This window comes from Cajanus cajan, chromosome 10, assembly GCF_000230855.2.
Source record: "Cajanus cajan strain Asha chromosome 10, NIPB_CcT2T_4, whole genome shotgun sequence".
NCBI lineage: Eukaryota > Viridiplantae > Streptophyta > Magnoliopsida > Fabales > Fabaceae > Cajanus > Cajanus cajan.
The window spans coordinates 37,590,792-37,662,880 of NC_138526.1; the positions used below are offsets into that span (position 1 = coordinate 37,590,792).

The 72,089-nt window shown below is 32.6% G+C and overlaps 4 protein-coding genes and 2 long non-coding RNA genes across 10 annotated transcripts; 1 reads left to right on the forward strand and 5 right to left on the reverse strand.

Moving 5' to 3' along the window:
• Positions 1-3,703: 3,703 nt before the first annotated feature.
• Positions 3,704-8,621, reverse strand: LOC109789155 (uncharacterized). 2 transcript variants are annotated; one of them, XM_083065134.1, is made up of 4 exons: positions 8,165-8,621; positions 6,779-7,024; positions 4,329-4,354; positions 3,704-4,243 (listed from the first exon to the last, which is right to left on the reverse strand). In XM_083065134.1, the coding sequence occupies exons 1-4, from the start codon at positions 8,489-8,491 to the stop codon at positions 4,024-4,026; spliced, it is 819 nt and encodes a 272-aa protein (XP_082921260.1). In that variant the 5' UTR covers positions 8,492-8,621; the 3' UTR covers positions 3,704-4,023. The 2 variants fall into 2 exon arrangements, with proteins under 2 accessions (XP_082921260.1, XP_020203637.1); XM_020348048.3 differs by having other exon boundaries at positions 6,806-7,024; positions 8,165-8,619.
• Positions 8,622-17,628: 9,007 nt separating this feature from the next.
• On the reverse strand, positions 17,629-19,115 carry LOC109789162 (serine/arginine repetitive matrix protein). The gene is made up of 2 exons (XM_020348057.3): positions 18,543-19,115; positions 17,629-18,154 (listed from the first exon to the last, which is right to left on the reverse strand). The coding sequence occupies exons 1-2, from the start codon at positions 19,113-19,115 to the stop codon at positions 17,741-17,743; spliced, it is 987 nt and encodes a 328-aa protein (XP_020203646.2). The 3' UTR covers positions 17,629-17,740.
• On the forward strand, positions 17,801-19,228 carry LOC145952921 (uncharacterized). Its single transcript, XR_014430418.1, has 2 exons — positions 17,801-17,940; positions 18,065-19,228. It is a non-coding gene; the product is annotated as an uncharacterized LOC145952921 (long non-coding RNA).
• A 2,906-nt stretch (positions 19,229-22,134) lies between these two features.
• Positions 22,135-30,926, reverse strand: LOC109789156 (P-loop containing nucleoside triphosphate hydrolases superfamily protein). Its single transcript, XM_020348050.3, has 6 exons — positions 29,051-30,926; positions 27,229-27,369; positions 25,345-27,094; positions 24,738-25,021; positions 23,511-24,367; positions 22,135-23,418 (listed from the first exon to the last, which is right to left on the reverse strand). The coding sequence occupies exons 1-6, from the start codon at positions 30,497-30,499 to the stop codon at positions 22,245-22,247; spliced, it is 5,655 nt and encodes a 1,884-aa protein (XP_020203639.1). The 5' UTR covers positions 30,500-30,926; the 3' UTR covers positions 22,135-22,244.
• Positions 30,927-39,801: 8,875 nt separating this feature from the next.
• On the reverse strand, positions 39,802-41,885 carry LOC145952790 (uncharacterized). The gene is made up of 2 exons (XR_014430275.1): positions 41,276-41,885; positions 39,802-39,992 (listed from the first exon to the last, which is right to left on the reverse strand). It is a non-coding gene; the product is annotated as an uncharacterized LOC145952790 (long non-coding RNA).
• A 9,792-nt stretch (positions 41,886-51,677) lies between these two features.
• LOC109789159 (uncharacterized) lies at positions 51,678-57,522 on the reverse strand. 4 transcript variants are annotated; one of them, XM_083065357.1, is made up of 14 exons: positions 57,365-57,522; positions 57,225-57,263; positions 55,696-55,739; positions 55,539-55,598; positions 55,402-55,455; positions 55,228-55,288; positions 55,061-55,137; positions 54,757-54,806; positions 54,127-54,209; positions 53,693-53,763; positions 53,443-53,599; positions 52,249-52,397; positions 52,068-52,166; positions 51,678-51,957 (listed from the first exon to the last, which is right to left on the reverse strand). In XM_083065357.1, exons 3-14 carry the CDS (start codon positions 55,732-55,734, stop codon positions 51,886-51,888), a joined length of 972 nt encoding a protein of 323 aa, XP_082921483.1. In that variant the 5' UTR covers positions 55,735-55,739; positions 57,225-57,263; positions 57,365-57,522; the 3' UTR covers positions 51,678-51,885. The 4 variants fall into 4 exon arrangements, with proteins under 4 accessions (XP_082921483.1, XP_082921482.1, XP_082921484.1 ...); XM_083065356.1 differs by having other exon boundaries at positions 55,696-55,813; XM_083065358.1 differs by lacking the exon at positions 55,696-55,739.
• Between the last annotated feature and the right edge of the window lie 14,567 nt (positions 57,523-72,089).

Here is a 72,089-nt window from a genome sequence, read left to right on the forward strand (position 1 = left end):
CATTTATTTAATTAATTCATTTATTTAATTTTATGGATGTTAGTGATTTATCTATTATTTTTAAAAATTCATTGAATTACAATGAGATATTTATTATGTTGAGATTTTAAAAGATTATTTTGACATAAAAAAGTCTTGTAAATCTTAAAAAAATTATATAGGAATATAATGATTTATAAAAAAAATAAAATAAAAAGAGAAATAAAATATTTCAAAAATAAGAAGAAAAAAGTTTTAAAACATTACTTTTATGGTTAGATTGGATACATGAAAAAGTTGTTAATGGATGAATTGGATAAAATTTTTGTTTTAAATTTGGATGGATTGGATTTTTATATAAATTTTTTATAGACCTAAATGGATTAATAAATTTTTTCATCCGATCCATTATGATCCATCTAAAACATTATCCGATCCATCCATTTGCCACCTCCAAAATAAACTATTTCATTTGAATATATATGAGCATACTATTGCATTAATTACTTAGTGACTTGGTCAAGATAAATGTTCATTTGTTTGACGTTAAGAATTATAGGCATTTATGATAATCAAGGTTACCTAAAGAGAGGCAAGGTGAGTTGATCTCACTAAAGAAGCGAGGCAATGCAGGTTAGCCCATTAAAGAAAATGGATTGAAAATACAACTCACTTTATTTAGTGATGAAATTGGTAGGTTAACCCACTTTAATAAGTTAATAGGTTAAAAATGGTGAGTTGAAAGTTGACTTACTTTCAATCGATCCAATTTTTAAAAAAAAATCTCAATTGAAATATTTCAATATACATTATCACTTTCAAAATAATATGTATTTCTATTAAAAAAAAGACATTGTACATAAAAATGTACTAGTATAAGACATATGATTAAAACAACATACTTTTATTTCATGTCAAATGAGAATAATTACCAAGAAAAAGAAGTTAAACTACAAAAAAAATGATCAAATATAAATCCACTACAAATTTATCTTTTAAAAACAAAAAAAAAATGGATAAAAAGTTGACCCATTGAGTTGACGAATTGAATCCAATAGTTGATTGATAGAACAAATTGATGGGTTTATTTATCCAACTTAATCCATTAAAATTAAACAATTGACTCATCAAGTTTAACCCACATTATTATCTCTAACCTTGATGTAATTTCTTCCCATACAAAATAAATAAGGGAACAACTTGAAATAGTTTTCTTTCAAAATGTACAACTCTACTTTGTTTTCCCACTGTATATACCTGCACGTGCCAATTTCAGTAAATTTTTGAACTTCACGGCACCAAAACAAAAGTTAATTATCTAACTACCTTTACTAGTTAAGTTTTTTGAGATAATATGAATGGGAAGTGTCAAGATTCTTGAGAAGCATGTTTAGTTGTGAAGATGAAATATGAGGTGTAAAACAGACGGTTGAATGAAATAGTATTTGCTTCTTGCTTAAGAAGTCTCATGATCATACTTGCTTTATTAGATGGAGAAAAGGTAGGAGTGATTAGGAATCTTGAGTTGAAAAAGGACGAACAGAGAAAAACACAATGGAAGCTGGTTACATATTACATAAAGTGTTTTTGCTGCAAACTTTTTGAGCAGATTGGAAATGGAGTAGGGATTGGGAGAGAGACATTCTGGCACCCACAAAAATTGATAGTTGGCACATGGATACCACAGTACATGATGGTCGAGATATACTTGTGAATCCAATCAACTCAATTTAGTTACTCTTTTTTTCTTCTTCTAAAAATAATTGATATTTTAGAATTTCAAATTCTAATTAATATTTTTTTCTCAATTATATCCTTATTTAATAGGGCATTTTCCCCATCATTTTTTTATACTTATTTTTGTTTTTTGAAAATATAGACAATAAAGTTGAGATAATATAAAATTAAATAAGAGTTTTTCAGTCTAAATTTACATTTATTATATATTTTTTTTTGGCTCTATTGTAGTATTATTTCTTTCTACTGCACTAAAATGAATGATTCTAGTGATCTAACTATCACTCTCAATCTTGTCAAAGTGTGGTTGAGTTCATCAATTTTTTTTCTAGTTCTATTACAGTATTATTTCTTTCTACTGTGCTGAAATGAATAATTTCAGTGTAAATTGACATTTTCGTTGAATTAGGTCCTAAATTAAGCTAAATCTAGTTCAACTCAACTCCCAATCCTAAATGGAGGTCTCACGAAAGCTAATAAAGAAAAGTATTTGCCCCTTTATAATGTACTTGTGAGAGTCAAAGGCAGAAATATCGAACATATAATTAGTTATTTATTTCATAGAAAGAAAAAAAAGGGCTTAATTTGATGATCACATAATTAGTTTTAAAAGCCACGTAAGTTTTATATTTTTACTTTAGAAAAATCTCGATACTTGTCTTATATGTGAGTGGATAATACAAGAGTACATTAAATGAGAATATAAGTTTGAGAAATTATTTATATATTAAAGGTTATATTGTATTTTTAATTTTTTTATTTTATTTTTAAGATTTAATTTAGTATCACTATTTTTAAAGAGTTTAATTTGTTTTATTTTTAATATTTATTATTATCCTTTCATCCAAATTAATATTTACGATATTAATGAAGTCCGGATTACATTATCTTAGAAATAGATAATTATCTAAAATGATTAATTTTATTTCATTATTTTTAAAAAGTTCAATTTAATTTTTTATTTTTTTAAAAAAAATATTCAATATTATCATTTTATCTAATTTTATTAAAGTCGATAGTATCGATTTGGATGAAAGACAACTTTGAATATTTTTTTTAAAATTAAAAGACTAAATTAAAATTTTTAAAAATAATAAAACTTAATTAAATCTTAAAGCTAAATAAAAAATTAAAAATATAATTTAACATATTAAGTAATTAATATCCGCTGTGCACTCTTGATACGTCATTTGGAGGAAGGGAGAATTCGTAAGTTTTTTCTCCCCCTTTTTCCAATAGAGCATTGTTACATGTTTCCGAAAAAAGCAACCGAATCAGTGTCTAAAATTATAAATAAATAAAAAATTCATACTTTAATATAAATTTATTATAAAATAATTATTTAGTTTAATATTTTATAGCGAAACATCTATAATTTTTCTTTCCAATAACAGATCACAAAAATAAATATTTTTTTTTCTTCTTTCAATTTCTTGTTTCCCCCTAGCCATGTCATATTTATGTTGATGTGATTTTGGGCCACTAACACGCAGCAGTTGTGTGTCTGAGAACATACCTAACCCATTATTGCATGGACAATCATATACGATTTTGTACTGATGATCTGATTTGATATGAATAATACTAATCACATACACTTGTTTACAGCTGATTTGACCTTCTTTTGGGGTGATCTACACCAAGCATTATTCATTTCACACTCCCCATTCCAACTCGAGTCATTTGTATGATTGTGCATAATTATGAATGTCACAAACACATGCATGCATTTTATTTTATTTTTTTTACCATGATAATAACAAAGTTAAAACATAAAATCTTGTGTATACTCTATGATGCTTATCAGTAGGCCAACCTTAATGAATTGAAAATTCAGCAACATTGCTACAATGCGAAATGCACTTGTAAAGCAAAATACCACTGATCACAAAGGATTAGACTAAAGCTATTGCTCTGCATCTCATAAAAGCAATGATAATAAAACACAAGTTTTTGGTGAAGATGACAGAGATGTAAAAGCAGCAAATGGAAATGGTAAACTTGTTTGATGTTACATTGAATGGAAATTTGTTTTGAGTCACCTCAAGTCCTCAGCTTCTTCCCATCAAAACTAAACCAACAGAAAATTGGCAAACGAAAAGGGTAAAAGAGACGACACGAGAATATAGCTTCCATAAACCTTTAACAAAATTCAGCATCAAGACTATTAACTACATTGAAGATCACTTGCCATCTACATTACCCCCAAAAGTGAAAGGAAAGGATATATAATTATATATTTTACTTTTACAAGTGGATAAATTTTGCTGACCTCCGTTTTAACATCACTATATTTACACCTAGTATTTATTGTGCATCATTGGAACTTTGTTCTTCCTTCCTGCTGCTCAATTCAGAGTTATCCGTGGGACTCTCAATAGATGAATTTGACTGATCAGTGCTTTTACTTTCAGTTGAACCTTCCATAATGGATTTGATGCCAAGCTGGAGAGAATAAAGGAATAAACCAAGGGAATTCAGGCCAAAAACAAATGTTGCAAGGTAGGTCAAGCCATTCACTATTGTCCTGTGAAAAATTGTCATATGGTTGTCAGGTAAGTGCTTTAAAAAACAGAATAGCAAGGCCCCAGATAGAAAGAGATTGAAGCTACCTTATGGTGATGGTTATCTGGCGGACCTGAAAAGCATACAATTTCAAACAATCAAGAACTTAAAAATCTGTTCTGTAGTATTTTTCTCTACTAATTCAATAAAAAGTTCTTGTATCAATTCTATCATTGAGATAAAAAGCAATTCTATGATTGACATGTCACAAGGTAAATGGTTATGCTTATTGTATACACAGAAAAATTGCAATTGCTCATTTGTCAGAATAATGCGAAATTGAGCTGTTGTATTAAATACAATCCATAACCACAATTATAGGCTATATCAGCTCAAATTGATCTTTTGCTCTAAAATGCACAAGTTCATACCAGCACATAGATGAGTGCCAAGAGATATAGGGTTATAGCCAACTTACGAATTATGGCGATTGGCAAGTATAACAACAGGAATACTAGTAAAAGTTGATAATTTTGCTTCCAACAAATTATGTAATTGTAAATTTTATTTTTAACAGCTTTCCTGTTGGGTACTCTAATTAAGAACATTAAAGATTTACTTTTCTACAGTCCAGGAATGCATTATAATGAAAGAATAAAATCTTAGCTTTAGCTATTTTTTTCATTTAATATCTACTCCCAGTGTTTACTTGTGTATATATGAAAATCAAAAGACAACTGAATTAAAAAATTGTATTTCAGTATCAGGTAAGTGTTGGATGGAAAACACAACTAAAAAGTCCCAAGACTCATCAGATTCATACATATTTAACATAATCTCTAGTTTCAACCAGGGAATGGATTGCCTTACTAATCTCCAATGATTAAACTTCAGTTCAATTGAATATTCTGATCATCACAGTTAAGTATTGAATATAGGCTCATCAATGATACAGAATAACCATGAACTAATACAAATAAACATTAAATAGCCATGTAAGTATAAACAATTATGTAAACTTCAATCAAACTATGTCAATACATCGAGCAGCTATGACTCGGTAGGCTCATCAATGATACAGAATAACTATGAAATAATATGAATCAACATTAAATATTCATGTAACTATAAACAATGTTGCAAACTTCGATCAAATTGTGTCGGTATCACTACACCAAGCAGCAATGACTTGACACATAATTTTTCAACCAAGATACTAGAGGGCAAATAAAACACTAGTAGTTTTACTTTTAAGATAATCATTTCAATCAAGTATATGCCAGAGAAATATGAAGTGTTCTGAATCGATGATGAAGCACCGATACTTCAATTTGCTTCACGTATCCGTATCCGATACGTATCCGACACGATACTCTTGGATACTTCACCGATACGTGTCAATGAAGTATCCTAACTTTTAAAAATATTATGAAAATTTTATTCAATTCCGATACTCTCAGATACTTCACCGATACTTATTGGTGATACCTATCGATAAAGTATTCAAACTTTTCAAAAATTAAGAAATATCCATTACAACTAAATAAGATATATAAATATATTTAATATAGAAACATAGAAATATTGGTCCTTGATGAACTGTAAATGAAAATTGTCTCCTATATGGATAATTTTAAGAAAGGAATGAAATTGGTAATATTATTTCTATTTGTAAATAATAAAAAGTAATTTATGATGAAATGATTTATAATTTATTTATTTTTAGTAATGTACAATAAGTATGTTTTTAATTTGGATTTGCAAAATAGCTATTATTATATATTTAATGTTTATGAATTTTGATCAAAATTACAAGTACACGATTATTATATTGTATGAACATTGATATATATGATGACAAGTATCTTACAAGTATCGTATCCTATATATTTTAAAATAACCGTATCGCCGTATCGGATACGTGTCATATCCGATACGCGTATCGTATCGGTACATCATACCAGATATTTGAAGACTTCTTCCCTGAAGGACATGTTACCAATCAAAGTACAAGCATATTTCTTGGACAGTTGGATTCATGTTACTGAAGCTACTCTTTGTTTCTTCACAGAAATATTTACTTTAACATCTTTAAGCAATGAGTGTTTTGGAGTCTCGATTACAAAATTGTGGCTAAAGAAGAATGATCAGCCATCAAAGGAACAATTGTTTAGAATAATTAATTGAGTCTAGTAACCAAGAAAAATATCAAGAGATGAAACATTCCATTATATTTTTACCACCAGCATAGTTAAGAAGAGCAAGTAACAAGATTCCAATTCCTAGTGTCTGACCTGAAGTTATCAAATCGAGATTCATATCGTGAATTGCAAAGCTAATTTTTGAATCATGAATCAAAATTTGTATCAAGTTGCAAGATTCAAAGACAAGGAAAAGTAACTTCGAATGCACAATATATATGATATACGGTATTCAAACTCCTACCTTTTTTCTTTGGTTAAATTAATTAATAAAAGAAACAGCCTTATCTAATCCCAATTAACATGCTCTGCAATAAAAAGAATAAATACAGATAGAAAATAAAAAGAATAAATACCGATAGAAGGACAGAGATGAGACATACAGAGTAGTTATCTGAAATTGTTTGTCGGTTTAGAGATGCCTCGATGGTAGTGGCAAACTTATAGAGAATAAGTGCAATAATTCCCGCAGATACTCCCCCAAGCAATGCCTGACCGGGTGAAGGTGGACCCTTAGCCTCTACTGAAGCTGACCCCAAAGCTTTCAAGCTATCCAATGCTTCTTCCTTAATCGTCTTCTTCTCTCCTGAAGACCTGAATTGCTAAAACCACAAAATCCCATTTAAATGAACACACAGAGTGAATCATAACAGCACAAATCTGTAGCATCACTCTAAAACTTAATGAACAGCATAACAACACAAACAATCCAATACAATATATATCCAATTTCACTTTTTAAAAATAAAAAACCATTCTTTGAAATCATTTTTCATCTAAACATTTATAAACAAAAGGGTAACTACGCTCATTATCCTATAGACAAACTGAAAAATCCAATAGTAGCAAAACATGAATAGTGACAATTACACAAAAATCAAATAAGGATTTTTTTAAAAAAGCATCTTGGCTCTAGCATTTAATTGAAATGCATTCCAAACAATTTTTAACTGCCATCCAATCATAGATTGTTACTATATATGATAAACTGTAAGTACCTTAAAGAGGCTTAATTGCATTTCTAGTATTCCAAATATCGTAATTATACGATTTTGGTCTCATTGTGCCAATTGGGTCTCTCAAGTTTTCTCTTATTCACAATCAAGTTCATCCATCTTGATTTCATTTCATCCAATATTTAAGTGATTAATTTGTTCAAAATGGAAAGACATTTTTTTGTTGTTCATTGCTGTCACAAAAACAAATAATTTAACTAGAGGCATTGTCAATATGAATAAGTAAAAATACAGTCAAAGCACCTCTTTAGGTCATTTAGTTCAAATGTTGTGTGTTTTTAGCTAGCATAATTTACTCCCTGTAATGTCACATCAGCTAATTTCATAAAACATTGGATAAAATCAGTATAAACTAGAAATAGACCTAATCGTAAATAAGAGAAAACTTAATGAACCTAATCGTAAATAAGAGAAAACTTAATGAACCTAATTGATGAATTTAGAACCCAAAGAACTAAAATTACAAGACTGTGGTATTGAGGGAACTAAAAATGAAACTAAACCCACTCTAAAAAGTCTTAGATACGATGATTTCTGGTTAATTGAGCTTGAGGATCTGAAAACCACTTCATAAAAATTAAACTCTTTTTTTGCATGACACATGACCCTTAGTCAAATAGAAACTCAAGTGACACTAAATTATAAGTAACAAAGTAGCCTTAAAATAAAAATACAATTTTTCTTGGAGAGAAAGTTGAGATGAAAAAGAGAGAAGAGTGGGTTTACGGATTGTTTGACGCGTTGAGCCCTGCGGCGGAGGGAGCGGAAGAGGAAGACGGAGATGGCGCCGGTGAGGAGAACGCTGGAAGCGACTTGAATGGGAGAAGGGTCGTCGGTGGTGGCGAAAATGGAAGAAGAGAAGGGGAGTTCGACGGGGCCTTCTACGTCTGCTTCATTGGCGAGCTGTGCGAGAAATGGAGGAATTGCTGAGACCGAAACAGAGTGGAGAATGGTGGGTTTGTGGTGAAGTGGTGGAAGAAGGGAGAGAGGGGGTTTATGGAGTGTCTGTGTGAGTGAGGGTGATAGTGGCAACAGAAACTGAGACTGCAACATCTGGTGTGTATGATTTGGGAGATGATAATGCTGCTTGTGTTGTGTTATACTGTTATCAGTTATCACTATGCTGTGCTAAGATATCTTCTACAGTTTTGGCTTTTGGTGTCAAACTCATGAATTGCTGTGTATGAGTATCCATTAGCCTAATCATAATGTCTACTTTATTTTGGCTTCATGCTTTAGGATTTTTTCTCTCTTTCAAATCTTGTTAATCAAATTGTTAATTATTGTCTCACAAAATTTATAATTTGGATTCTCTCCTCCAATTTTTTCTCTCCAGTCTCTCTCCTGCAACATTAATAGCCATTAGATATATCTAATAGTCCAAATTTAATCTTATAATTAACGTAGCTCCTTAAATGATTAAATTTGAGCCACTAAATATATCTAATGGCTATTAATGTTGCAGGAGAGAGACTGGAGAGAGAAAATTGCAGAAGATGATCCAAATTCCAAAATTTATACATTAGTATTATTATTGGTAAAAATATTATATTGAATTTAGTAGTTAATATATAATTAAAATAATATATTATTTAAAATTATAAGATTAATAGATCAATTTCAAATTTAAGAGATAAAAATAAATTTATCATAATTTTAAAATAATAAAAATATATTTAAGCATAGTTGATTGAAAATTAAGAGACCCTATATGATATGAAAAAATTAAAATATATGAAATTAAGATAAATAAATAAAAAAAGTTAGGTATGTGTTTCACTAATATATACTATTTGATATAGAATAAATAATATAAGTAAAATAATGTTGAGATTATTATAATTTTTTTATTAATTATCGACAATAATAATGATGGTGAAACTAGTAAAATCAAAGGTAATGATAAAAATAACTGAATTAATATGTATAATAGTTTGTTGGTGTTAACATTTTCTTTAATAGTTTCTTTCTAATACTTTCTTAATTTATTATTAATATCAAATTTTCTTATGTGATTTACTTATAGTGTATTAATGAAATTCCCCCAATCTTTAACTTCTCTCGTATTCTCAATAATGTATTGGTCATAAAGAAAATTATAAGAATGAAAAAGTAGGTAAGACTTGCGTGAGCCAACTCGCTTAACATGCCAAAATATGTGAGCTAAGATAAGAGGTTCAATCTACCTGTTAGAGTTTTTGAAGTGGATAATTCGTCCGGACCCATCGTTGTTGGGTAATAAATGGATCAATCTAACTCAACTTACCTTTTGATAAACTAAAAAAAAAAATTAACTCGATCCAATCCACAACAAATTGATGGATTAAATGAATTAATTTACTTAAATTAAAAAAATAATAAACAAAACAAAAAATATTAAAATTTATAAGAATATACATTATACTCTTATATTTTGTAATTATAATTATGTTAACAATATAAAAAAAATATCAAAAAAATAAAAATAATCATCAACCATAACTAACTTAATCAACTTATAATATCAATAATAATATCAAAATTATTATATAAAATATTGATAAATAATATCAAATTGACATTAATTATTATAATTCATAATTAGTATATAAAAAATAAAATAACTGAAATAATAAATTAACATTTGGTAACTTAAAAATAAAAGGTATGTTAGGTAGATCACTTCAACTCACCACAAGTTGACCCGTTTGTAAGTAAGTTGGAAAATTTTTTCTTACAACTGAAATAAGTTAAATTTTTCCGACCCAATGTAACTCAAACTCATAGAAAACCATGTTGGTTCACAGTTTACATCTCACTTTAACGACTCTACCACCAACTATCTGTAGTCCACTTTGCCCAACCTATCGGCCTGACAGGCTCTCAACACGAAGGTTTGACCCATTTTTTTATTTTTTATTTTTTTATATGAATATGTAATGTATTTGACACTTAAGTGTTAATTAATGTATAACTAATCTTTATAATAATAAAAAAAAAAAGATATTTGTTACATGCATAAGGGGGAATATCATAAATGTAATAGATTATGATTTTAAGTTTTAGAATATAGTTAAAATTTTTCTAAATAACGAGATAAGAAAAAAAAAACTATTTTAAACTAAGTGCAATAGATTAATAATTATTAATATATTTTAGATTATTAATTAACTTTGTTGATTAAAATTTAAAGTGAACATTATAAGAAAGAAATTGAATTGTTGTATTCTTTAAATATCATTTATTTGTGAAAATTTATTACTCAGGAATTGCTACTTTTGAGTGCTAGTGTTAATTATATCTTTCGAAAATAGCTTTAGAAGTTGATGCTTCTGAGTGCTAGAGCATAAATTATTTTTCTAAAAATAGTTCCTAAGTTTATTTATTTGTGTAACAAATTATGTAGCAACATGACAGTAAATATAGTAGCATTAAATAAGCATGTTCCCTTGGAAAAAATTTGTTCTTTATGAAAATTTATTGCTCAGAAGTTGTTATTTCTAAGTATTCAAAAACTTAATTTTTTTTCATGACTCTTTCTTCTGAGCAATTTAAAGCAACAATAGATTATGCAACAAATATCTATAAAATGTTAAAGTAACTACAACAAGTAGAGAGATAAAGTTAGAGAAATTGCAATATGAGTTTTTATATTGGTTCATCCCAAACTGGGTTACATCCAATCCTCACGCACATTATGAGATTTTTCACTAAACAACAATAATTATTATGATTACACCACCAACCACCTACTAGATTTCCTTCCCACAACACAACCACCTGCTAAATTTCTTTACTTAGCAACTAGTTGAGATTTCAACCCTCACAACCACCTATTATGAGCTCTCTCAACCAGTTGGCACTTTTTCTCTCCTTCCTACACCTCTACACACTAGATATGGGTAAGGAAGGTTTTTAGGAGTAATGGGTTATTATATCCTAGCAACTGCTAAGGTTACAACAATCTCTCCTAAATTAAGCGCTACCACTATAGAAGTTTCACACTTCATTTTTCTATTACAGAACTAATACATATGTTGAAGTGGACATCTTTGAATATATCAAAGTATAGAGCAAAGTTTACAATTTTGATAACTGGTTTTTCTCTTTAGTTTTGCTCACTTGCATATGAGCCTAATGTCTTCCTTTTACAACCTTTTAAAACATGTTCGTTAGAGCTAGGTTAAATTTTAAGCAATGCTGACATCAGCTTGTACGTTCACTTTAGCGTTGTCAACATATCCTTTAGAAGTAATCTGCTTCTAAAGTTTCCTTATGAGCAACCCTTTGAGCAGGATATTCAGTACTATTCTTTTAAGAATTTGAGCTTGAACTGAAGCTTTCTTCTAAGTATGTTTATGAGTTTGCTTTTGTGTAATCTCCTAAGAAAATTCTTTAGTACTAGTCTTCTGATAAGTTGAGTTTGAATTGAAGCTTTCTTATGTAAAGGTTCCATTAGAGAGACTTTTGTACAAGGCCTTTGAGGCACATTCCCTGAGAGAAAATGTCCAACTGAAACTCCCTTGAATCATCAACACAAGATGCTTATCTTCTAGCTTAGGATAGACATTATCTCTTGGGCTAATAATAATCCTTGACTAATAGCATTGATCATTATGAATTGGTTTCATGTTGTTTAGACCTCTGCAACATAAGTTATTCCTAACACATAATACCAACATCATGTTGTTGTGGACAGATTAGCATTTCCATCTTGCAGAGATAATATGTCTGTAATATAGGTCTTATTTGACCACAATTTCTTCATCAAAGTTGTAGAAAATTCTTCTATCTTTCCACATCCACCAAGTTTGGCTAAAATGCATGTTTACAACTCTAGATATACTCAATATATTGCATTATGTTCAAGTTGTAACTTAAGACGATGTTTTCATCTTGATTTCCATATTTTTCCATGATTTAGGCTTTTTCAATGCATGAATTCTTCATAAAGGTTGTAGATAAATGTTCTATCTTTCCATATCCACATAGTTTGTCTCAAGCATATCTACAACTTAAGTCATATGCAAAATACAGTAGTTGTGTTTTGCAATTAAGACCAACAATATCTACAACTTCTCTTACAATTTTGCACATGATCTACTCCAAACAAGCTCTTGGATTCTTCAAGAAGAATGTAGACACTTCTTCAGGCTTTTCATAGCTACCAAGATCTCTTTAATTGAATTCCCATGACTTAGGATATTATACAAATAAACTTTAGTCTTTCCTTCTGAGCCATTTTGAGTTCTTGCTTTTGAAGCCTCATTATGATATTTATGTCATATTGATTCTAAGTCATCTTTTAAGAATTATTTTGAATCAATCTTGAGTTTATTTTAATTGATGTTCTAAATAAACTAACTAAACTCATCAGTAGCATAAATATTCAAAAGGCTTATGACATTTATTCATAAGTTTTGTCATAATTAAAATGTTAAGAGTTTGGACTCAACAATATATATTAGTGTTAAAATTAAAAATTTTAATTTATTTTTGCAAGTTAGCCCACCCTCATGTGGGATGGACCTTGTTTTTAATCCCACCCACTAGGTAGGCTAATTCACCTTATCCCATTTTTGACAAGCCAAAATGAGCTGGATTGACTTGTTTTCTACTCCTAAACAAAAAATTCATATTTACAAAGTTAGAGTTGCAGAAGGTTAAACTATATAATATATTTGTAGAGAAAAGAAATACAATAGAATGGAGATGAGTAATGTATATTAAAAACCAACACTTTTTTCGAAATAGTGAAGTAGTTAAGCAAGTCTAAAAGAATGCAAATAAAGTAAATCAAAGAACACGAAGTATTTTTATATTGATTCTTTTCAACTATCAAAACTACATTCAGTTCTTGATCAACTTGATCAAGTGCCAATATCTTTTACAAATATACAAGTATTCTTTCACAAGCTATTTCTGGTTCAACATAAATGTTCTTTGATTTACTTCTTCAAGCAAACTATCCAAGTATCCTTTAAGCAACAAAGTCATTCCAGGCTTAAATACCAAGTATTTTTTAAATAACAAAGACTCTCTAAGCTTCAAGTTAAAACTCATAGTTTAAGTTGGGTAAAGATAACTAAAAGTTTCATTTTACTCACAAAACGTAATACAACTCTTAGGTACAAAAAGAATTTTTAGAGATTTTACAAAGAATGAATAAGTGTGATTGTTGATTCTCTTCATTCTTTGAAGCTCAAGCTTCTTTATAGAGGTGATCTTGAAAAGGACAGTTGCAAACCCTTTGATAACACTCATTACTCTACTTTGTCTTACTTCATCTTACTTCCTTATAGATCTAGGTGTCCGTTGGTGCAACAAATGATTGTAGTAAATGTGTTTCACCAAATAATCACTTCTAATCTGATCGAGAATGTTACTTATCACCTTTATGGTACTGAAAGGGAAGACATTGTTGCGTGTGTCAGTTAGCTTTTTTTTTTTACAAACTTCGAGACATCTACTTTTCCTTGATCACATGCAAAGCAATTTTTTATTTCTTTAAGCATTATGAGTACCAAAAAAGTTTTTATTCCTTGCAATATACTAAAGAATATCATATAAGCAAATAATAGAAATATCTAACATATTAAATGTACTATTTTAAATATTCATCTTTTACAAACAAAGTATTAGATATGAGAACTTATCATGCATTTCAAGGTTCGAGCTCATTTGTGGCTAAGACTAAGTTATTGTCTTACGTAAATAATCTTAATTTATTTTTTGAAAGCATCTTAGTTTGTTAACATTAAAACAATTTTTGAAGGTTCCCAAATGGTAATATGATAATATTTATGTTATACATGTTGTCCATCTTCATGATCCTTCACAAACCTCGATTTATCTTTGATTCTCAAACTTGTATGATTAGAAAAACTAATATTCTTGAATGTGTGATGACACTATTGAATGAACTTATTTGTAACACACAAGTTTCATAGTCAATCCTCACATTTTATAGACCAAGAATAATATAATAGATAAAAACTCTTTAAATATAAGTATTTCAAAATTTAATTGTTATAGAAAAAAATATAAACATGGAATTTCAATATATAAAAAATACATCTTTTTACATAATACAAACAAAATAAGTGTAATTTTTTTTTTTACGTTTCATTTCTTTTTACGGAAAGAATTTTTATATGTAACTACACATTAAGTAAACAGTGAAGTTCCTTTAATGTTTTCTTTTTTTTGGGGGGGGGGGGGGGGGGGAGGGGGGAACTAAATGTTTAATATGTTAAAAAATTGAAATTTATGGTTAATTATTAAAGATTAATTAGTAAAGAGAAGATGAAAAGTTAACATAAAAAGGAATCATAATTTTTTTGGTTTAAAAATTAGAACATTATTTATTTTGGGGCCCCACCAATAATGGGCCTGGACAGGTGCCCTTGTTTTGAAGCCCAAGGTTGGGTTTAACAAGTTCCCCGAGATTTAACAAACCCTTCCCAATATAATTGATATAACAAAATCGACTACCTTTTGAATTTAGAATAACCCTTGAAGGCTTGAACTCATAAAGTGGTCGAAAAATAATGTAGAGATAGAACTCTAAAAATATTATAGTGTGTTATATTTATCTTAATGAAATGAGTTTCTCAAATCACCCAAAATCAAGTCCTAAAATATCAAATCAAAAGATAAAATAAGATTTAATTTAAAAGATCAAATAAAAAAAACTAAATTAAATAAAATATTCTTATAATAAAAAGCTAAATTAATTCAAAAATAATTTTCTAAAAATTAATTAAATAAATACATTAATCATTTTAAAATATCATTCGAAATACACAATACCTCACATGAGCATAGTAATAAATAATGTATTTTATACCGTGATTAATAGAGCATATAATTTAAACCATGCGATCTGACTTATTACACTCAGCTTAAAGTTTTCCCTAAGGTAAATAAAGTGATATTAAAACATTAAATGTCACGAATGTTTATTTCTATGTCTATTAATAACTATTAATAATTGAGATACTTTATTTTGGTATATACAATTTTTTACTCTTTTATTTCGTAATTAATATTTACAACTATCTCACTATTTGTAAAATTAGTGACACTCATTTTATCAATTTCTTTTTATTATTTTTTGCTTTTTAAAAAAACAATGAGGCACAAGATATCTTATTTTGTCTAGTACAAGAAAAATTAGATCATTAATTCACAAGAAAAAACGAGGTCATTAACTATGAAGTTCCAAATCATGGGGCAAACTAATAAAAACAAGGAAATCGGCAGTCATAAATAGAGTCAGAAGTGCTTGATTATTGCATAAAAAAATGAGCTTGATTTTGTTTTAATTTTTAGTTTTTCTTAAATGTGTTTTTATTCTTAATAAACTGGGTTAGTTTTAATTTTAACTTTTATAATTTTTTTTTATTTTCATCTTTCTAAAATTTTTAGATATTATTTTTTATTTTTATAAAATAAGCAAAAACTGATTTTCGTCCCTGTAAATAATTTTATTTTATTTTCATCCTCTAAAATCTAAAATTACTATATTTAGTTCCTAATGACCATTTTAAAGTATATAATTAATATTTATTTTACAGATTTATAAAAAATTATAAGTGTCATATGCCGAGAAAGTATCGCATAAGTTGTAGATAGGTACTACCTAGGATGGTCACTTGACTTTCTAATAAACACATAAGTAATTAAAAAATATCACATATTAATAGGGGCTAAAAACATAGTTTCAAATTTAAGAAGATAAAAATAAAAAAAAATAAATTTAAAGGAACTAAAATCAAAATTTGTTCATTTTGTAAGAATAAGTGGTAACGACTTATGTCTCTTAATAAAGTTGTCCAGAATTTAAATTTAGACCTTAGGTATAAAATAAACTATGTTGGAGAGGAATATTTACTTTGTATGCGCTTATGGTTCTTAACACAGATTAGTTATTACTTTCGACAATAAATACTTCCTATAAATTTCATAGTTATCTATTTTGTAGAGATTAAAAATATATTTAAGTCTTTGAAAATTTTAATTTAATTTTATAAAAATTTTAATTTTTTTTTATTAAATATGCACCATTAGTGTAATTTTTTTATATTATTAACTAATAAAATATTATTATTGGTGTAATTTTAAAGTAATTATTATAAAATTCAATAAACTTATTATATATGATAATTTATGATTGAATGAAAATATACAAAATTAATATATTATTTATTCTAAAAGGTGTATTATGTAAATTAGAAATTTATTTATGTTATTTTTTAAAGAAAAGTAAAGTGAGGTAAAGAAGTAGTAAAAAACAAAGTAGGATGTGGTAGAGTCGAGGAGAAGAGTTAGTTCCAGAAGTTAATAAACATATTATACATAATAATTTGTGATTGTATGACAATATAAAAAATTAAATATTAGTTATTCTAAAATGTATATTATATGAATTTGAAGTGTGTAATGAAATGAAAAAAAAATTGAAAAAAAAAGGGTGTGATGGAGAGGTGAGGGGAAGAGTGAGTCACAAATCATCATTTAGACAATAATGTAGGTAACCACTACCTACAAACCTCTCCATGGATTCATCTTGAATGTAATCACATGTAAGGCATCGATGTTTCTTTGTTAATTACACGGGGAAACATCGGTTAAAGACCCCAATTATTTTTTTTTTAACATGTTTAGGGTTTAAGAAGTCATGGATTACATCATCCATTCTCACACCCAAATGTTACCCATACTATTAAAATGATCATATATAAACCATTGAAAACAAGAAGTCATTTTCCGATGTGGGACTCGCAAAATATCGACATTGATTTTTCTTTCCTTTTCTTGAAATCTCAGGCTTTTTGTTTTGGGTATTGTTAACAACATATAATGCTAGTATAGTAATTCTTTTATATAAAAGCGAATCCATTAATGGTTATTTCATAGAAGTTAATCAATAACTAATTCATTTTAGGATCTAAAAGAACGAGAGTTTTTAATGTATAAATTGGTTAAGAGAAAACAAGAATTGAAGTATCGAATCACTTCTGGAACAAAACAAATCAAAATACTTGTAAGACAAGAAAGGATTAACGTAGTTGTGATTGTGAACGTCATGACTCGATTTTAAGGATTTATAAATTATAGATAGATTGTTTTGGATAAGCGGTATATGCTGGTACAGAGATAAGATAGCATCGATCAGATTAATTAAACGACTTATATAGGAAAATAAATACCAAGAATTTCTATCATTTTCATTATTATTTGGCTCTTCTTAGGCAATTGTTACAAAGAATTGATGAGTAAAGTGTGATTATGATCCTTAAATGTAATCAATGGCTTTTTTCAGCATTCCTGGTGCACGTTTGAAGCCACTGCTCTAGCCCAAAATTTGATTTGCTCTTTCATGTCACCTGCGGACTTATGAGAAGCCCAATTTGGAATAGGAGGAGCACAACTTTGCACCAACCATGCTTCGGATAAGTATGGTCTCCTGTGTGCCTTATCTTCTTCTGTCTCGTCTCTTCTTTTCTCTTGCAAACCAGGTAGTATGCTAGCTAAACTTGGACTTAATGTTTCTTTCTCAAATGAGAAACCCAAGTCCTTGAACCCCTGAACTTCTTCAAATTCAAGATCACTTACGCTCCTCCTCATTGTTTTCTGATTCAGGTACCTGCGCCTCATCTCCATAATACCCTCTTTGTTGAAGCTTTCAACCTCAGTCTTTCTAGTTGATCTACATCTTGGAATGCTACAACTCTGACATGCATAGCCAAAAGATATATGAGTTGATGTGAGGACTGAAGGGCTAACTTCAGAACACTCAAATCATTCTGAATTTGGAAGTATATATATGTTTTTAACCTTACTTTCTAAAGGACTATTGACTTTTCTTAAAAAGTAGCATTGTATTTGTAGCAGCAAGCTATATATATATTCTGCATGTCCTTTTCTAATTATATGATTTTACTTGGGCCAAAAACTTTTGGCTTTTCAGGCCATTATGCTTTAATTGGTTCTATTCTGGGTGCTGGCCACACCAAAAGCAATCATAAACTCTTAGAAGGGACAGGATCTTATGCATTAAAGTTATAAATGAAAAAGGAGTCTCCACTTAATATCATATAAAAGTAGATGGTTGAAGTACCTTGGAGGTTTGCCTTGGTGGCAGAATGTCAACATGTGTAGGTGTTGATGGTTGCTTGTGGTATCTGCCAGTTCTAGAATCATTTACTTGGAACTTTTCCTCTCTCCCTATTGATGGAGGCAAAGATGGTGTTCTTAGTAGTTTGCTTTTCCTTCTATTACAATCACTGTTATGATGCGCTTTCATCTGTGCACAATGAAGTTTACTAGCAGGATCTGTTGGTTGGTGAACCAATTTGCTTCTAGTAGAGTTGCTTCCGTTTTGGTCATCTTCTCCTCTCAATCTTAATGGTGGCATGGATGGTGCTCTCTGGATCTTCTTGGGATGAACAAAATCACCATTGTTTGGTGTTTTACTTCTTGATGAGAAGGAGGACACTTCAGAGTCCTTCACCAAAAAATCTGGAGGGCTGATTAGGCCAGTGGAAGGGCAAGGATCAGAGTGACACCTTGTCATCCTTGGTCTTATCTTTAACAAGTTATCAAAGAACCAGCACTCTTCAAGAAGATCCACAGCTTCAATTTTTTCATCTTTGCAAAAAGAAGACTCACAAGAGTTTCCAATTGGCTCCATGAGTTTCCACTTTTCCAACTTAGTTCACCCTTCATGTGTTCTCAATTTATATATACGGAGTCTTTTGCATCTCTTGTCATTGAATTCTGATTAAATTAATTGAATGTTGTGCACAGGCCAAAGATTTGACTATTAAAAATGCTGAAGCTGAGCTTTCTAGATAAGCCATGTGAGATATGACACCATGTGCTTTAAGATGTCCTTTTACTATTGTTTAGCCATAACGAGCTAACTGTCCAAAAAACAAGTGTTATTTAATACAAAAAATGGATTTCCCAAAGGCATTTCATGAAGTGAAACGATACTTAGGAGATGCATGAGGGCATAGAAGCCAAGTAGGGTCATGCGGCATTTAAGCCCCACAACAAAAAAATAATAGGTAGGGTCGATTTCTTTGGGATTGGCTTTGTCATGCCAGCACATTCCCATGTGATGCAGTTTTTGTTTATGCAGCCACCTCACATCACAAAACAAGTTAAATTAATAATTGTGTTTGGTAGTTTGTTTGACTATTACAACAAATAATTTGATTATGGTGTGAAAAGGTTAATTATCATGTTATTAAACTCTTAAAATTGAATAATTATAATATTTCTTAGCATGCAGTTGCTGAAGACCTTCATTCCTTGCTCCAGGTGTGTGTCTATGTGTATAGAGTTTATGACTTTTGCTTTGTTCCACTAACACAGTACAATTCACACCACCAACGTTCTTAGCTGTCTAAATATCATGAGCGTTTAAAAATTAAAGTATTAAAGCAAACTAATGAAATTGAAATAAACTATTAATTTAGTTTGGTTAAGGAATGAAACCAATTATTTAATCCAATCTAGGTTGATGGTGTAGTTAAGGAAGATACCAAAAACTCTGAATTATTTTGTTGTCATTGTTGTTAACCTATCGAATAACCACTCTAGAATCTTGACCAATTTTGGTTAAATTTGCAAGTTTCTTCTGATTAGGTAAAATTACTTTGAGATCAATCGGCACGTTTAGCTTGCTTCTATTATTGAGTTTGATTCGCAAATAAAATCATAAGAATAACATTCTGGTGCTTTCATATTTTTCTTTTTTGTAAATTCTAAAAAAACAGCAAAAATAATGTAATCTTTCTATAGTAGTTAGTGAACATATGCTAATTAAAATGAAAATAACGTACTAAAGCAAAAGCAGCCTCTTGGAAAACTAAATCTTCACTCCAATTAGATTTGTTGGTATTGTGATTCAAAAAGTTACAAATAAAAGAATCTTGGAAGAGGATTTCTTGGCTATGTAAGTTATTACCATTCATTTCAGAAGATAAACTTCATTCATTTGCAACAGAGTATTTCATCTAGGTCCCCACAAATCTTTGCACAGCATGATATAACACCCAACTCAGCCACTTGGACATTTCTAAACCACTCTAACCTTTATATCTTACCTTCTAGCAGATTCAATGGACGCACTTTTTTTTCCACAGAAAACCAGAACCACAACAGTAGACACGTTGAACATATAGGTTGATTCATTGGCTTAAATTGAACAGGTTATAAAGCTTTCATTCAACCAGGTCTATAACAACTTGTCAGATGTGTTTAAAAATGTTCATGCCTTAATAAAAAATTGTCAATGTCAACAAAAAAAAAGGAAGAAAGAAAATCAATTGTCAATAGTGAAGAGAATGGCGAGTTCAAGTTCCATATTGCTATGTATCATGACTCCTTTCCTTCTCTCTAACTTGTAACAATTTTATTGCTGGGTTAATTAGCTAAACCATTGTTTACATTTCAGTCAATTAAGTTAGTTAGGATTTATTTAGTTGGATTAGTTAATGTATTGAGAAATACTAATATTACGTTTTTTGATATATGGTTTTAAATGCATTTTCTTTTATTAGTTAAAATTTATTGACATTCATGACATTTTGTGAGATTCACATTTTATTTAATATTTTTTCAAAATTTTGTAATTTTTAATAAATTTTAACTAATAAAAGAGATCAGTAAAAAGAATGTGTTTGAGAGTTTGTTATTAGCACTTTGTAATTTGTATTAGTTTGTTGTATAGCCACTTGGAACGTGGAGAAAGACTTAAAGTCTCCCATTTTGGAGTAAGAGAGATTGGAAGTAAAAGGCAAAGGTAGAGAAAAAAATTAATAGATGTGATGACAATGAAAAAAAAGAGATCAAAGATAATTGAGCGATAATGAAATAGAAGAGAAAGGGAGTGTATGTTCAAGGAGTGTGTATAAGCACCACGTCTAATCTATTAGTACATGCTCCACATTGTGAAAGTTCCTGACTTGGCATTAAAGAAACCCACCCATTTTGATGTCTTAACAACCTACTTGTCATAAGCATGAATTGAACAAGCAGAGGAAACATTGAATGCATTAAAACATGAGTTTGTGGTGGCAGAAGCTGCAAGGAAGTGAGGGATCAAATCAGTTTGATATTACGTGGTTTGTACAGTGAGCCTGTTCTGGCAATAGTTCTTTTGCCTGCAAGGAACATGGTGGAGGAACTGAGCCAGCCATTGCCAGGTTACAGTTGTTGCAGCCGACAATATCTTTTTATTTTTATTTGTGAAGACCAGAAATATATTATCAATATATGGATTTAATTTTTATATATATGTTATTTCGTTAAATAAGTAAATTAGTTTCACAATTTTGATAAGACCTGTAACATCTCTGATCTCTCCACCTCTCCCGTAAACTTTGAATAAGAACAAAAATCTTTACAAACAGTTGATTAAGCTAAACTAATTCACATGATAAGAAAACACATTTGACTACCTTTCCATAATGACAAACTATGTCTATACTGTACATGCGATACAACTATATTAATACATATACCTCTTGAGAATATTATTAGAAAGAGTAATTACTAATATTTTCTTGAAATTATAAAGTGACAAATAATATTCGACCTTGGGAGTATTAAACGTTTGGTTAGATTATACAGAAATAATCAAGTTAGCTGAAATACGAGGATTCAAGGCTGTGAGATTTTGATGGCTTGAAAGTTGAAACTGCATCGTAATTTCTGGTCAAAACTATATTTCAATCTCAGAGAAAGTTATATACAAATGCCGCATGAGCACCAAAAAATTGCAAAGCAATCCAAGCTATTTAACAATAGCCTAATCAAAAGGGCGCTTTGTCATTAATATCAACTCTCTTAGAGAACAAAGACACAAATTTTCAAATTTACAGTGAAGTGAGACATCCTTGTCTGGGTCCATATGAACTAGTACACCATCTCTGAAAACAAATTTAAGATCAAGCTTCGGTGATTCTTCATTCAGTGCCGTATCTTTTGTTGCAGTAGCATGTTGGCTTGCCGAATGGGAATGACATTCAACTGGCACAACATCCTTACCTTGGTTACCAGGATTACATGTCTTCACGTTCAAACAGTCAAGAGATGTCCCATGTTTTTCATGTCTTGAGGTTTTGTTTGAGAAATCAATGAAATCTTCAGCCATAAAACATTTTCTAACTGCTGAAATAAGATCAACAGATAATGATGCAACAACATCGTGGACATCTTCTACTGTCCACTGATCACTGTTCAACCCCAACTCTCCAACAAGTATTTTCATTGTCAAATGATGGAGACTGTGGAGACATGCAGGACAACATTGATACAAGCAAATAACCCCAGATTCAGCAGGAACCCAGCCATTACTTGAAAAAACATTATTATCTGTAGCATTCTCATGTTTATCAGATTTAGAATCACATATTTTAGTACCAGTCTCTACTGAGGACAAGCCAAGAGGCTGATCAGAGATGGGACAGTTACCGACCTCGACATTCTGTGTCTCCAGTTCGCAAGCAGTGTGAAGTCCATTTTCAGAAAGGGCAACAGAGTCTAAGTCTTTTGAAATCCCTAATTCTCCACCCACCACTTCATTATTTCCGGCAGTTGCAGATTCAGACTGTTCAAATAATGTTCCGTTCTCCTGACTTTTGGATGAATGAAGTGGCTGGTTTGCAGCAGCAGTGTTGTTGATATGCTTATCTGAAAAAGAGTGGTTGGGTAGAGATCCTTCAGAACCAGCATTTCCTCCATCACAATCAATAATATCTAAATTATCATTTTTATCATTAGAGGCAAGACATTCAGTTGCTTCAGCCGCAATTCCCTTATGACTTCCATCCAATGTCTCCAAACCCTGATCATCTACAGGAACAACCAAACGGCAGTCCTCACCTTCAGTTTGGTGATTTTCAAACATGAGATTACTGTGTAATGATCCGCCACTTGCTGGTATAACCTTTGCTTTAAGCTCGGGAGAATCCTGCTCCAGACTAAAATGGAAGGACTTACTGTTAGAGACCAAGTCCACACAAAAAATACAGTAAGTAAACAACCATGCATAGAAAAGGAAAAGCAGTAATACCTTAGCAGCGAGTAAGCCCAGTTGTTGACCATATCTTCTAAATAAGCCACTTGTGACAAAATACGAAAATATTGATATCTATCTTTCCCAGCTTGAATTTTTGTATTGATTTTCTCAACTAAGATCTCAAGAACCTTCCTTACATCAAGGGAAACTTCCCTAACTGATTTATAAACACCTCTGTAAGCTGATAAACCAACAGCAATCAAGCCTCTGACTAAACCAGATCCTTCTCTGCTTTTAACACCACTAGAACTATAAGAAACTACCACCTTGTCGAGTGAATTATTAGGACGAATTATACATGAATTGAAAGGCCAGCCCCTCCAAGGTCCACTTACATCAGCACAGGGACCTTCATTGAGTTTTGAAGTGACCCAACAAAGCTCAGCAAAATGTGGGTATAGAAGAATTTGATAGCCAAGTGTGGATATTGCCAACAACACAGTTGACTTTCCCTTTAGTGTCTTGCTGTTGGGTGTTGGTGGAACTTTTGTAAAGGATTCATGTTGGATTTCACCCTTATCATTATCATTTGCGGATCCATCTTCTTTTCTTTGACATACCTTATCTTTACAAACTTCAATTGATTCATAGGTTCTGTGACCCTTTTGGGCACCCATATGAACATGAGATCTCTGATGAATCAATTGAACCTGCTGCTCAACTACATTTCTCAATAGCTCTGCTGCAGATAGATTGATTACCAAGTCATTGTCAAAATTCCCATCAACCTGCACAGAGAATCGAGGAACTGTCTGCTCCAAAGGAGTTGACTGGCTATCTTTAGATTGATAACTCTTGAAGAATTCTCTTACTTTTTGTGGAAGTTCTGTATAGGGAACTTCTGAAGTAGCCTGTCACAGATAAAAGACATAATATAAGGATCTACTAGCCAATATAAAATATCACAAATGTCTAGCTAATACTACAATGAATGACCATTCTTGCAAAAACAAGGATAATTGAGTGATAAAAAAATTGACCAAGTATCGTTTTGCCTGACAATGTTGCTGTACAAACAAATGTATCTTAATGTTAAAAGCCAAAAGAATTACTCAATATGAACGAAATTGTATTAACATATTTCTAAAATGGCAATTAAGAAATAGCAGAGGCTATAAAAATAAATCAACATTTAACTTTAAAAAAAAAGTAAAAACCTAGGAGACAATTGTTTAAAGGTTTTGAATTATTAAAGGCAAGAAAGTCTTCCTAATTTCATACCATAATCATCAAGGATGTGGATACACCAATGGACTCCACCTGCTCAATAAATGACATCCAGGCATATGAAGCCTTTGTGTTGGTTTGGCCTTTGGTCATCTCAGACAAGTTTTTTTCAGTCCCAGTCTCATTTTCCTTCTCAACAGCTTCGTTTCTTGTGAAACAAGACTTTCGCATTGTTAAACAAGAACCAGCCCTTTCAGCAATTTGGAAATGTTTATCCACAGCCCATAAATCAATTCTTGGCAAGAATACTATGCAAGATTGCCTGCTAGCACATTTCACTGCCACATAGAAACTAACTGTGAGTATCAGATCTCTAAGTTGATGCAATTATGAAACAGTTGAGCTTGAGCATCAATATTTTTGTATAGAACATATTCAACTCCTATCTTACACTTGGCATCTTTCAGTGACTAAAAAAGGAAAAAAAAAATGCATTATCTTTGCAAACCTAAGTCTTAAGGAAAACCTCAACAACAATGAACAGAAAGGGGACAGCTTTTTCGAACTCCAGAGTTTTTGTTAATTAGCATACTTAGTTAACAGTGATTTCAAAAGGACAAAAATCAACATTACCAGACAAAACCTAGAAAGAGAGACATACTTAATATTTGAGCAATCCCTTGCACCACTTCTCCATGCCCTTCTTGTAAAATAGTTGCCATATCAATCTTCTGTATTTCAATATTCCCAATAAAGCAGTGAAGAAGGCAAGAAGCAACATGTCTTTGGCCAGATCGTGGATTTCCAGAAATTAATATACGAAATCCTGATTTGTTGGTTAATGTAAATAAACCACTACGCATACCAAGATGGTTCCTTGCAGAAGATTCTAACTTCAAGTCGTTATCATTGGCACCATGCACAGTATCATAAGAACCAGCAACACCATTGTCCGCAGATAAAATGCCAGAACATGTAAGCTTTTTCTTTAACTCATAAACAATATTTGTTTCTTGAAGAAAATCATCCATGTACAACCACCAGCGATCAAAAGGCTTCTGCTTTTTGTCTAGAGCAGAAATCATGACATCCTTTATCACTGTTACAGCTTTAGATATGGATAGTGGTAACCATAGACGTTCATCAAGATAAAGAGATACAAGAAGAGTGCATAATGGCTGCAATAAACAAGGGATAAGTCGGGTGGGAAGAGAGGAGCATACTACATCATTAGCAGCATTTCCAGCATCTCTCCGGGAGCAAGGTAGTGGAGAAGCAAAAAAAGCCTCCAGCCAATCCCTCTCCTCTACTGCAAAGGATGGAAGAGCAATGTTCTTGCAACTTGAATGTTTATCTTCAGCAGCTAAAGACAGGACTTCTTGCAAAGGGAAGTTCCTCTTCAACGCATTGATTGCTGCTTGGGTACAAAGAGCCTGGAGATCAGCACCAGCAAAACCAGGTGTTTTTCTTGCAATCCACTCGAGCAAGGATCCAGTAATTGGTTTTGGCCACTTTTGGGTGTGAAGTGAGAGAATGGAAGCTCTATCTTCAATAGATGGTAGTGGAAAATAAATTTCCCTATCAAATCTACCAGGGCGCCTAAGCGCCGGGTCAACTGCTTCAGGACGGTTTGTTGCACCTATGACCACAACAGAACCCCTAGATTTCAAACCATCCATAAGAGCAAGCAATGTTGACACAACAGAACTATGTGTCTGATCTTGCTGCCTAGTGCGGCAGGGTGCCAGTCCATCTATCTCATCAAAGAATATTATAGAAGGTTGACATTTCTCAGCAACCTGAAATAATAATCTTAGTTGACGCTCAGCATCACCAACATACTTCCCCAAGCAATCTGCACCTTTACGGGCAAAATATGCAATCCGCTTATCACCACGGGCACATGCACCTATCAATGCCCGAACCACTAAGGTTTTCCCTGTTCCAGGGTGCCCATGTAAAAGAACACCTCTTGGAGGTGTAAGCCCTAAATTATCAAAAAGTTCAGGATATAGCAGAGGTAAAATAACCACTTCTTTCATGCAACGGATGACATCCTTAAGCCCAGCAACAGATTCCCATCCCTGAAATAAATTTTCACTGGCAGAGTCTGAACCCCCAATGTATACTGGGGCTATTCTCAATAAATCACGATGAAGCCTCTTGTTCTCACGCTTTAAAAATTCTTCATCCTCTCCACAATTTTCTAGCCATCTCTCTTCATCTCCAATATCTTTTCTGCAAGCTTCATTTGATCGCTTCCTTATCTCCCACATCAGTTTCCTAGCCTTCAACTTCTTTATCCGGGCCATATATTTATTACCACGAGGTTGGAAGAGATGCCTATGATCTGTGCAGGCTATAAGAAATTTACGATGATCAAAGATGCAACCACTTGCTCTCGCACAAGGCTGCAAAACACAGATAGTGTTAGCTCTTATCATGGTTGGTATAAAAGAATGCTTTTCTCGCTTGTAGTTAGCAAAATAAAGGGAGTTCTAAATATTTGTGAATCTTATTCTTAACGAGAGAACACAAAACCAACCAAGTGATAAGTTTTTGGACAACGATCAACACGACAGCCAGTGGTTGCCCCTCGCCTCCCACAGCGTGTGCACTTCAATGCTCTTCCTCGGAATAGTGCAGCCCTCACATTTTTTAAGCATCCAAAGTTAGCAAAATAAACCTGCAAAAGTTTGTCAATACAAAATTTAATTTAACATAAAAGTTGACTAAGCAACAAATAGAAAGGCAATTTGAATGTGTCTAACTCTGAGCAACAAAACTATTAAGTTGATAAAATTTAACAAAACAAAAAGCATTTCGGTTCATGAGTTGGCAATGTCTGCTGATTATCATGGACAATATTAACTATGTAACACCCATATTTTACTAAAAAGGCTTAACATAACATTTATATTTTGAGGACAACTTCTAGGGTGGAGCAGTCTCATAGGTGGTTTACGGTGGTCAATTAATATGAACCGTCAAACTGTGTCATTCTGTCAGATATAATAGTACACTGTCACCAGCAAATTTTTTCTCTCTCTTTTTTTTTTTACTTCTTTCACCCTCTCCCACAGTCCCACATACTCTATCTTCATCCCACAATCAAAACATTGTCTTCCCGCACCATATCAAGATAATTGGGAATCTTTCAAATGGGTAACCTCTTGTTCCACAAATGACACGAAAAATAGTGAACCATGATTGTTCAACTTCAGTGGTCTAAACAGCTTTTACATGTAAGGTGACATTGCAGGTTGCATAACATGGTTCTTCATGTGGGTGTTGAGAGTGACACTTAAGGGGGAGGGAATATCGAGTGTGAATTTCACTATTCCGTTGTTTTGGGGTTCAAAATCAATTTAGGGGCATAAAGAGAGTTCCAAATTGGTAGAGGAGCAAGAAAAGAGGCTTCTTTTTTTTTTGGGGGGGGGGGGGGGGAGAGAGGGGGAAGAAACCAAATATTGTTCTTCATGCCCCAAGGTGCTGATTTCCGTAGCAGGGAAGAATGATCTTAGGGACAAAGGGACTTGGTACTATGACTTTGTTAAGGAAAGTGGGTGGCAAAGGGATGATGAGCTGGTTCTTGACTCCGTTTCGAGAGAGGAACAAATAGTGATATTTTAGAGGCTTCAACAGAAGTGAAAGACACATGTAGCCATGGAGGGAGGAAGAAGGAGCACCGTACAATCAGTTATTGTGGATATAACTTTTAAGATTTTTTTAGGGAGGTGATAATATACAGAAAAGGCATGATAAGATCTTATGCACCTATGTAATCTAATTGTCAAAAATGAAAAATAAATTTGACTATGGTGAGCCACTTAACATACTAGAGCACGCTAGCCACTGTTTATTTTCAGGTCCAAAAACAAAGGTCTATGTTCATTTCAAATTTGGGTCAGGTGACAAAATTGAAATGGTACAAACATATTTAAAGAAAATAAGTCTGTAACAAGTTTAAGAAACGAAGGAGCTTCAATAGTATAAAGCATCTCACCTTTCATCTAGTGTTTAATCTATATCCAAGGCCAAGCACTATAAAAGCAAACTGTTATCTTATATCCCTTATGTAACTTGTAAGTTATATTCCAAAAGAAAAAAGGCGAACCTAATTATGCCACAACTTCAACTTAAGATGCATTAGTTATTACGAGTTTGGCACTTATTCTGCTTCAATAACAATTACTGGAGGAAGACTTTTATTACCAAAAGGATTTTTTTAGATGGTCATAAAATGTCACTATGATCAGCAAGTCTGCAATGTTATTCTCTGAAGTCTTACATAAACATCCAGCTCACTATATGCAGTTTTTCATGATGTAAACCAAGTTTCAGAAACTACTAAATTAAAATCGCACCTCTGGACTCCATACAGCACAGTGCAGATGAACCCATATTCTAGCAATACCATAGTGATCATTAATAGGACCCAAGAGACGCCCAAGCCAGCTAGGTTCATCGTCAAAACCATCCCAGATATCATAATTAGTCTCCTCTGAAGATGATGACCCGCTATAAGCTTCATTCTCACTTTCACCATTATCCTGAACTAACCTTTTTGGAGGCTTACCATCACTCCCTCCACCACACAACCCACACCGCCTGCCCTCTTTGATACGCTGGTGACCACGCTTGTCACTTGAAGCATGTTTCGACTCATCCCTCTTCCCAACATTTGCCTCATTCAAGACATTGTCATCAATGTCAACTTCCTTGCCATTGGAACCTTCATTATTCACCTGTTCAGCTACATCACCTGCATCCCTACTTTCCTTCACACTGTCTAACTGACCATCTACTTTATCTACACGTTCCACAGGAGAAAGCTCATTGTTAACACCACACTCCTGCATTTGCAGATCATTGGACAAGCTTCTCTCCTCATTCCCTACCATAGGAGGGACATTTCCATCCAAATTCTCTATCTGATTCCCCTCCTCATTCCCAATCATAGGAGGGGCTTTTCCATCCGAATCATCCATCTGATCCCTCTCCTCATTCCCTATCATAGGGGAGGCATTTCCATCTGAATCATCCATCTGATCCCCCTCCTCATTCCCTATCATAGGAGGGGCGTTTCCATCCGAATCATCCATCTGTTCCCCCTCCTCATTCCCTGTTATAGGGGATGCATTTACATCTGAATCATCCATCTGATCCTCTCCCGACAATTCGGTTTCCGAAGCAGAATCACTCTCCTCACTATTGCTCAACACAAGCTCCTCCACATCCTGACTCTTACTCTCATCTAAACTCCCATGAGAAACATCCTCCTCATGCCCTTCCTCATGCTTTGTAGCTTTAATCCTCCCCGGTCTCTTTGACTTAACTACCTTCGGCATCAACCCATCTAACTCCTCTTTCCCACCAACCTCACCATCACCCCTCCTTCCAACCACACCCTCAAAAAGCTTCCTCTTCCCACGTGGCGATTCACCCTCCTCCTTCACCCTAAAACCTACATTGCCAGCTCTTGATCTCAACCTAGAACTCCAAGCCCCGCCAGAACCTCTATTTTCCCGCCCTAAACTATTGGCACCCTCCACACCACCACTAATTCCACCCTTCTCCACCCTCCGCCGCTTCTTCGGCGGAGGAGGAGACGCGTCGAGCAAAACTGGGGCACGGCGAACCCGGGAGCTCCGACGAACCCCGGCATCAGGGTTCAAATCACCATCATCCTCATTCAACTCACCGTGGTTTCGATTGTACTCTTCCTCACATATTGCATCCAACCTCTTGTGCTTCTTCCGAAGCCGCGAACCCGATCGAGACGAGGAGCCCAATGAAGATGGCGATGATCGCATGACCAGAAAGCGGAAGAATCACCACACGGCAAAAAAATGGGGGAAAAAATATATAATATATGAAAAAAATGGAAAACGGAAAATGATAAACTTTTTTGGCTCTCTCAAAAACTAGCAAATGGGCATTCGCTGATTGTCTTCTCCATTCATTTGGGTGCTCGAATGTGCTCCGATTCGGAAGAAAAAAGTCGCCGCTGCGGCGTTGCCCCGGTTGGTCCAAGGTGGGAGAGAAACCGAAACCCTAGAAATCGAATTAGCGATGCAACTTCTTCGATGGGGCTTCGGTTCGATCAAAGGAAGTTTTCCATTTCTCAGTGAAGATTGGGTTTCTGGGTTTTGGGGTTCCCTGAGACCCTTCGTTTTTTGTGTGTTTTTCTCTCTGAAATTTGTTTTCCGTGCACAGAGAGACTAGGGCGTGTGAGAGTGAAAAATAAGAGGGTTTTGCACTGATATTCGTATCCTTCAACACACGCGCGAGTAGAGTGCGTGGCACGCACGTGATGGTTAGGTGTGGAGTGAAGAAACAATAACCGCTATTTGTGTGATGATGAGTGGAGGTATGATACACGCGCTTGAAGAAGGAGTTGGAATGGGTAATAATAGTGTATTTTTGCCAAATTTTGTTTTAATTTTATTTTTCTCCCACACAATGTTGCCGCCAATATGCAAGTTTGCATGACCCCAAATATAAAAGCAAATTGGGAGGGTATCGGGGTTTTGCATGCAATGTTTTAGATTTTGAAAGGGCAACGGCTCTTTAAAAATTTAAAATTTTCTGTATTGGATACTTTTGTGGGGACTACTTGTGCTCTTGTGAGTATTTCTCTATTTTTTTTTTATTTGTCTTAATTTTTCATTTTAGATTATAATTGTCAATACTCAATAGTAGACATTAAGCTCAATTTCAAATTATGAGGAATTGAGGAGAGTGAGAATGAAAGAAGGGGAAAAAAGGGTGAGAAATTAAAAAGTAAACCTCTTTGGATAAACCCTTATTCTAAAAAGACTTGAAATTGATGAAAAGGAGTTAGAGGACCGGCTGCCAACAAACTTGAATGACATTTTGCCACTTTGCCAAGTGATGCTATCCATTCTTGCAAAATAAGTAAAACTTACAACAACAGAACCAATAATCATCTTACTTGAGTTTGTGATATCCTTGGATTATATATATTTTCAAGACAGTTTAAATTTCCAATTTATTCCTTCTTTTTTTTATAAATAATACATGATAATGTTAATCTTTTAAAATTTTACTTAAAAACATATTATATACTTATACAAATTTTTCTTCTAATTTTCAATTTATATCTTTAAGATATTATCTGAAGTTAAAATTACTCATGATTATATATACAAAATTTTGTTCATATAGTTAGAATATTTTGAATATCAAATTTGGATTATGATTTTATATTTGTATATATATTTTAGCCCTAACATGTTCGCCTATTTAAGTAAACATAAATAATAATTTTTTATTAACATAATTTTAATTTTATTATAATGTATTAAAATTATATATATATATTTTAAATATTAACATCGCTAAAGTCAATTCTATAGGCTTGTTGAACAATAATTTTATGTTATATATAAATAATTTATTGTGTAGTCGGTATAAACATTTATGAATCCTAAATAAAAAGATAAATATAAATATTTTTAAATAATAATATAATATTGACAAATTTCAAAAGGATATATTATATTTTTAGTTAAATTAATTTGTTAGTCTCTATAGTTTTTTCAAGTTTTTTATTAGATCCTTATGGTTAAAAACACAAAATATTTGTGTTAAAAATCTTACAATTAAAATCCTCCATTCGGTAACTCGTTAAATTTCCGTTAGTTCATGTTGACCGAATATGTTAATTACCTTTTAATATGGTAATTATATTTAAATATTATTTGTTTTAAATACTTTTAGTTAAACTCCTAATTTAAATAAGTTAATTATACTAAATTTAGAATTTTCACATTTAAATTTAAACAATATTCCATACTTTAAACTCTTTGATATTTTTTAAATTAATATATATTCATAAAAAATTAAATAAAAATAAAAATGTATGTCATCAATATTTTATTTTTATTTTATTATTTTAATTTTTGTAATACATAAAATGAATGTCTATTTTATATAATTAGTATTTTAACATGTTCAATATACATGCATGTTAATTATATAATTAAATTTATGATAAATTATATATAAGCAAATGCTATGTTTGAATACATAAATTATATTTAAAATTAGTATACATAAATATTTTACAAACATATAAATTATGTTTTAGAATTATGATAAATAGTTTATGTTGTAACAAAAAAATTATTTTTATTGATAATTTATTTTAAAATATTAATATTAATTAATAAATAATTATGATAAATAAAAACTGAATTAGATAAGAAGTTAAGAAAATTCCCACAAACTTTTTTGTTGAAGAAAAATTCTTAAAAATACTCTCACACAAGATAAAATTTCTTGTTTAATATATTTGATTAATTATTTTTTAATAAATAAATATTTTAAAATATATTCGGTATATGTAAATAACTATTTAAAAAGAGGGGGGTTATAATTACACCGGTGTAACTTTTACCAAGTGTTACACTACTCAATAACTTTATATTAAATATAAATTTTGTAAATTCAACCGTTAGATTGAAAGTTCATATCACTTTATATGTGTATATCAAATTTTGTTAAAATTGAACAACAATTTAAAGGTGATCAAAGTGTTCATATTTTAGTATATTTTGAAATGAATATATTACGTCCATTTTGTTTTATAAAAATGAAGTATCAAATCATCTTGGATTAATATAAAATTTTGTATATATGATCTAAGAGATATGAACTTTCAATTTAACGGTTGGATTTACAGAATTCGCATTTAATATAAAGTTATTGAAAGATGTAATACTTAGTAAAAGTTACATCGGTGTTATTATAACCCCTCATTTAAAAATTATACCATTTAAAATAATTATACTAATTTATATGTAGAAAGAATATAATATTTCTTGATAAAAAAAAAAGGATATAATATTTAAAATTAATTAGTATTTTAGCTTATTCAATACACGTGATAAAATTTTTATTTATATAGTTATGATTTATAACAAATAACTATTTTTGAATATTTTAAATTTACAATAATTAAAATTTTAATAAATAAATATTTTTAAAATGAAATTTTTTATCAACAGTTTTAAATTTTAATTTATATTTATTCAAATTAAAAAATTTAAAAAAATAATCAAAGAGTTTAAATTTTGAAATACTGTTTAAATTTGAGTGTGAAATAAATAATAAATTTTAGTGTAATTAGTCTATTAAAATTAGGATTTTAATTAAAAATATTTAAAACAAATAAAATTAAAAGGGTAATTACAATATTAAAATGTAATTAACATATCCGATGAACAATGAACTAACGAAATTTTAATGACACCAGTGAGTGGAAGATTTAGTTACAAGCTTTTAAAATTATCAGAATCTTTAGAGTGTTTTCAAATATAGGAACTTAATTAAAAACATGAAAAAATACTATAAGAACTAAGAAATTAATTTAACCTATATTTTTCATTCAATTTACTTTTTTTATATAGGATTCAACTTACTTATATATTGTGTTGTTATTATTTGTTTATTTTTATAAAGTAACATTTAAACAATTTTTGAGAACAAAAATGATACATTTCCAAATTAGAACAAGAATAAAAAAACATATTTTATGTAACGCAGTAAGTATTTCATAAGGGAATAGGTGGTTTAGTAGCTCAGAACGGGTCGTTCCCAAACTAGAACGGGTCGTTTCAAACTACTAAATTGGCCTATAAATCCTATATCGAAACGGTCCGTTTCAAACGTGGTTGTTATGAGTAAAATCCAACTCCAGAACGGGTCGTTCTGGTTTGGGAACGGGCCATTCTAGACGTGCCAGAACGGACCGTTCTGCATGTGAATTTTATACTTGATGAAGGAGCCTAGAACGAGCCGTTCCAGATTCGAAACGGGCTGTTCTAGCCACTCCTGACCTCTATAAATAGGCATTGAGGAGGGGGAGAAAAGGAAAACTTAGAGAGAGGTTTTAGAGAGAAGTTTTAGAGAGAAGGACTATGGGCCAGGAAGCTTGTTTTTGGAAGATTGAGGTTCCCAGGTTGAGCTTCGGAAGGAAATTCCGCTTCTTCTCAGCTCTTGGCAATGCTGAGCCAATCTTCAGGTTAGGGAAGCTTCATGTATTGTTTTCCTTGAAAATGGTTAAGTTGTTGGGTGCGGATTGAGTTAAAAAGTTGGGTTTTGTTGTTTGAAAGAAAAAAAATGATTGATTTAAATTAGTGGTTGCATGTAACTATTCTTGTGTTTTAGTAGTTTTTTATAACGTGGTTAAGTTGCTAAGTTTCCTGATGAAGATGAATGAGTAGTTGTTGGCTTAAGTTGTTCATATGTTGTGTGTTGATAATATGTGATATGTTGTTAAAGTTGCTATATGTTGTGTATTTGGTGAAACTAAGTTGTTTTTATGTTGTTTATTGTTGAATTATTAATAAGTTGAGATGTATAAGTTGAAGTAGTTTATTGTTGTAAAAGTTGTTTAAAGTTGTATAAGTTGTTTATTGTTGTAAAGTTGTATAAGTTGTCTATTGTTGTAAAGTTGTATAAGTTGCCTATTGTTGTAAAGTTGTATAAGTTACCTATTGTTGTAAGGTTGTAAAAGTTGTCTATTGTTGTAAAGTTGAAAAGTTGGGGACATATGGTGAAGATATATGTCCTATGTTGAGATACATAGTACTAATGAGATAAGTTGAAAGTTGTTTTAAAGTTGAATCCCTTAGTACTGTGTGGGTGACATGAAAGTAGTCGATCTATGTCATGGTTGAATGACCAATTTGAGTAAGATATCTAGTTAGAGATGTAGTCTTTGACTAGGTACTGGAGGGTGCGTGGTACTTGGAGGACAGTGGGTGGGCTAACTCCATATGTGGATTGGTGATGCTAGCCAAGGCCGTGGTAGGCTCATACCCAAACCCTTCTGTCCTGACAGTAGTACTAGACCTCTGAGTCTAAGTGGCACACCTGAGCAATCACTTATTGTTGTCTATACCTGGTTCTCTTCGAAGTTTCTAACGATGTCCTATACCTGACCTGGTTGAGATAGGTCAAACGCTGGATTCGGTAGGGTTTATGCCACCTAGACTGCTCAACCTCAGTTATTGGAGATCTCCTAGTTGTATATACGTGACAACGCATTAGTTGATGTTGCATAGGTTGTTGCATTCAAGTTGTATATAATGTTGTATGAATGAGTTGATAGTTGAGCTATTGTGATAAATACTATGTGATTGTGTTGTGATGAGTTGTTGATCACTAGGACTAGAGGATAAGTTTTCAAAGTTGCTCATCCCATTGTGTGGATTGAGATAGTTGTGGTGCTCTAAGAGCCTAATTTGTTTTAAGACCCTCATTGGAAAGTTGTTCCTTGGAGTGGATGATGTGTTGTTCTCCTCTAGGACTTGGTTGGTCTCGTGTGTGGGTAAGGTCGAGGTACACGTGTATGAAGCGACCACGGTATAGGGGTCAGGCCGAGCTATATCGATTACAAGCGGTCAATTTGAATAAAGTGCGATGTGTTGAAAATTTTGTTGCTAGTAGATGATATTGTATATGTATTGTTGTAGATGTTGTGTTGCTTTAAGTTGCAAGTTGAAAGTAGAATTCTATTGTTGTTTATTATATGTTGATGTTATTTTTTTTTATGATTATTGTTGTGAGCTTACCCTAGCGTGTTTTCCCTATGTTGTTGGGACTGCGATGACCATACCTTGGTATGCGAGCAGATCAGGATAGGTGTTCTGCTAGACTGGGTGAGCTTCGGGACTCAAGAGGATGGTTGACGTTGTAGTTAGTTGATTGGTAACTTTTGATTACCTAGTTGTTGTATAGGGTATCATTTACCTACTTTCAGTTATATATATTCAGACTTTTTAGTTGTGTATTCTTGTTATATATATAATTGTTTAGTAGAGAGATTTTATTTTATACTTGTATCAGAACACTATAAACAGTATTAGACCTGGCGGGTCGTTACACTTTACCCTTATGAATACATTACATAAAAAAAAATAACAATAAAATATTAAGACTTTATAATCATATCACATTTTCATTTAGATGTAAAATATAATATTTTAATTTTTAAATAATAAAATATAAAAAAAATTATCATTTTTATTTTTTTAGTCTTAAGGGCCCTATTGGGTTGTCACACCTTTAAACTAAGCCTAGAGTCAGCCTGCCTTGTTGTAAAGTAGGTGTTTAAATAAGTTATCATGAATAGTAAACTAAATATTAAAAGTAGGTTTATATTATATTAACAAATTTGACTCAACTCTAATAAAATCTAACATTTCTATTTTCACCTTTGTCTTGTGGTTTGGGTAGCAATTATTTTAATCGTTATAGTTTATTACATATCGTCAAGCAGGGTAATGAGTTTAAAATGAATGAAAGGAAGTTATCGTATGTTATGCATACACAGATAACAGTTACATTAAAAGATTAAAGTCTGTTTGATAAATAAAAAAAAACACTTTTAAGAAGAAAAAAAAAGTAAATAGAAAAATGAAAAAAAAATCATAAATTAAAACTAACTTACGCATAAATTAAAAAAAATATTTTAGAGAAATTAATAGAATAAAAATTCTACAAATTAACACATGAATAAACTAATTTTAAATTATGAAAAAATTAACTTCATTTTTTTTCTCCAAATTTTTCTCTTCTAAAAATATTTTTGAAGAAATTTATTCAAAAATGTCCTAAGTTACAAACATAATTCTCTTTAAAGGGTTATCATTTGTTTTTTTTTTTTCCATCTTAATCATCAACTCATAAAAGACATTTGACCTATAACTCATACAATTTACCATTGTATTTTCATTTTTTAAACTGTAATTTCATATGCGTTTGTATTGGTATATTACAATACATAGTAACGACAAATTATTTTAGCTTATATAAGCAAATACTTTTATGTTTTCACTAACATATAGTGCACAAAGAAACATAAAGAATAAAGCTCATTGTTATTGATATTACAATTGTTAGAGATGGCTAAACTTTCTTTCGCCCAAATAATTTTCACACTTATCCTTTTCGTTTTAGGTTTGCTAGTTTCTTGGTTTATAATCTCTTGACATCCATCAATAAAATTTTTCATTGTTTAATAATTTCTTTCTAACTTTGATCTTGTATTTTCAGTTTTTTCAAGGGCAAGCAAAACAGATCAATTGAAAAAATGTGAAAAAGTGATAGAACCACGAAGCTGCAATCTCATGAAATGTCAAAAAACTTGCTACACCTTATATAGAAACTTTCGAGGCTTTGGAAAGTGTCTTGGCAGAAATGGAAGTTATGAATGTGTTTGCATCTATGATTGTTTCAATAACAAGTTTGGAGATAAATTAGCACGAGGTTTAATGTAATATTGGATATGTAATATTGTTAATAAGTTAATAAGTTTATGTCTGAATTGACCAGACTCGTTCATAGATAACCTCAATGAAATATTTATAGACACATGATAACCGGAATGAAATAATCATCAATACATGCAATCATATAATAAATATAATCGATAAACACGTTTATACAATAATTACATTCATATAATCAATAAATACATTAATTCATTCAAAAATATTAAAAGAGTATAATTTAATTGATTGATCATGTGAGTGTTGTAAATTCTCTTGATACTCATATTTGATTCCCATTGATATAAAAAGAAATACAATCAATTTAAATTCATTTGAACGGTTGATTTGTGTAATGTCTTCTAATTTATATATATATATATATATATATATATATATATATATATATATATATTTTTTGAATTTAATTTATGATAACATTTAGATATTAAACTTAAAAACTCTTCAAAACTTTATTTAAATTAAAAAATTTAAATATTACTTGAGAATATAACAAATTCTAAAATAATTTTATAAACACAAAATATAAGTTATTTTGCATAAAGAGAACAAAAGAAAAGGTGAAAGAATTAAATGTATGAGAATGTTAAAATTATCATATAAAATTTTGTTTAGAATATGTTTTTATATTTATGAGATTTTTTTTAATAATTTTTTGAACTTTTTAAATATTTATTTTAGTGTTTACGGGTAACTTATAGAACACAAATAAGGATATCAAAGGAACTCCAAAAAATTATAAATAAAAAAAAATTCTAATGGTACAAATTATAATAGTAATAATAATAAAATTAAAGAGAGAAAAAACTAAGTTACATTAGAAACTAACTTTTAAGAAGGAATACAATTAGCAAATCACATGGAGATAAAAGCAAAAAGTGAATAACTTTTGATTTTTACCGTTAAAAATAAAGAAAGAATTTTTACTACACCTTTATATATTTAAAGGATTTTGGAATTGTTATTATTTTATTTTTTATTTTTTAAATATTTGACCATTTGATTTAGAATTGTTTGATTTTTTAATATGTTTATATTTTTCATTTTAATATATATTTTCTTAAAAATTTTAATATATATATGCGAAATATTTGGACTTAGTAAGAATATTTTTATATATTATGAGTCATGATAAATTAAATTTTTTTACACTTGTGTAGAAATTATAAAGGGCAAATTGAATAAAAATTTATAAAATCTCCCTCAACTTCAGTAAATAAAGTCTTATTGTGTTCTTCTCAAAGTTGTTTTGATTTTTATAAAATAATTTAAAATACTTGGAACAATATTCAGCGGAAAGAAATAGTAAGTTAATTACTGAGATAATTTATTTGTTAAAAACACATCACTTAGTATAGAAGAAGAAAAAAATTACCTTTTACATCATTTTTGTTAGTTTAAAAAACTAATTATATCAAAACATTTCAATTTAAAAGGGTACTGTTGTAATTCCCAAATAAATAATGGGGTAATTATTTCTTTAGAGAACACAAACACGAAAGTTAAAACATGTTCTTCTTCTTTAAAAAAAAAACCTTATTTCTCAAATATGTCCCCATCTCATATTAACAAAAATGTTGAAATAACTCATCTTCACAAAGGTCTCTATAGAGGATCTTAAAGATTTATAGGAGGAAATGCTTAACTCATTCCTTTTATATTTCACGATATGTACAAAGTAAGGAGGTAGTGTGTAACGACCCGCCCCGGTCTCTACACTTAGTGGAATCGCACTACAACTAGTTAACTAAGAGAATATTAAACTGGATAACACATACATACAGGCATAAATATAAAGATCGAAATAATTAAGTTTCTGTATATAAAATATAGCACCATATATGTACAGTCATCCCAAAATATCCCTTAGTGCCGGTCAAGCACTGACAAAAAAAAAAAAATGTTACCCAGAATGGTAACTCAAAACACGAGACTCAGCTCCTCGTCTCACAACGATCATCTCTACTCCCAAGCTATCCCTGACCTGCTCCCATACCAAGTATGATCATCGCAGTTCCACCACATGGAAAACAGAAGGGTAAGCTAGAATTCAAAGATCAATAATACAAATACAGAATAAAAATTCTATACTACACATGCATCCCAAATCCTGTCCCTAAGGAACCTTTCATCTCAATCAATCATTCATTCACCAAACATGAAGTCAAACACCACACTTCATCATATTAATAATCATGCAATGAATGTAACTCATGACAGATATGCATACATATCAATCATCTAATGCGTCGTCACGCATACACCTAGGAGATCTCCATAACAATAGAGCTGTATAAGTGACATTCCATCCTACCGAAACCACCCCAACCGTTTTCACGCCCAAAGCGCCCGCTCGGTCACAGCTAAACAGGATATAATCCTCCCTCGGGTTTACTCGGATGATGTCACTTACACACTTGGAAGTCCAGATCCACCGTCAGGTATAGCACAGCTGGATACGGGCTTACCACGACCTTGGCATGCATTAACCAAGTCAATTGTGGAGTTCGCCCACCGACTATCCGCAAGGATCCACGCACCTTCCCGAGTACTTGGTTAAGGGAATAACCCTCGACCTCATACCCCGCTCCAACACTAGCTAAGGACTTAGAGCAGACTCACCCAACCTAGTGGCCTATCTGAGCACCACTCTCCCAAATCCAGTGGCCTCCCAGAGCACCACTCTCATATATCAGTGGCCTATCCAAGCACCACTCTCAAGAGACTCTATGTGAGCTCTTCTAGTTCGAAAATAATTTTCCTCTCCTCAAGTCCTAGGCTAGACTCATACCATAGGCATCACATGCAATCAGGCATCATACATCATAATGGTCTGCCCACCATCATGATCAACAATCATACACATGTCATAAGACATCACATGCAATAATGCATCATACATCATAAATGGTCTACCCACCATTATGATCAATAAACATACTCATGAACATATACACATGTCATATCATATTCGAACATTCATACGTATCATCACAAAGCATACATATGAATCACACCGCACCATACATCATATACCACCTATATATAATCTAACATTTCAACTTTAAACATGCATAAGCATCAATTTAAAATAATTATTTATAAATATAATTACGCTTGGCGTAGTCAGCTCGCGCCTAGCCTAACACCAAAACAAGAGCTCTAAGCTCTTCCACACCTGGCATACTCAACCTGCGTCCAGCCTATTCCCATTGAGTTTGTAAACTCACATACATCCTAAATAACAAACATTCTAGCTTCCCTTACCTGAAGATTGGCTCAGATAGCCAAAGACTGAATCAAAAGTATAATTTCCCCTCGAGGCTCAACTCGAAACTTCAGTCCTCCCAAAACAAGCTTTCTAATCTGAAATTCAAGAAAAGACAGAAGGAGTTATTGATCTAGAGGAGAAAAGGAGTTAAACAGAGAAATTTGGGAGAGAAAGGAGCTCACTGACCCAGAGACCTTTTCTCTAAAACTTCTCTCTAGAACCAGAACTCCTCACGGCCCCCCCTTCACCCCTATTTATAGGCAATCCGGAGAGGCCAGAACGGCCCGTACCGATACCGGAACGGCCCGTTCTGAACTCCCAGATCACGCACAAAATCCACGCCCAGAACGGCCCGTTCTGAAAACAGAACGGCCCGTTCCGGGACTCATCCGGAACGACCCGTTCTCCCTCAGGAACAGCCCGTTCTCCCTCCGGAACGGCCCATTCTCCCTCCGGAACGGCCCGTTCTCCTTCCTAGAACGGCCCGTTCTCCTTGCCAGAACGGCCCGTTCTCAACTACAATATGTAGTTCAATTCAGTAGTGTGGAACGGCCCGTTCCAGTTTGGGAACGGCCCGTTCTGGGCTACTGAATCAGCCTCTCTCTTTTTTTTTTTTTTTTTTTTTTACAATGTTACAATACTCCCCAACAAATAAGAATTTTCGTCCCCGAAAATAGGCTTACCTGAAAAGAGGAATGGATACTGTTCCTTGAACCGACTCTCTTCTTTCCAGGTTGCCTCACTAGTAGCTGCATCCCAAAGAATCTTCACTAAGCTAATGGACTTGCCTCGAAGCTCTTTCAACTTGTGATCAATTACAGCTACCGGTCTCTTCTCGTAAGTCAAGTTTTCTCTAACTTGCACCTCATCCATCTCTATCACGTGACTCGGGTCTCTGATGTACTTCCTCAACTGTGAAACGTGAAACACATCATGCAGGTTGGACAGAATCGGAGGTAACGCCAATTGATAAGTTACTGGACCTACACGACGAAGGATCTGATAAGGACCGATGAACTTCGGTGTGAGTTTCTTGGCCCTTACAGCCCTTCCCACTCCAGTAGTGGGTGTCACCCTGAGAAACACATGCTCTCCCTCCTCAAACTCTAGAGGTCTCCTCCTCTTATCAGCATAAGACTTTTGTCGATTCTGAGTAGCTCTCAACCTCTCCTGAATCTGTCTCACCATCTCAGTAGTCTGAAGAACTAACTCTGGACCAACCACTACTGACTCACCCTCCTGATACCAACATAATGGAGTCCTACACCTCCTGCCATATAGAGCCTCAAAAGGTGCCATGCCAATACTCGCATGATAACTATTATTATAGGTAAACTCTACCAATGGCAACACCTCCTCCTAGCTACCCAGATGGTCCAACACACAAGCTCTCAGAAGATCCTCTAGTGACTGAATTGTCCTTTCCGACTGACCATCTGTCTGTGGATGATAGGCGGAACTCAACCTCAATCTCGTTCCCAATGCCTGATGTAGAGTCTGCCAAAACCTTGAAGTAAACCTTGGATCTCTGTCAGAAATAATACTGGAAGGTACTCCATGCAGCCGTACTATCTCTCGGATATATAACTGTGCAAGCCTCTCCAAGGACCACCTCTTGTTGACAGGAAGAAAATGAGCACACTTTGTCAACCTATCAACAATCATCCAGATAGAGTCACTGTTCCTAGTTGTCCTAGGCAATCCAACCACAAAGTCCATAGTGACACTATCCCACTTCCACTCAGGAATCTCCATCAACTGTAAAACCCCTCCGGGCCTCTGATGCTCAATCTTCGCCTTCTGACAAGTCAAACAAGCGGCTACAAACTCTGCTATCTCCTTCTTCATACCAGGCCACCAAAAACTTTTCTTGATGTCTTGATATTAACTTATATTATTTCGTCTTCACTTTTAGTTGCATATATTATGTTTTATCTCATCTTTTTTCACTAGTATGAGCTGATTTGAACAAAGGATATTTTGTTCTATTTTGATGATTTTTAATAATTGATTTAAAAAATGTTTTCTTTAAACTTTTTATTGAGTATGTAAATGAGTATTAAACATTGATTTTGTTTATGACAATAATTTTTTTTATTAGGTATAGAGTTATTAAGGTTATAAATAAGTATTGAACATTGAAATTGAAATTGTGATGTGCTCTCATGATTGAGCACATGAAATTTAGTTGGATTTTTTTGTTGTTTACTTAGTGATGAAATTGCTTGAATTACGTATTGATGTTTGATTAGAAGTTTATATGAAAATCCGCTAAATTTTTGTCGTAGCAAAATAGATTTTGTAATCGTGTATAACAAAATTTCATAATTTATCCCTAGCTGATGAATATTTTATGAATTTATACTTAAAAATTATACATTACAAAATATATTTGAAAGGAAAAATTATTTGATAGAATAAATATATCTTTAAAAATAATATATTATAGAAGGATGAAACAAAAATATTTCAAACAATAAAACTTTTTTTATGATTATATAAATTTTTTTATTTGGAAAATTAATAATTAATGATAATTCAATTAATTGATGAATTATGAGTTAGATATATTTTGAAAAATATATTGTGATATAAATTTATCTATGGAAAGATTTTGAGTATTCCAATTTGTGCGATGGTGAGTGACTATCGTACACAAATCTTTATTGCGCTGTCTTGTCAAAAGGAGGACCTATGATCTGTGGTCATTGTTTCAGCCCAACCTAAAAGATTTCCCAACTGAACTTGGACCATTATCCTTGGTGCAGGCCCAGCCACTGATTGGCCCAACTTATTTGTTAGCCATCCTAAGCTTGAATAAGTACTCAGTCATCTTTATATGTTTTTCGGAAAGAAGAATTCGGAGGCTGTATCATTTTTCCTCACTCTTTTTAAGAAAACTGATTCATTATCCGAAATCCGTGGGAAATTACTCACGGAAAAATTCGTGGGAAATCCGTGAAATTACCCACGAACAAATCCGTAGAAAATTACCCACGGATAAATCCGTGGAAAATTCGTGAGAAATTCTGTGAAAAATTATTTTTTTGTTAAATTCAAAATTGTATTAAATAATTATCGCATTTAAAGATATTAAATCAATCATAATTATGTAAATCAAAACAAGTTCATTCATACAAAATAAAATGTCATACATAACAAATAAAGTTTAGGAGTTCAAGTTTAAAAATTACATATAGTATGATCAGTAGAATTATAACATAATGTCTAATAATCAGAATATTCATGTTGTTGCTATCTAATAATCAAAGATTGAGAGGTTTCAATACATTCTTAGAATGTAAACTCATAAAAAATTTAAAAAATTAATTTAATTATAAAATGAATAATCCAAATTATATTTATAAAATAAAAAGTAAGATAAAATTACAGAGATTAAAAATATAAAATTTTAATAATGTTATAAAACATTAAAAAAGAAAAGAATTAATAAATAATAGAAATAAAAAATTATTAAAATTACAATATAGAAATTGAAAAATTTAAGACAAAAAGACAAAAATATACTTAAAAAATAATTCAAATTAAAATATAGAAATTCAAATATTTTAAGTGAAAAGACAAAAATATACTTAAAAAATTATTAAAATTAAACTATTTAAATATATAATCATATTATTACAAATAAAATTAGAATATATAAAATAAAAATCAGTTGGGGTATGATTATCTATTATTTTTTAGACAAAATCAGTTACAAGATAACGTATAACTTTATATTAAATGTAAATTTTGTAAATTCAATCGTTAAATTGAAAATCTTTTACTCTTAAATAATATATACAAAATGTTATATTAATCGAAGATGATTTTTTATAAAACAAAATTAAATCTGTCGGAAAATTTATATTTTCGATGAGAAAATTTTTGTAGCAAAAGCTATATTATTGATGAAATATTTCAGACAAATTTATATTTGTCGAAAATGTAAGAACTGATTTTAAATTTGATATGAAAATATTATGATATTATTAGATAAGATTTTAAGTTAGTATTTTATTAATGGTTGATAATTAAAAAATAAAACAAGGATAAATACTTTTTTTGAATTTTTTATATTTGATTTAAGATAACTTACAAAATAACTCTTGATAAAGTTATTCCGCTTAATAATTCATGGTGTGTGTTGAATTTTATCGATCCAATTAATTGCTAAATTAAAAGTTATTAAATTTTGCTAATAATTAATATAAAAAATTAATTAGTTTTGGAATAAATTATTTGCTAATTAACAATATAATTGAAACATTAATTATTTTAAATTATTTAACTAAAATCTTATTGACAATTTACTATATGATCTTAATATTTTAGTATAACTAATATCTGGTTTTAAATTTGATATGAGAATATTATATAAAATTAGATAAGATTTTAAGTTAGTATTTTTTTAATAGTTGATAATTAGAAGAAAAAAAAACAAGGATAAATACATTTTTTAAATTTTATATGTTTGATTTAAGGTAAATAAATATATTAAATTAATTAATAATTTATTTAAAATATTAAAATTTGATTTATAAGTATGTAATAAATAAATATTTATGATTTTATAAATTATATTATCATTATAAATTATAAAATTAAATAATTTAAATTATAATTTTAAATAGAAATAAGTAGATGTTAATTATAAAAGTAAGTACATATAAATAAATAATAATTAAATATATTATTATTATTATTATTAATTATTATTATTTGTAATATAAAATTATTATATATTATTATTATTGTACAAATATGAGATTGTATATTTGAGGATGACTTAAATGAATTAATTTGTACAAGTTATACTAACAACATACATATACATTTCGGTAGCTTACTCATCAGAACTTCACAGTTAAGCGTACTTGATCTGGAGTAGTACAAGGATGGGTGACCTTCTGGGAAGTTTCCCAAAAATTGCACAAGTAAGGATAAAACACGCTAAACAGTGAAATATCGTAAAATATAACCCTTGAGAGGTCAAATATGAGGGTTGTTACATTAATAAATTTATTAAAATTAAAAAAATTATAATTTCTGGTAATTTCCCACGGATAAATCCGTGGGAAATTTTATCCACGGATAAAAATCCGTCGGTAAATATTTCAGACGAGCAATTTACCGACGGATTGTTGTCCGTCGGTAATCCGTCAGAAATTCACTATTACCCACGGATTTTTGGCATTTCCCACGGATTCTGGCCGTTTGTAATAGCGAATTTTCTTGTAGTGTCACCTTTTTGCTCTAAACTATGTCATATTCCTTAATTATTTCAAGCACATCAATCATAGAAGGGAACAAGGAAACTAGACTCCGTAATGTACCATAATCTGAGCTCCATGTAGTATCTCTCGCCTTTTTGATTGTAGTTTCTTGATTCAAGCCATGTCCATTAGAGATCTTTCTTTTTTTCAATGTTTCTTTCATCTTTGCAATGTGATTTTCTTAAAGAATATCTTGATGCTTACATGATGTTCCAACAACATTAGAAATATTAGAAATGACAATTTCTCCATGATTGATTATGAAAACTATTTGGACCTCTAACATGAACTTGAAACTTGTCACTTTTTTCTAATTTATAAAATCTTTTGTTATGAATACATCACCACTACCTTTATGTTTTCCAATATGTGATCTCATAAGATAACAATATAAAAAAATATGTTACATCCTCCTTTTGACTATATTCTAATCAACTTCCATATTTTAAATACCAATCTGGATTACATTTATGAATGGTATCTCCAAATTGTCTTTGTGGAAAATTTATTTCTTTTAGTTGACAAGGAACCTTTTACAAATAATATCTTTTTACTTTATCACTATCACTCAAATGATAATCCGAAATTTTTGGCCTTAGACAATGATCATTAGGAAGGTTTTCTAAATCACATTCTAAAAATCTTGTTTTGATAAATGGACCCAATTTGACTTCTTTTATAACATGTATTTGAGGAAAAGATGGTTGTTCTAAAGATGATTTTCTTTTAGAATACCTTTTCATTGCTATATAATTTTAATTAATATAATATTCATCACATACAATATTTCTTCTAAATATGAAAATATAATGAGTAAATAAAAATTAAAATACTTAATTTTCTATTGAAAATTAAAAATAATTCAAATAAATTATATAAAAATAATAACTTTAAAGATACAAACTTCAAAGATCACTTTAAATATATAGTTTAACTATTGAATCGTGAAGGAGTAAAGATGGAAAAGAAGAAGTAATTTTTTTCCAATTTCACTATTTTGTACTTTTTAAAAATATGTTAAAAGTATAATGGAACTTTAACACATGAATAGAATCAGGAAAAGTAAAAATAAATAAATAAAAAGGATATAAAGTATCCAAAAAGAAGTTAATAACAACTTCCAAATTGTTTTCTTGATTTACTCAAAACACATATATTACTAATTTATGATTTTTTTATATATTTAAGATTTAAATACACAATAACTTTAAAGAGTTTTCCTTTTTATTCTAAAATAGGTAAGTTACTATTACATGCATAACTTTTATAACTTATATTAAAATATTTTCTTTTAAAAAAAATCTTCCTTCTCATGCAGAGATACCTTAACAAGTTTCCAAGATTTACTCTTTCTTGTAACTTTTTTAGTTTTTTTGTAACTTCTTTTCTATTTTAGTTTTTAAGTGGGTCCAATATAATATTTTATATATTATAACAAAAGAAATTAAAAAAGTTAGTTGGGGCAATTGACCCCCACACCATATTAAATAGATTTGTCCTTGGTTACTTGTATAATTTTCTTGAACATTATATACCTGTCTCTGATCTCTAGGATGATTTTGGACAAAGGTATAAACTAGAAAAGAACTACTATTGATATGATTAATGACATTGCTCAATGCTAAAGTGAATCAACTTCTTTTTAAAAGGGCTTCTCGAAATATCCATCCAGGCTTCAACAAGCTATTTTAGCCATTGCATAATATAATTAGAGCATGTTTAGACACAAGTTTAGAAGGACTTTTAAAAATTTATCTACTTATGAATATTCTTCATTTTTAGTAAAAAATTTCTCAAAAATCCAATTAGACTATATCCAAACTTTCTCTTAATTAATTTGAATAATGTTTAACAAAGAACAAATTATATTGACTTGTTTGACCTTCCACAAATCTTCATCAATTATTAAATCCACAAAAATAAGCCAGCAAGGAGCGTCGATGTTGATTAAAGGAACTATAATTGTACCTTCCTAGATATATTCTGAGAGGGTCACTTTGACATGGTCTACATGGAGAGTGCCCCGACCTAATCCCTATGCCTTTCAAGTTTGGGGTTGATAGGCAAGTGTACCTTCCTTGGCATTTTTTGACATTGACCCACCTTCCAAATATATTTCAATTGAACCCATACCATAAGAGGTCGAAATTAGTCTAACCTTTTTACCTAATTTGATTGATTAGACTAGGAACGAAAGGTTAGTCAGTATCAATTTGATCCTTTATATCTCATACATTGCCAATCAACAAACCTAGAAGAGGTCATAATTGGCCAACTCCTTTACTCCAATAATAGAATTTTATATTTAATAACCAATTATCTTTAATAACCAAGATCACATATCATCAAGATACAATAACCAGAAGGTGAGTAATGATTCTATGAAATCTCAAAGTTTTCGAGACCCATAAATTCATAATTGTCACGTATAAAAACTCTAACCCTAGAGTAAAGTAGGACAAAATACACTTTTGAATGTTCTAACTTTAGTTGAGTAGTTAGATTAACCCTAGTACATTTTTTAAACTGAAACAGTAATAAATTAAGGAAACTTAGAGGAATAGAAAGAATTAAAAGTGTAATTCAATTAAATTTTGAAAGTACCAATATAATTTGCACTAAAATCATAAAGCATTAGATCAATATAATTTGAACCAAAATCTTAAAAGCATTAATTTGCCATGTAAATAATTGTTCAATGATTAAAATCAACATTGTTAAAGACATAAATATATATACAAGCTCCAAATTAATTTTTAAATTTAAATGATTAGTAGGCAAATTTATTTACTATTAAGTAGTTGGTTCAAGTAGTATCGAACTTGATTTCTTTAACCAAAATTTATGAATAAGAAAACATAATTGATAGGAAATACCTTAATAAAAATTAGTTATTAACAAAATCAAAAAATACTTCTTACCAATAATATAATTATATAAAAAAGTCAAAATAAATAATTTAAAAGCAACTTATTAAACTTTAATAATCGTTATGTGTATATGAAGAAATTGGTTTTTGTAATTATCTCTAAATTGTATGGGATTGTGCCTTACATTAACTTATAAAAAAAAAAAAAAAAAAGAGGTGTAAATATCATGAACTTGATAGAAGTAGGCAAGCCTATTGAGGCATGGTAGGCAAAGCCAAGTACGTAGAAACCAACTATTGGACCTACGAGAAGCACAAGGATGGTCTGATAAATTAAGAAGAACCAAAATAACTGGTTTAGAAGTTTGTCCTTCCCTGGGAAGTGGAAATCCAAAATCCAAGAAATGAAGAAAAAAGGTGAGTTAAGAAGAAACGTTCTCAATTGCCCCACTCATCCTTTTCCTAGCCATGCAAGGAACAGTGCGAAGCTAAATAGAATCACTTTATTCAAACCTATAATCATTAACCATGTCATTGAGTCCTCCAAGAGAAAGAAACAACAATGTTATTGGTGGTGATTATAGTAAATCCTTCATTGTCTACCATCTGTTATCTACTGAATTTGTAATCCCTTAACAAGGTTAAAAACTCAAACTTTATGAAATTAGTAGTTAATTGATTGAAGAGAAATTTTTGCACGATCAAAATGCTTGGAAAAGATTTTCTAAAAATTCATGCACGTGTATTTGCGACCGCAATTTATTTTAATTGGGCTATACGTCTTTTAGGACTCTCCAAACGAATTTTGAAACCTACGGAGAAGAGAAAATGAAAATGGCACAAGTTGAATCATATTGATGAGTAACAGATGTTAGGATGTCGATTAAATATTGGCTCCATGTACTGAAATTAATCTTTGCACTAATTTTCAGCATCTAACTGGAGACACAACTCTTGCTGTATTCTTTAAGCTCTGCGCGATGACTCACGTTCAAGAGCTGGTTGGAATTCTGACTTGTTTGTAAAGCCGTCATGCTCACCGGTAAGTTAATTCAAGCATAAATCTCGTGGGTTTTAGTTCCTTTTAATTCCTTTTTTACAATTTTATTGCAGATTGGTGATGGCGTGATTAACAAATATTGAAAAATGAACATTGAAAAGGAAATTTTTTCAATACAGGAAGCCTGATTTCAGAAGCTTACGACTTTATACGAACTACAGGGATTAGAAGTAAAAAAGAAAAATAACAGGAATAAAAACTACTGATTTTTATAGAAATTAAAAATAAAAACAGATGTATATTATGGAGATTAAACAATTAATTAAGCCATAAATATATAAATTACACAGTTCTAATCAAAAGCCAGCTTCAATGGCTGGAGTGCGTTTTGCAGGGGCAACATGGGCTTGCGATTCAAAAATTAAGTAAATAAGCTTTCAAGCTTCCATCAAGTTATTAAAAACCAAATTCAACAACATATACTACGAAGTTCGAGATCTGTATACTGCACGGCTCTTCTCTTTCATTTCATAGATGTTGCATTTATTTGTTCAATTTAACATATAAATACAAGATAGTTAAATACAAATATACTAATAGGGTGAGAATAAGTGTTGCCACAAAAAGATACCATCATATTGGCAGATTTGTTGATTACGATGTTAGACCAATGCGTGCACTGTAAATATTATTTGTTATTAAAAATGACAATATTTGCCTATTATCATAACACAAGTACACTTGTTATATGTGAATAGGAATGCTATGTCGTGAAAAAAAAAATATTATAATTCATCATTGTAAAATTAAAAGCCGATTCTCTCAACCAGTGAAGTCCTTAGTAATTTATTACAATAACCTAAGTGAAATATAGTTTTGATCCTTTTGTATTGCTTTAAGTTGAAATATACTACCTTTCTGTACATAAAAAGTAATGTCTGCTTAAAACATTTTACATTTTATACCAAAATTATTCAATAAGATTTAATAATCATACACTATCAATGTAAAAGTTATTAATATAACTTTTAAAATCGTTATAAAAATCAACAAACTCTTCATGCACAATAATTTATGATTGAATTTATACATTCAATGCAAGCTTTTTTTCTCATTAATATAACTTAGTAAAATTATAACCAGTAAAAAGTTAATTATTTTAAAATACTTGATAGTTGAGGAACATAAAAAGAAACAGGAATGGCCTGTAATTTATAGCCAAATTTAGAATCACTCTTCAAAGTAGTGCATCCTTGTTTTCAAATGATGAACTTAATGTGCCTTTTCATTTTTCATTGATCAAATTGTTTCAAATGATCTATTCATATTGTATACCAAACATTTTCCAGAATATGAGTGTTCAAACAATGCATGTTACCACAAACTAAACATTGAACAACTAGAGTTAAAATTTTGGTCTCTTTTACTTTCCCTCCAGCAAATCTTAAACCATCGTATGCTTCACATGCGCGGGGGCTGGCAGCGAGTACCAGCATGGAACCCTTCTGTATATGCTGTGTTCTTAAAGATCATCTGCAAATGTTATAAAGAAAATTGAAATTGGAAACATAAAAATGTAACATGGAGGCTTTAATTTCCTGAAAAGAGGAAAAGCTTACTAGCATCTTCATATATATACTTACAGCAAGGTTCTTAAACTCTGAACTGAGGTTTTTCTGTAATTTTTCAGATACCACAGTACCCAGTTGCTCCCCGTGTAACTTTATATTTTCTTCCTTGACCTGCATGACCAAGATTCTTCAGCCCGATGCAGGAAGTATAGCATAAGTTCCAAATTGAAAGAAAGTATACATACAACTTTACCTCTGAAAACAATAATTGTGATGTTTTCTGCAATATCTCTTCAACGAATTGCCCAACATCTGCATAGGAGCCTGATGAATTAACACTTTTTACCGGTGTCCCCTTTGTACTTTTCCCACCAGAGGATGCCTTGACAACTTTGGCAGCACCTGAAAGATTTTTACTTACTAATTTAATCACTATAGGATATTTCAGCCACAAACAAAGTTTTTCTGCTACCCTTAAGAAATTGTTTAACAAATGTGCTGAACTTCTATGAGCCCAAGTGAGGTCAAATGTGAAAAATATAAGCCTGAACAACTTGATGGTAAACATTGTAGTAGACTAGAAGTTAAATGCAACTGCAGGTTGCATACAGTAGCTTCACCCAGAGTAAAGGTATACAGAAGCAAGCATATTTGACTACACTAGATAAATTTGAAATTTGTGTCAGAAAGACCAGATCAACAGTAGGTCCTCTTATACTTCTAGTATCAAATGGTACGAGATTCAGTTTTAATGCATTAACATTTTTAAGGATAAGGAAAAAAATATTAACAGAAAAAAAATTATGAAACAAATGATTAGAAATTAATCCACAACCATGAGAAAGAGGAAAACAAAATAAAATAGAAGACTATGTCAACTCAAGTGTAATCATTTCATGTCATTCTGAGACAAAAAAAAAATCAAAAACTGTTTGCTTATAGAATAAATTATACATTGCCTAAACGCGTAATGTAACAATTTTGGACGTTTATACAATGTTGAGCTAATGTACAAAGGATTTATAAGATAAAATAGATGAGCTGCCTTAAATCAGTAAAATAGTACCATTTTCTTTTTTCATTTTCCATCTTTTTGCGAAGATCTAGATTTTGACTGATTCTTATCAATCCCGTTAAGTGGTATATAATCAACTCTGGCAGCTTTCTCAGGCCAAGGTTGGATAACTTAAACTACCCAAGATTCCTTGCATTTCAGATACATGGAAAATGCAGATAAAAACTATTGTGCAAAGGAAAAGTAATCCAGTGATCATACAAGGCACCTTTAGCAATTAAAACACCAGTCAAGGCATAGATGCACAATGCTCTCAGTAGTATCCAAATCATAGAAATAAAGACAACCAAAACAAAAAAACTGTTGTTACAAATTCAATGCAAATAATAGATAAATGTGCACATCGAATACTGCAGTTCATAGAATTTTTACCTGAAACTGTATTGGTTCCATCATCCACAGAAACATGGTTTGCACCCTTAGGCTGTGAGGAAGTTTGCTTTTGGGGTTGATCAGTCAAAACTATTGAACTAGATGGAACTAGTCCAGCTAGATCAGGGGGTTGATCCTTCCCCACTGTAGGATTGGCCTGCAAGGAGACAAGGCAGACATATGACCATCAATGGAAATAATTGGTTAATTAATTGTTTTATTAAAAAAAGGGTGCCTTGAATTTACTCACCTCCAAATCAACATATGAGGGATTTCTTCCTATTGATTTAAGAAATTTGTCAAGATCAGATGAATTTAGAGCTGCGATTGTAAACAATATGACTATTTTACTGAGCTTTTCAGTGCATCAAAGCATAATGGATCTCACATGAACCTAAAATCCTGTGTCATACTTCTTCATAGATGAGCTAAAAGATAACATTTGGATACAAAATACCATCAACATTTAATTTCCTAAATTATCAAATAGTAAGCAAGCATGAAAGGAAGTCCTGTTTGGACTTCAGACATCAATTGATGGACCCATGGTGTTGGACATATACAAGCAAAATATATCCCTAATGTAGATGGTTGCATCTGTTATAATATTCATCAACTTTAAAAGATTAAGAAAAAATATGAAAGCATTTTTTTTCCTTTTAACAAGGGAGTCTAATTGCTTACATATGGACATGTCATTCGACAGTGGATGGAAGAAGCAGTGCTTCTGAGTCTTGAATCCTTGATCCAATAGCAGTGAAACATCTCTTCGGATAGGAAATGATGTGACATAAAACAAAAATAAATTAGTTCCTTGGAAATATATTAGTGCAGTGAGTCAGAAAAATGTTTATAAACAGTCTAAGAAGCAAAAACATAAACATCTCAAACATAGAAGTCCCTTCGACAAGCCAGTGCACTAACAAAGTGAGTATGTCTAAAATCGTGAGATTATTTATCATTCAACAGATTTAGTTCATAACTCAAGAGAAGACATTTTAAATTTGATAGCAGGTAAGAATCAATAACTAAATTCAGAACTGGTAGAATTTTCATAAATTAACAAAGAAACTTTATAAGAAAACTAAAAGAAGATAGAAGAACATGATTAAAGACTAAAATGAGAAAGCTACAAGGAAAATAGCGACAGATGGATTTCAAAGCAAAATATCTTAATAGTGAAAGAGGGAAACGCCTTCAGTAAATAGCTCTGAAGATCGGTATTGCAATCGACTGGATATGTGAGTAAACATTCCAAAGAAAAAAGATTAGATATCTCATAAGTAACCAAACAGAATAAGAACATGAGCATACCTTGCTGATTCATTCACTAGTGCAAATGGAGTGACACAACCCAAGGGTACCTGGTGAGTAGGAAAAAATAAGGGCATTAGGTGTAAGACAATAATTTCAACCGTGCCGATAACACAATGTTGATTTTCCTTTTAAATCATGTAATTATTTATTTCTCACTTAGCATAATACAAGCAATCATTATACAAAGGAGGATTGTTGGTCACTTTAACGGACACAACTTCTTATACAAAGTAATAAGCATAGAGAGAGAGGGAAATAAAGATTCCAACAAGATAATGATAGAAGAAAGGCATAGACAAACCTGAAGTATTTCACCTAAAGCCTCCTCAGGTGCCATTCTCAGGCCACCTTTTCCCAAACCAAGCCGCTGAGATAACACTGCTCAGCTTTGAAGCAACAAAGAAATCCTATTAATATCCATTCAAGTAAAGCGACACAAACACGTGAGGTTTACAAAATTATGCATACCTTTGAGATCTACTTTGGTACCAGCTAAAGCAGAAACAACATACAACCTGTTTTTCTTGTCCTGTTTAAATTTAAAAAAAGTGTAGCAATCAGAGCACAAAACGCATAACAATTTAAAACCAAAAAAGGATAAAGAATATATAGATTTCAAATTTCAGTTAAATTATAGCATACCTTGAGAAACAAATTCTTGCTCAGCCCACCCCCCAAGTGTCCAACATATTGAGCCTGAAAAGTGAAAACGGATACTGAATCAGAAATATGAAAAATAAAATGAACAAGACATGGCAGATAGTATTAAAGGATTTTACCTGAGCGTCAACAGTCAGAACATTTGGATGCTCATACTGGGAAAATGGAATCTGAAGCTCCTGTGAAGAAAAGATAAAACAACGCAACAGTTAGTGAGGGGCAATGAGGGAAGCGAAGGTGCACAAAATAGAAATGTTGGAAGCTCGTTTGTGAAACCTTCAAGCGCGCCAGAAGTTGTTCCTTTGAGAAACCCATGATGACTACGAGCGGCGAAATGAATGGTGATGGAGTCGACATTAATAGGTGAGAAAGGAATAAACAGGTAAATGTGTTCCTAAAGAGGTACAATGGTAAACTATTGAATTAATATGAAACCACAGGATGCAAAAATAACCACTACGTCCTGCACAAATGTTTCATCAAATGAACCGTATTCAAGTAAAGATCCCTCCTAAAGTTAGTTCCAGGAGAATATGTTGTACAGCTTTATAAGTGGAACCTATAAGCTATAAATAGATGTTTAGGGGTAGAGAGGCAGGAGAAAGGATTGTATGAAAACTGTATTACAGTTGTTTGAAGGGAACAACTCTTCTGGTGGCAGAGCAGTAAACTCTGATTATATCTTCTAATTTTTTTATTTGTTACTCTTGATTTTACTGTCAGAGGACCTACCAATACATGCAGGAAATCTATTATATTGTACAAGCATGTTTTCTTCATTTGCCACCATTTTTATCTAGAAAACATTTTTGAAGTGTTAAATTTAACTAGAGAAAGGGAAACGTACATCTTTTGTATTTCTTTGTGGATCCAAAAATTTGTTTATCAATTTATTTTATCATACTTTAATAGTTTTTAGTTGTTGGTTTGGCACACTACTTTTATTTTTACGCACAGATGTTTACTCTTTAAGGTTGAGTTGTGGTTCAATGGTAAGGTTTGTCTGGTGACTTGAAAGTCCTAGTTCAAATTTTGGAAACATACTCTTTGCATATTGGAGTAAGGCTGCATACATCGCCCCTCCCCAAACCCCACCAGGTGGAAGCCTCATGCACCAAGTAGCCCTTTTACATATTTTTACCTAACGCAATGTATCTATGTATCTTCAAATTAAGTGCATGCTGAACATATTGTTTCTGGAAAATAGTTGCTTTTTTTCTTTCTCAGGCTTCCAACTCAAAGTTGACTAAAGCTAGCAATTATTTGTCCAAAAGAAGCTGAATATAACATACACTAAGCATTTTGGTGTCTTTTGAGAATCTTTAGCCTGCCTTCAAATACTTTACCACTTCAACTACCTGTATCTTTAGATTAAGTGCATGTTAAATAGATTGTTTCTGGTAAGTAATTGCTTTTTTTTTTTTCTTCAGCAAGACCTTCCAACTCAAATTTGACAAAAAAAAGCAATTATTTCTCCAAAAAAAATCTGAATCAAACATACACAAAGGGTGCGTTTTGTGAAGAAATTTTTTTTCATGTCCGATAATCATACATTAAATGCCCTCTTAAGTATTTTTTTTCCAACTGTATAACCAGCACACACACACAGTGAGACATGCTCAAACAACAAAGTTCAGTTTTCCTTATACTTTCCTGATGAATATCTATGACTAGAGTTAATTCATTAAGATAGCAGCCATTCACAAATCAAAAGGAATGTTGACAACAACACACACACACAAATAAAAAATAAATAAAATAAAAGATTTAATAAAATAAAAAAGAAGAAGATTGGTTTGCTTTACCTCTGCGGATTTTTCTGGACCCTCAAATGCTCTTGTTACCTACAATACCCAAAGAGAAAGGCATCCTAGTTAATATCATCAGATCTTCAATTGAAAAACAACAAAGGTTCACCTAAAACAGGACCAAGTTAAGAACTCACCGCCGGCCAGGGAGTGTTGGAGCGATTTAACGGAGAAGGAAGCGGCGTTGGAACAGAAAAGAAATTAACGGAGAAACGGAGAAAGAGGGGTCTGCTAGGGCAAGAGTCAGAAGGAGAAATTTCACTCGTATCACGGAGAAGGAGGAAGGTTTCACAAAACTAAATTATAAAAGTAAAAAGAAATTAATTCGAGCATTTTTTTTAATTTTAATTTGTGCTTAGTTTATTTAAAATAAATAAATAAATAAACATTTATTTTAAAATTTAATTTGAATCAAATATATTATTATTGAATTAGATTAAAATAAAGAAATTATTTTAAATTTCACTCGAATAGGATAATCATATTAATTTATTATCAAATTTTTAATTAATTTTATATCCTATTAATATAATTAAATAATTATATTAATAAATAAAGTTTATAAGTAATTAAATAATATTTATCTTAAAAATAAACATTATTTTTAAATGTTAGGTTGTTAGATTATAAAAATTAAATCATAATAAATCAAAAGATTATAAAAATTATAATTCAAATCAAAAGAAATCAAAAATATTAAATACATTAAAATATTATAATTAAAAAAATTCAGTATTAAATCAAAAGAGTATAAAAATCATAATTAAAATTATAATAAATATTCTAATATTAAATATTTGAATCAAAAAAATTGCTACAGATTTTAAATTTTATTTATTATGTTTTATAATCAAAAGATATCTAATATTAATTCAAAAGATTATAATAATTATATCTCAAATTATAATAAATAATTTGATATTAAATTTATTATATATTAAAATTAATTAAATATTTTTTATCAAAGAAACTGATACAGATTTTAGATTTTATTTACTATATTTTATAATAAAAAGAAATCCAATATCAAATTACATATATCTAAAATCATAATAAATTTTCTAATATTAAATTTAATATATACTAAAATTAATTAAATATTTGTATTTAAAAAATTGTTATAGATTTTAAATATATATTTTAAAGTTTTTATTTTATTAAATTAATTGAAAATAAATTATATTTTATCACTTAATAAAGTGAGTGAATGATAATAAATTAATTAAAATTTTAAAATATATTTTAATTAAAAATATTTTTTATCAATACAGTGACTAAAAATATTATAATAAATAAAATTAAACAAATTAAATCTTATAATAGTTATTTTTTTTAATAATGCTAAATTAAATATTCTTATTCTTTTACAATAAATTAAAATGAAAAGGTAATAAAATATTTTAACTGATATTTTAAATAAAATATATTAAAATATTATAATCAAAAGAAATTCAATATTAAATCAAAAGATTATAAAAATCATAACTAAAATTATAATAAATATTTTCATATTAAGTATTTGTATCAAATAAATTATTACATATTTTAGATTTGATTTATTATATTTTATAATCAAAAGATATTTAATATTAAATTAAAAGATATCTAATATTATGCGGAAGATTTTTCAAAGTTTAGAAAAGGTACTGTATTATATATATTACTTTTAATATTCTAATAAGAAATTAAAGTGGCACAGCGGTACCATGCTTGGCCCATAACCTCCACGTCCATGGATCAAAACCTGGCCTTGGCATTTTAATAAAAATTGCCACAACAATTGACATTTCAATAATAAAAATAAAAAAAAAAGTATTCGGTCGCTAAAATATTCAAAAGTTTAGGATTAGCGACCGAATTAAAATCGGTCGCAATTTTTATGATAATTTATTTAAAATTGGTCTAATTCCGTCGCAAACCATGTTTTCATAAAACACAATTAAACAGCGACTGATTTAGCGACTGATTTTCTCGCTACCACTCTAATCCGTCGCTAATTCGGTCGCAAAATAGCGACTGAAAATTTTCGGTCGCTAAATTCGGTCGCTATTTAATATTTTTTTTGTAGTGCTCAGAGTGACCAATAGTTTGCTCATTTTAAGCAAGTCAAGTCAAGTTAGAGAGCAATCCTGAAAGACTATATCAGCTCACTCAGAGTGAGCTACTCAGACATTATAAGCAAGCAAAATTCACTTAGAATTACCGTAAAAGCACTTTGAGCAAGTGTTGTCAAAGAATACCCTTAAAAGCATACACAAGCTCGCTTAGAGCAAGCTACTTAGGAGTTCTAAGCGAGCAAAATTCACTCAAAATTACCATAAGAGAGCTTTGAGTGAGTGAAGTTAAAGAACACTCTTGAAAGCACGCACATACTCACTCAGAGCAAGTTATACGAGCGCTCTAAACAAGTCTATCAGACCTAAAAGCCCATCAAAATTGTTATAAAAATAAGGTATCTAGGAGGTTTTATATTTCATTCCTATCATTCAATATTTCTCTTAGCATAATTATAGAGAGATTAAAAAAAGTTCTTGTGAGATTACTCTTGTAACCATAGATCATTCAAAGGTCTCTCTTTTATTGTCTAATCCTTAATCATGAGTGACTAAGTTTGTATTATTGGACATTGAGGTAGTTACTTGAACTATGTCATTTTTTTTTGCGTTTTTCCTTCAATAAAATATTCATTTAGTTAATCATTTTACTTTTGTACTTAATGCTTATTGTGATCCAATCAAGCTCTTCATGATTTTATAATTTTTAATTGAGGTTGGAAAACCTTTTTAAAATTATAACATAGATAAAACATTGATAATGTTTATTACCAACAAATTGGAATAAATCTTATCAGCTAACTTTTGATCCTTAACCTTAATGTAGGATTGTTTAATAGAAAGTACCAAGGGATGAAATTTTTCTTAAACAACTTAGAATTTCTCACCTAAAAAATTAGTGATGGAGGACCATCCTTGGAGCTTCATGTAGGACCCATTACTAGGTTTATGGCTAGAGAATGAAAGAGGATAGGGAGCTAAACACCCCTAGAGACATGCTCCATATGCTTAAAGAGGATTTACTTTATGACTATTTTACCCTTGTCTTAAATTTTCCATTTTACCTTTGTATTTTGGGTACCTTAGACATAGAATTTATTTTACTTGTATTTCTTATTTTACCCTTGTATTTTGGATACCTTGGACATATGATTTATTTTTACTTGTATTTTCCATTTTACCCTTGTATTATGAGATGCCTTAGATTATAAGATTTTATTTTATAACTAGGGTATTTTATTAAGGTGAAAAACTAGGCTTAGACGTGTTTTTTTGGTGGCATTGGATTTATTTTTGGACTTGGCAAGGTTTAAGCCCAAGTAGAGGGTACCTAGGCTGCATGGTCTTATCTTATATCTAGATGTAGCTTAACCAAACCCAAAGATTTCATCCTTGGCCACCAAATAGCATCTAAGGTTAATTTAGGTTTCATTTGAAGTGCATTTAGTGTGCATTACTCGACCATGCACTTTCAAATGTAACCCTAAATGCATCCTCTCTTCTATAAATATCCTAGGCTAGCCTCCTTGTAAATACTTTGGATATTGAATATAGAGAGTGCCTTGTGCCTTTATATTTTTCATTAGTCTTCCTTGGCTAAATTCAGCCTAACCTACCTATCTCTACCCTTGAGAGAAAAACCCTAGAAGTGACCTTCATCACCCATGGAGTGAGTCAAACCCAAGAGTACCCTCTCAAACCTTTCATCAAACACCTAACCTTCAACCTCCATTTTCATCATCCTTCCCTAAACCATGTGTCACTCTTGAAGAACTTGATCCAAGGAATATTGAAGGTTTCCTCCACATTGATCATCACACACCCATCAATGCTAGCAAAGATTCCATCAATTAGAGTTTAAATATAATTGTGGGTTGTCAAATTAACTATATATATAACAATAACATTGAATGAAAAATTAGGAGGTTTTACATGAGTAAAATTAGTAAATCAACCTTTGATGGTTCTTGTTATAAATTCAAATTTGTCATAATTTACTGTTTTATTTTATTTTTATTAAATTTAAATATTTATTTTTAAATAATTTAAATTTATATTAAATTATCTATTTAGTACCAAAATTATATTATACCATTATAAACTCAAATCTATGTGGATTTAATAACTTAGACTTCTATATAATTTGTTACACAATTAATATATATTTATCAAATAAATATCATTCAGGGACATTGTGGTACATTTATAAATACTTATTCAAACATAAACTTAACAATCTAAGATCATTTCATTTATTTGTTTTTATTAAGTATAAGGCTTTGGCATGGCCCCAACTACGTTTGGGATTCTAAACATTTTTGTACCTATATTCAAGGTATTTAATGTTATATTTACGTTAAATTAAAAAAATAATATTGAATTTTTATTATAAAATCCACACTTTTAACGTAAAAAGTTCTTATCCCAAATTACTTTATTTTAAGTAAAATTAATTTTATAAAATAAAGATGATTCAAAATCAAGAAAGCTCTCGCCCAAATACAAACTGAAAGAACAGTTTGAATGTCACGAGTGCGAAATTTCAATCGATGGAGATTGGGCCTGCGAGGGATGGGCAAAAGTGCAGTCAAAGATTTATAAATTGGAAGCTTGTTCGGATACGAAAGAGGCAAGATCCAAGTGTGAATATACTGTGAATCAAATTAAAATAAAGAATATACTGTGAATCTTCCTAAAAAAATAAATCTGTGAATCTTCTATATTGGAATCAAATTAAATCTACTATATTTTTTCACAGATAAAATAAAGAATATACTGTGAATCTTCCTAAAAAAATAAATCTGGTACGGTGGGTATCATCAAATCAACAATCGTATTTCATAGCTATTACTATCATATTACATGCAACGAGTTAAATATCTTGCAGAAACAGCACCACCAATTTGTAATTAACTTCATGTGCTTCTTCTTAGTTCGTGGCATAATATGTTTCTTTTTTTTACTGAAACTCTTCAAAGAAAAAATATTAGGTTAAATAGGTTCGATAGTTTTTTGATTTACATTTCAGAGGTTTTGTTTGACCTATTGGATCTAGTGAGTTGGATCTATTAAATGAGTTTCGTTGTTTCCAACTTAAAATTTAATAGTTTGGCCCAATTTTATTTGCAAGATATTCGTATTAACTTATTGTAGCAAATGTATTTTGTTAGTTACATGAGGTGAAATTTGCAAGAATAAATGAACTTGGTATTTTTTTCCCTCCCTTTTCTCGAGTAACACTAACAAGTAATAATTACTTGTGTGGATAATTATTATTTTAAATTCAAGTGACAATTTAGACTCTTTTAATAATAAAACTGTAAGATTGCTTAATTAAAGAAATGAATATTATTCCGGCTAAGGGGTGTATAGGGTTCTTCTCCAAGGTCAATCCTCCCAAGTCAGAGTATTCAAGAGTGAAAGATGCCCCATTAGGTTTAGGGTTCAAGGTTTTATAGTTACTCCTTGTGGGCTTCGTAATCCCGTTAGTTTCGTGATTCTTAGTCGTTTTTTATGTTCCGAATATTTGATTATCATTAATGGAATTTTATTCCTGATATGGTGTGTGCTAAGTTAAAGTTATCGTCTCTAAGTCCCCCAGTAAAGATATATCGAAAAGAAATCGAGATAATACTTATGGATGGTAACCCCTGCTTGTCCCTTGACCCAAGGTATTCCATCTTGGTATTTCATCTCAGCCAAATGTCTATTGGTAAGCCATATCAGTATAAGTCCAGGACGGTACACTTGCCTTCCAACCCTGAGCTATAAGGCAAAAGGGCTTGAGTAATCACAATAGCGACTTGATACCTCTTGTCAAAGTGGTGAAAAAGTACATCTGGAACGGTGTCGTCCCTAAAGATGTATAGGAATTTTACCGACACATATTATGGATCTCGGTTATCCTTCTAGTGAAACCATCTTGGAAATAGTCCGAGATGGTACACTTACCTTCCAGCCCTGAGCCTATAAGGCGAAAGGGCTTGAGTGATCACGACAGCGGCGTAGTGTCTTCCCTCAATGAAGATGTGTTACATCTACTTGATGAAAATCGTCTCAGAATTATTATGCGACCATATGCTCTTGTATTGCATTTTCGAATACCTGGTGTGAACCAGTGTGAGTAATCATAACGTTCAACATTTGGGGGTCTCGTGATTCCATCAAATGTTGTCTTTTCGTATTACGAGAAAGGGGGCACACATTTATTGCAAAGCCTAAGGTCGAGAAATTGCAGACCGAACTTCAAGCCACCAAAATAGAAGCCATGAAGAAATTTGTGGAAGGCTTTGACGTTGCAACTGTACAATTGAAGTTTCTTCACAACGACCTTGACTTAGGGGGCATCGGGTACTTTAAGGAGATTGTAGATGGCGCGTTGGTGGATCTCCCTAGAGATGACTGAACTTAACTTCGAATTGAATGTGTTTGTAATCCTGACTATAAGGTTTTGATGTATGACTATTGTAGACCCCTAAAATTGTCCGGGTCGGAAATAAAGCTTGAAGACTCTCGAAGACTGAAGGATAATCAGCCAGAAGGACTCCTCGAAGGCCCTAGGAGGGTTCTCTGCAGGTCCAGAGGTCTTAGAATAGCTCAAAATAAAGAAGTAGAGGGAAAAAGCCCAATACGGCCGTACTGAACTCAATACGGCCGTATTGAAGCTTCAATACGGCCATACTGAAGTCAGTACGACCGTATTGACACTTCAATACGACCGCGGCGAACTCAATACGGGCGTATTGAAATTTCTGAACTTCAATACGACCGTATTGAACCTCAATACGACCGTATTGAAGTTCAAAAATTTCAATACGGCCGTATTGCCCCTGTAGGCCGTATTGCGCCTATTCCCTATAAATATGACGTCAATTGGACGTCATTTGACACTTTTCAACATAGTTTGAACCCTCTCCTTGAGTATTCTGGGGTTTTTGAGCAGTGTTCTGCCCTAGAAATCACTCGGAGAGTTGATCCGACGAAGTTCTTGAGCCCCGAGCCATTTTGCTTGAGGATCGAACCTAGTCGAGGGGAAATCTTTTTGATTCCCTTAGTTAAAATTTTGTTCTAGGAGAGCGAGGAGCGGGCTTGTAGAGCGTGGGAACGCCAAAACGCTTCCCAGTTCATTTTTTATAAAAAAGCACGCTTCAAGAGGTTTCCCTTCAATCCTTCCTTTTACTGCTTTCTGTGTGCATATTTAAACTGTCATCATGTAGATAGTCAATTTATAATTGTTTAGAATAAATAGGGGTAATTTAGTAATTTTATACTGTTCTTTTAAAAAATAATCTGTCATAGGGAACCCGAAAGGGGCGCCGTGGGGTGCTAACACCTTCCCCACGCGTAACCGACTCCCTTACCCAACTCTGGTTGTAGTGGCCAAAGTTGATTTTTAAATCAATTGCCTTATCCCTTTTTCCAATGTTTTGAGTAAAACATTGGTGGCGACTCCACGAACCCTCCTTTTATGAAAACCACTAATCCATGGAGGGTCCCGCTTGGGATTAATATGGATTAGTGAGCCTTTTAATAAAATTGCTCGTTTGACGAGGTCTCAGTTTGAGAATAAGTCATTCTAGCAATCCACATTTTTCTAAACAAATAAACGAGTCCAACCAACCTTCGCGAATGCCGAAAGCCCGTTTCGGGCCGGTGGCGACAGATGGCGACTCCACTGGGGAAGCCTCGAGAGTCAGTCCCATTTAGTGACAGATTATTTTTAACAAATAATAGTTAAAATTACTTTATTACCCCTCACTTGTATGATAACATGTTTATCTATTTGGCTTTAATAACTGTTGTATTTTTAAATTTACGCAATTGTTTGAAATAAAAACTGTACACAAACCTTTGCACACAACAGTTCCCTCTATACCCGGGGGCATGAGTGATTAACCATAGGGAGTGGATGTTAGTACGGCCGGTTGTCGAATGGGTCTATAGGTGCCCGTAGACCGTTGTCGGAAAACATCACTCAAGGTGATAACCATGAACTTGAGTCCGACGGTGCGTTGGAACTTTCCATCGACCTACGACGAGAGGAATTGGGTCCCTATAATGGGGGCACCTTGGGGGCCTTTGACCAAGTGAGAACAGTTAGATCCTCCTTGAATATGCACTTTTCTGCAGGAGACCCCTACCTCGTGATTCGCTCGTGACTGTTCGTGGATGAGTGAATTGTCTGTGCATTGACTATGTGACATTGTATGAGCATACGTTTGCATTCTTTAAACATACAACATCCTTAGTAAAATAAAAATAAATAGAAATAAGGATCTTCTAGTGCATGGTGTTAACATCTACCCTCATCACATTCATGTAGGCAGTTTCCCTTTTCACCCAAAAAATACAAAAATACAAAAAATGATATTTACCCAAACCAAGCAATATCATGCATCATGTTAGGAAAATCCCAAGAAACATGATAATGTTTAGTTAAATAAACACTATGCATGCATATTCATCTCCATCATCTCATAACATGCATTTTATTGTAGATCATGGAGGGATCTAGGGGATTGCAAGGGCAATTAAAGAAAGTGGACTTCTTATTATACCGTGCCGAGAGGTTGGATCACCTCTGTACCTTGATGCCACGAGAGGCTCGTTTGGAGTTTGAAAAATCCTATGGACGAGTTCTCGACTTGATGAAGATTTGTGTAGATCCATCCTTTCTGAGAGCATTGGTCCACTTTTGGAGTCTCGATCTACATTGTTTCGAGTTCCCCCAGTTTGACTTAGTTCCTACTCTCGAGGAGTACGAACTCATGCTTCGATGGCCCAAATCAACAGGGGTCTATATTTTCCATGGAAATCATGTGGCCGTAGAGAGAGTTGCCACTCAAGTCAAACTACCGCCACGATTATCTGCTTTAGTGGGGAACGCAGTATCAAGGGTTGGAAGCTTGCTATGATTGAAAACCACCTTTCTTCTTTGGCTGATGAGGGAGATTGGTTAGCTTTCAACAAGACTCTAGCGTTAGCCGTGTTTGGGATGATCCTATTCCCCTTTCACGCTAACACAGTGGACCATGCTGCTATGGACGCCTTCTTCGCTTGGGACGTACATATGAAGAGTCCCGTGCCTGCCATTCTTGCCGACACCTTGCTTTCTGTCAACTTATCTCAACAGAAGCAAGGGAAAACTATCCGATGCTGTACCTCCTTGTTGTATGTGTGGGGCATCACACACTTTTATGCCTCTAGTCATATGGGGTCTTTGCCCGACCCTTTGAGAAGTTTTTCGAAGATCCCCGTACGCCGCCGGTATGCTTCCGAGTGGAAGGAAGAGATGGAACAGTGGAGTATTGAGCACTTCACGTGGGTTTGTCCTTGGTTCCGTCCAAGCAATGCATTAACAAGATGCGGCAATTATCCAAGCGTACCATTAATGGGCCTCAGAGGTTGCATAGCTTATTCACCTAGATTGGCTATGAGGCAACTCATGAGGACTCAAATTGTTCTTACCAAAGAGGAGCTTGGAGGGTTGTGTTTCTCCTTTGATTCCGAACATCAGAGGGACATGCATGCTGTCATTAGAGCGTGGGAGAAACCAATCTATGAGGGAGATCGCGAGCTTGGAAAGCCTCGGGTATCCGCCTCCACCGACTACGAGATATGGAGGAACGAGAGAGGGGTGCCTCAACCATCCACCTCTTGCGCAACCACAACCACAAGGAGGTTAATGCAAGAACAAGTCGACGCCTTGACCAAAAAGCTGGAAAGTATGGAAGCTCAAATGAGGTTTCTTGAAGAAAAAAATGAAGAATCCAGTTTTACTATTGATGGTCTTCAAAGGCAATGCAAGAAGAAAGACCACGAGATAGAGCGGCTCAAGGACGAGTGTGCTAACCTCAACGAGGAGACTACGCGGGCATCCAAAATGCCAAAGATTGAACCGAGTAGTCAACTCCAAGAAGTCAATGCAAAGATAGCACACCTGGAAGCCGAACATGCAAGGCAGGCTCAGTTGATCAAGAACATGCAAGAAGATCTGCTCTTGACTCGATCCGATGCACAACAATGGCGGGAAGTTGCTCAACAACAAGCCGCAAACCTTTCCGATTTCCGCAAAAAGGAGAGAGAGGGACTAGCACAAATGGCTAGACTCCGAGAGGAGAAGGATCGAGCCGAAGACGAGCTTAATGAGCTACAGGCCATGATCAACTACTATACTCAGAAAGCGAAGGAGGCTCAGAAAATCAATGACGATATGAGCCAAGCGGTCCATACACAGATTAAAGCAATGGGTCGTCACATCGAGGAAGCCGAAGATGAGTGGCAAAGAAACATGAACCCGCCTGTGGGTTTTTACCGGCTTTTCTCTTATTGTAAAAAATTACTTCAAAGCATTGTATAAAAAGTTGTACACTTTCTTCAATGAATAAAATCGAATTCTTGAGATTTATCGCCTTTGCATCTCATAGTCATTCATTTGCATTTATCTCTCCCGGTAATTTAATAATAAATGTTAATAAAAAGAAAGAAATAATCAATGCGTATGTTCAGAATGGATCGCACGCCGTTGGTCATTAAATGCAAACCAACAACTGCGCAAAGCGAACACACGACGACGCCGTTGTTGGTAATCAAGACAGACGAAAGGGAAGGTCCGACACCGTTAAGGATCATCGCTCCGAGGCCTTTCCCCTACAAAACAAATAAGGCTGTGCCGTGGATATACGACATCCACTCTTCTGCCGACAGCGATATCTCCAACATCGCTGGACTTGGGGGCATGACTAGGAGTGGCAGGATCTACACTCCCGAAGATCTGCACGATAAAGCTCCCAAGAATAAAGGAAAAGAAAAGGAGAAAACCGAGGAAGATAGAGAATCCGAGGAGGAGACTGATGAGTTGTTAAAATTCATCAAACAAAGCGAGTACTCCATTGTGGATCAACTTCACAAGACACCAGCAAAGATCACTTTGTTGTCGTTGATCCTAAGCTCCGAACCGCATCGGCAAGCTCTGTTGAAGGTCTTGAACGAGGCGTATGTGTCGCATACCATCTCCCAAGACAAGTTTGAGGGAATTGTTAGCCACATCACGGCTAATGATCACCTTACTTTCACCGATGAAGAAATCCCCGCCGAGGGACCTAATCACAATAAGCCCTTGCACATCTCTGTAAAGTGCAAGGAATACCACATCGCAAAAGTCTTGGTGGATAACGGATCTTCCTTGAATGTGATGCCCAAAAGAACTCTTGATCAAGTGGCAATCAAGGGAGTCCAAATGCGCCCGAGCAACATGATCGTTCGAGCTTTCGACGGTTCTAAAAGAGAAGTGGTGGGAGAAGTCAATCTTCCAATCCAAATTGGACCCACCATCTTCAACGTCGAATTCCAAGTGATGGATATTACTCCTGCATACAGCTGTCTCCTAGGCCGACCTTGGATTCATGATGCGAAAGCTGTACCCTCTACGCTCCACCAAAAAGTCAAATTCATCGTGGGTGACAAACTGGTGACCGTGCAAGCTGAAGATGACATACTCATCAGTAAGCCATCCAACATACCTTATGTGGATGCAGCAGAGGAAGCTTTGGAAACCGCCTTCCAAGCATTGGAAATTGCCAATGTTGAAACGTTTCCCCGAGAAATGAAGAAGGTAGCCCATATGCTCACAAAGAACGGATACTTGCCAGGACAAGGATTGGGCAAATACTCCCAAGGAATCCCGGAGCTACCTATTATCAAGGACAATCCGGGGAAGCAAGGGTTAGGATACAACCCTGTTAAAGATCAAAGAACGAAGAGGAATCAAAATCCTTCTCGACGTTCTTTAAGCCAGATCTTTAGGAAGGCTGGTTCACAAATGTCGAGGCCAGCTGTTGTCATCAAGTGTCCTTCTCCTTCCGATAGGGATGTATAGACTCAGTGACTATTAGAGATCACTCCTCGGGGACAGCCCGACCCCCGAGCCTCGATAGGGCACATGTTTCCATTATGATTAGAATAAAATCATTCTTCATTAATTTCTTATTGATTCTTTTCTTGCTTACAATAAAGTTCTAGACCACATTATTTAACCCTGTTTGAATGAACATAAATGAGGTTAAGATCGTCTTAATAATCAATAAACCCGCATCATTTTTATGTGGAAGTGTGCATGACAGTTTGGAGCACCTTTTCTTGGCATCAATAAGTGCCATCATGGATTAAGAAATACTAAATATAATAAGCTCGACAGGAAACCCAAAAAGGGGACTGCGCAAAAATAAGAGCAAAAAACCCGTTAGGAATCCCACAAAAGGGTGACCTAGGCAAAAATTAGGGTTACAAAATAATGAATAACAACAAAAGCCCGCTAAGACATCACAAATGGGTGTTTTAGGCAAAAGTTAGGGCCGTCAAAAAAAAGAAGAAAAACAAAATAAATCCATGATGGTACCATCAATCGAATTCAACAAGGGGCTCAAGAAAAGCTATCCAAGTTGTCAAAGCACAATCATTAATAACGAAGATGTGCTTAACTTCATAAATGTTTAATCGAACAAACCTAAACACATGAGCCTACCATGGCCAGCCATTCTTACAAAATCCATTTTTCAAAAATAAAACAATCCCCTCTAAAACACAAACTTTTGAAAAATATACCTTTTCCTTCTTTTCTCTCTTGTCCCCAACGATTTTTGAATAATCTAGTGGAAACATGGAGATATAGTGGTCAATAGGAGGGTTGACACATCTTCTAAAGGAAGGGAGGATCTTTTGGTTGATAACACCAAAAAAACAAATACGCATCATTCCTCGGTTACAGAAATCGGCAAAGCACAGTCTGTCTGGAGGAATGGCAAGATCCAAACAAAGAACGCATCGATTAATTCTTTTGAAAAACTGAATCAAATAGAATTAGGTGCATCTCATTCGCATACATACATACAGATGATAGGTGTACTAGAAGACCACTTATTCTCTGTTTATCAAAAAAAAAAAAAAAAAAAAAAAAAAAAAAAAAAAAAAGAAAAAAACCCATAAAATCAGAAAAAATCCAATACGCCCGTATTGGTATTAATACGGTCGTATTGGAGTTAACGTTAAGCACAACGTTTCAACTCCAATACGGGCGTATTAAAATCCAGTACGATCGTATTGAATCCCAATACGATCGTATTGAATCCAATACGGTCCGTATTGGTTGTAAATTTTGTACATCAACGGAAAGGCCAATACGGCCGTATTGAATCCAATACGGGCCGTATTGGCGGAATTTTGCCTATAAATAAAGGCTTCCCCTCCCTCATTTTGCATACCTTTCTTCATTCTCCACATTCCTTGCTTGTGAGTGCATTCCTAGAAAGATTATCGGAAATGGCAGAATCTTCTCGCAAAAGGCAGAGAGCCCCGGCCAGACGTGTAATGACAGACCGACACCGAGACCGGCTGCAGCTCATAGAGACGTTCACCATCGAGCCGTCAAGAGTGCTCGACTTTGAGCTTCTCCAAGCGGTGGGCTTGGAGAATGATGTCAGGAACTACTTCGACGCCATAGGATGGGGATTTGTCCTTAATCCACCATCCCAGCTATATTTGACGGCCACGAAGGAGTTCTTGGCCACAGTCGGCGTCACGGAGTCGACTAACAGCTATGGGGAGGATGTTTGCGCGGTGGATTTCTGGATGAATGAAGGATACCGCACGCTGACGTTGGACGAGTTCAACGTCCAGGCAGGGTTTTTCAGCCGCACTGATCAGCTGGCCTTCCGAGATGCCATATGCGAGTGGCCTGATCAGTGGACTCCGGTTGAGATGTGGAGTTTGCTCACTGGCCGACGGGATTATCATTCAGGGGTAAAGGGCTCCCGGCTCCCGACTGCTCTTAGGATCTGTCACAAGATCCTCACCAGTACCATTCATGGCAGGTCCAAGAGTCAGGAGTCGATTACACGACCGGATCTGCTGGCCTTATATTGCATGGCCACCGGCCGGAAGGCCAACCCTGGATATTTCTTCCTTGAGCACGTGAAGAAGTTTGGGATACGAGAGGGAGGAGAGTCCAGACAGGGGTACATCTTGGTTGCCCCACTCCTCTCACAGCTCGCGGAGACATGGGGATGTCCCGATGGTGCAGAGCCAGGGGCGTTGGCGCCAAAGTTGATTGGTGCCTCCACCCTGATCAACATGAAGATCATCGCTAGATCGCCAGGAGGGGGGTTTGTGCGAGTAGATGGCCTCGAGACCTTCGACGACCTCCTCAACAATCTCGACTTTGAGGGAGGCGACACCCCGCAGCCAGAGGCTAGCACGTCACGGTCGGACAGGGGATACTTTGACGCCCGCTTCGACACACTGCAGCAGAGCATTGACACGCGATTCGATGCTTTTCAGCAGAGCATCGACACGCGATTCGATGCTTTTCAGCATAGTGTCGGTACATGGCAGCAGAGTACCGATGCTCGACTAGATACCTTGGTGCAGGGGTTCGACAACCTCTCCGTCTGGATGCATCGCCGCTTCCCGGACTCGCCACAGGACCCGCCAGCAGAGGAGTGAAGACTGGCTTCTGTTTTAGTGCTTTTTCATGTACTAATTTGGTTGGGCTTAGCCCCATTTCCCAAATTTTTCTTGTACAAATTCATTTTTAATGAAATTTGCCACTTTTGAATTCAAAATTCTCTAGCAATTTAAATTCTGTACAGCAAAAGCCAAAAAACATAAAAAAAGGGCAAAATACAGAAAAAGCCAAAAAATAAAAAAGGCAAAGGTACAGAAAATCCAACAACCAGTTTGCACAGAATAACTGAGCCTGGAGAGGCTTGCCGAAACAATACTCCTCATCCCCCACATTTCAGAATAACTGAGC

Bases quoted from the DNA above. Each gene is read 5' to 3' on its own strand.
- LOC109789155 (XM_083065134.1), bottom strand. From the start codon at position 8,491: ATGTTGCAGTCTCAGTTTCTGTTGCCACTATCACCCTCACTCACACAG. The intron at 7,025-8,164 runs GTAAACCCACTC...TTGTGGTTTTAG, and splicing joins CTCAACGCGTCAAACAATCC to CAATTCAGGTCTTCAGGAGA. The intron at 4,244-4,328 runs GTAGCTTCAATC...AATTTTTCACAG, and splicing joins CAGATAACCATCACCATAAG to GACAATAGTGAATGGCTTGA.
- LOC109789162 (XM_020348057.3), bottom strand. From the start codon at position 19,115: ATGGAGCCAATTGGAAACTCTTGTGAGTCTTCTTTTTGCAAAGATGAA. The intron at 18,155-18,542 runs GTACTTCAACCA...TATGCATGTCAG, and splicing joins CACCAAGGCAAACCTCCAAG to AGTTGTAGCATTCCAAGATG.
- LOC109789156 (XM_020348050.3), bottom strand. From the start codon at position 30,499: ATGCGATCATCGCCATCTTCATTGGGCTCCTCGTCTCGATCGGGTTCG. The intron at 25,022-25,344 runs GTATGTCTCTCT...TCTATGTGGCAG, and splicing joins AGGGATTGCTCAAATATTAA to TGAAATGTGCTAGCAGGCAA. The intron at 24,368-24,737 runs GTATGAAATTAG...TATCTGTGACAG, and splicing joins CCACATCCTTGATGATTATG to GCTACTTCAGAAGTTCCCTA.
- LOC109789159 (XM_083065356.1), bottom strand. From the start codon at position 55,776: ATGTCGACTCCATCACCATTCATTTCGCCGCTCGTAGTCATCATGGGT. The intron at 55,599-55,695 runs GTTTCACAAACG...TTTTCTTCACAG, and splicing joins AACTTCTGGCGCGCTTGAAG to GAGCTTCAGATTCCATTTTC. The intron at 52,167-52,248 runs GTAAAGTTGTAT...TTGGTCATGCAG, and splicing joins CACAATTATTGTTTTCAGAG to GTCAAGGAAGAAAATATAAA.